The 70,720-nt window shown below is 53.0% G+C and overlaps 1 protein-coding gene across 3 annotated transcripts; it reads right to left on the reverse strand.

Moving 5' to 3' along the window:
* Positions 1–1,440: 1,440 nt before the first annotated feature.
* MN1 (MN1 proto-oncogene, transcriptional regulator) lies at positions 1,441–49,490 on the reverse strand. Of its 3 annotated transcripts, none has more exons than XR_011249795.1 (4): positions 45,662–49,490; positions 3,956–4,394; positions 2,795–2,889; positions 1,441–2,021 (listed from the first exon to the last, which is right to left on the reverse strand). XR_011249795.1 is itself a non-coding variant. In XM_069556866.1 (2 exons), exons 1-2 carry the CDS (start codon positions 49,407–49,409, stop codon positions 4,213–4,215), a joined length of 3,930 nt encoding a protein of 1,309 aa, XP_069412967.1. In that variant the 5' UTR covers positions 49,410–49,490; the 3' UTR covers positions 1,441–4,212. The 3 variants fall into 3 exon arrangements, 1 of the variants encoding a protein (XP_069412967.1); XR_011249794.1 differs by having other exon boundaries at positions 2,779–2,889; XM_069556866.1 differs by having other exon boundaries at positions 1,441–4,394.
* Positions 49,491–70,720: the final 21,230 nt, after the last annotated feature.

A 70,720-nucleotide genomic window follows, 5' to 3' on the forward strand; every position in this document is an offset into this window, starting at 1 on the left:
AAGTCTAAGGCTGTAGGTGCCAGAGTGAACCTGCTGTCCAAAGGGAAGCCCATGGGACAGCCAGGGCTTTACAGGGCCTGTGAGCTAGTGCTCATGGTAACCTTCAAGCTAGATGTGATTTACTCCATTTTATTTATTATTTAAATTTTTACTTATTTATTTTGGCCATGCCTTGCAGCTTGCAAGATCTTTGTTCCCAGACCAGAGATTGAACCCGGACAATGGCAGTGAAAGTGCAGAATCCTAAACACTAGGCCACCAAGGAATTCCCTCATTTGCTCCAGTTTAGACATAAGAAAGGGCTTCCCTGGTGGCTCAAACGGTAAAGAATCTTCCTGTAATGTGGGAGACCCAGGTTCGATTCTTGGGTTGGGAAGATCCCCTGGAGAAGGGAATAGCAACCCACTTCAGCATCTTGCCAGGAAAATCCCACGGACAGAGAAGCCTGGCAAGCTGCAGTCCACGGGCTGGCCAAGAGCTGGCCACAACTGAGCAGCTAACACCCACACATACACACAGATAAGAAAATGGAGGTGGGGTAAACCACTTGTCCATGGCCCAGGGCTGCCAAGGAAGCAGCCCCCGATGCAGAACCGCCCACCTCCAAAACACCATCAGCTGCACGGTGAGCTGATTGACATGACGCTAACAGTTTCTGTATATGGAGCCCTCCCATGTGCTGCGTCCACACAGACCGTCTCCTAGAACGACTCCACGAGCGCTCACATCATGGATGAGGAAACAGAGGCGCCGAGCACCTGTGAAACCTGGAAGCTTCCTGGGATCTGAACACTGGGACCCAGAAGAATAACCATCACCCAGCACAGCCCCTTGCCCCTGCCTCCCTCCTGCACCAGTGGTTCTCAGCTCCAGGGGGTCATGTCCTGCACAGGACATTGAGCAACGCTTGGAGACATTTGGAGCTGTTGCAAGGGAAGTGGGGGGAGAAGAGATGCTACCGGCAGTTAGTGGGTAGAGACCAGGGACGATGCTAAATACCCTGCAGTGCCCAGGACAGCTGCCCCTCCCCCGCCACAGAGAGTCTGAGATGACCCAACTTAGAACAGCATCAATGCACACATGGGCATACGTGCGCGCGCGCGCACACACACACACACACACGCTACAGCATCCAGACCCACATTCCCATCCCCCATCCTGAGTCATTCCCTGGTGACTCAGAGGGTAAAGAATCTGCCTGCAATGCAGGAAACCTGGGTTTGATCCCTGGGTCAGGAAGTTCCCCTGAAGAAGAGAACAGCAACCCATTCCAGTATTCTTGCCTGGAGAATTCCATGCCTGGAAAGAGGAGCCTGGCAGGCTACAGTCCATGGGGTCACACACAAAAAAAGAGTGGGACACGACTGAGTGACTATCACAAGGTAAAAGGGGAGGGGATGGGGAAAAATAATGCAAGCCCTGCCCACAAATATACCACAGTCACCATTAACGTCATATTTATTGTTATTTAGCTGCTCAGGAAAACATATACAGGTATATACAATATGCATGAATACAGAAGACTGCACTTTACATATTTTTTTAAAAAAAGAAAGAAAAAAATAACACTCAATTTCATGAGCTATTGTCACAGTCTTCCAACCAAGCATTTCAGAAATGAATTTCTTTTAAGAGTCAAAAAAGATTACAGGATTGCCTAACACACAGCAGAGTTAAGTTTCCATATTTTACATGTGCAATAACGTTTTCATATTCTTTCCCGAAGAGTTTTGCTATGCAGTACCGATTACCAGTGTTTGTGGAGTCTTGTGGGTTGGGTGTGTTTTTAATTAGCTTTTATTCTTTCCATTAAACCAAATCTAGTGAAATAACATCCTTTTGCTTAAGGCTATTTTTAAAGCTGTTCCATTCTGGGGTCGTGGGGAGCGAGAAAGTTGAAAACTTCAGGGGTTTCCAAGGTTGCCAGGACCATGAGCTGATGGCCTCAACGCAGGGAAAGTCAAAGACAGAAGTCAAGACACTTGGCTCCCCGGCCTTAAGCAATTAAGGAGAAATCATTCCTGTTTAAGAAATAAAAGGATGAAGCTCTCAAACAGCTGTACATTGCAGAATCAGAGGGGGCGTGGGGTTTCACTCAGACTATGGCTGGCCCTCCTGCAGCCCACTGCAGGAGGGGAGATTCCCTGCCCCTTTCTCTCCTTTACTGGGTGAGCTCCCACCTTCTTCTCTTTGATCAGTCCACACCACCCTGCCTTCTGCAGGGGCCGGGGTCAACCCGGGTCAAACTGCCCATGCAGGAACTTCGGATGGTCCAGACTCAGACCCCGAGCCAAAAGGGCCAGCAGGAGGAAAGACGAGGAGGGGGAAGTGGAAAGAGCCAGATTTTTCCGGATGCTCTTCTCCCTTTGCTAAAAAGTTCTTTGAAATGAACAATGTGGGTGTTGTACGGTGAGCTCAAAGCCTTCAGGTCACTTGCTTTAAAAAAAAAAAAAAAAAGCCGGGTCTGCAAACTCTGGGGACATGGGCGGGGGTGGGGGGAAGGATGGAGGGGGAGTGAAGCTCAAAATGGAGCATTTAGTAAGATGCTCAGAAATTGAAACTGAGCAGAAGAGTTACAGATTTGGGTGACGTGGTGTCAGTCACTCCTTGTCTGGCCCACCCTGGAATCTGGGCCACCCCCACCACTCCCGTGAATCACACAAGCCCTTTGCAGTCATCAGCAGCACCCAAAGAAAGCCTCCCCTGCCAGCGCCGGGCCTCTGCTGACCGCTGCTCTGGAAGCACCAGGTAAGAGGCCTCCGCTTGGTCCCTGCTCACCCAGCCGCTCCTTCACCTCTGCTCAAAGAAGTCATTCCTTCAGGAGATGCTCAGGACATGGCTCTGGTTTTGCAGCAGGCTGAGATTACACCAAAAGCAGGAGGGGGGATTCTGGGGTTTAAAAAAAAGAAAAAGGCCCAAGAATCAAAGTCACTAGTTGCAGCCCCTTTCTCTCCTCTCTGGCCCGTGGGAGTCCGCAAACTCCTCCACAGAAGACACACAGGCTGGGAGGTGGAAAGGGGGCTTGGCCGAGAGAGCCTGGGGGCTCCTTTACTCAACAAGCTCCTCCAAAAAGTGCTGGTCCTTCCCAGGGATGTGGGGGCAGCCCAGAACGGAGATAAGTGGGGGATGACCCAGAAACCACTCCTTCTTGCCCTGATGCCTGGTTGGCAACAGATATCGGGAAAGGTCAAGGCTGAGACCTGACCCTTAAGCTCCAACACCCCAGACCCAGCCAACCTGGCCCAGAGCAGAGCGGTAGCCTGCCACCATCCCCGTACGGAACAGGGATGCTCCGCACAGCGTGAAAATTCAGGGCCTGGGCGTTGGTGCAGAGGCCCAGAAAAGGAGAGGAAACACCACAGTCGAATATTCCAACTGCTTCCCACAGAAGCGGGCCGGACACGTCATCACCTCCATTGCAGTGAAAGGCAGCTCCCAGCAAAAGAGAGAACGGAGCTGAAGGCTGAGCGTGTGTTTGTAGGAACGAAAATATATATGTCTATTTTCTTAGGGAACAGACAAAACAAAATCTCAGGCGGAATACCTAAGGGGGGCATTAATTGTTTGGCTCCTGCCTGACTGATGACAGTTGGGTGTCAATATATAATATTGTGATGACAATTTGACTCTCACCCGGCAATATTCCAGAACTACTATTCTCCAGGATTTCCATTTTAATAAGCAGTGAACAAAGCAAAAGGAAAAAGGAAGAAAAAAAAAAAAAGGAGGTGGGCAGGAACAAGACTAAAAGAGAATTAAAAAGGAAAGCAACTCTTGTCTTATTATGAAATACAATACTTGGACATACAGCAGCACGAAAATAAAACAAGGAAAGAGGTCATCTAAAAAAACGTATGCCAAGATTACAGAAAAAAAAAATGGGAATTATCTAGCAGGAAGAAAATGCTTCAGCAAAAGTTTGCTAACTGCAGAAGGGTTAACACTGGTAACATACCGTGGCAGACGAGTTTCTTTTTTAAAAAAAAATTTTTTGAGGTTTTTTTTCTTTCCCCCTTTAAATTAACCCCTTCCGGTCCATATGCCACTAAGCAGGTACCAACCTAGAAAAAAAAAAAATCACCCACTCAGCAATAGTGGCCCTTTCGAATTCACGTGGTGGGGGCAGGTAGGGGTGGGGTCAGGTGAAGTGGGGAGAGGAGAGAGAAAGGGGGAAGGGAGGGCCTGGTGGGGGAGGGGGTATTTCTTGTCACTTCAAGTCAGGGCGGCCACGAATGTCCCGAATCTGTTGGAAATGTCGGAGTGCAGGGACCGCCAGGTGGGCACAGAGGCTCGGGCCTTGGCATCACCCACATCGTCTGTGCAGTGGACAGACAGGCACTGCAAGTGGCTGCCGGGCTGGGGTGCTGAGGCCTTGTTCGCAGGGAGGTCGTGGGCTGCAGAGAAAGAAGGAAGAGAGAGCGTTAGCTGCTTGCTTGACTCTACAAGAGGCCCTGATGGGGACAGAGTGGCAGAGGCAGGAGAAGAGAGGGCAAGTCCAGGCCCTTTTTTTTTCTCATGCCTAAAGACAGCCCAAGGAGATCTAAAGTCGCTTGGTTTGAATCCTCACACTGTTGCCTTTGACTTGTGCTGTCACGCTTTAGCCAAGGGAAGACCCCTCCCTCTTGGGTCTGTTTTCCCCCACCACCTTGGAAAATAGAAGAGTTAGGTAGGATAAACTCAGTGTTTGCCCATCTCTGATGGACTACAGTTCCCAAAAGATTAACTGCTCCTGTAGTAAGTTAGGATGGCTTCCTAGAGAAGGCATATCTCAACTGGGTGTTGAGGGATATGTAGGAGTTCATCAGATGCAGTGAATTAAATGACAGTGGGGAGGATCATCCAGGTCTAGAATATAACCCATTCTCTTGTCATCTGCTAGACAGACATTTGCTAAGGGGCTGCTATGTGCTGGTAACCCTCTTATGAAGTGCCAAACTGCTCAGAGCAGTAGAGGCTTAAGAGTGCGGGCTCCCCAGCCACATGAGTGCCTTTGCCCATCCCCAGCTGCTGCAGGAAAGGACTTTCGGTGATAGAGGTAAGGGAGTCTACTCCTCTCCTACACCCTCAATGAAAATCCCCTCAAGTTCCTTCTCATTCAGTCATACAGAACCAGAAATAGCACAGACCATAGCCATTCTTTGATTAGACATCCTTGAGGGGAAAGAAATTTGACAACCATTCACACCTGGTTTAAATTATATTAGAAAACAACAGGAATTGGGAGTCCTAGGGCAGGGGAGGAAGAGAGCAGTCAGTTCAGAGGACTTCTAATTTACTGTTGCCCAGTGACCCATAGTTCTGTTCTGAGGCCTATTAAATCATGACTATTCTCATTGTTCCATTTTCAGAGCCTGACTCTCAGAGAGGCAAGGTGACCTGCCCAAGGTCACACAGCCAGCCAGGAGCAGAGTGGGGTTTGAAGACAGACTGATAGTGAACTTCTGACTCAGCAAAAGTGAGAAGAGCCGGAATTGGGGGTGGGGGCCCAGCTCCGTCCGAGGGAGCACACCCAGATACTGAACTCCATGACCGGCCCGCCCTCCTCAGCAACACTGTGCAGGCCCAGCCTGGGCCCTGCGCCAGGCAGGAGTCACCCCACCCATCCCGCCCTCTGGGATCTGGGGGGGTGGAGTTGGGGAGGCTTCCCCCGAGAGCTGAGCCACGGCCTGCAAAGAACAATCCTCCCAGAGGGACGGGCCCAGGCAGCCAAGGCCAGGTGTGACTAACTGGGTTTGGGGTCCCCACCCCGAAGCCCCAAAGACATCCCGCCTGGGGACCTGCGCTCTTGGGAGGAGCTGGGGCTGAGAGGGAAGAGTCTCTCCCTCTTCTTTCCTTCATTCAGTTACGAAGCCTTCACTGCCACCCTACTATGTGCCAGGCATGGTGGTGAGCCTGCAGATTCCAGCAGAAGATAAGGCACTTTCTTGCTCCTCCTCCTCCTCCTGCATCTGACAGTGAGGCTGGGAAACGGCGCCAGAGCCCAGGCACTTTGGAGTCAGAGGCTGCTGCCCGAATCCCAGCCCCACCGCTGTGTGCACAGGGCCTGACACTCTTCCCTCTCTGACCCTCAGTTCTGTGCACCGCTAAAATGGGGTGATGCCGTCTCCCTCGGGGCCTTGTCACAGGTGTCCTGGCACACAGACACATCCCCAGGCAGGGCGGCAGAGACTGTCATTCATGTCTGGGGTTGGGGAGGCAACCCTTGCAAGCATCTAGAAGCCTTCAAGCCTGGTCCCCTCCTTCAGACTGGCCAGCTGGGCGTGTCCCTGACCACGAAATGGAAGTCTTTGACCATTTTGCGGGCAAGGAAGCTGAGCCTAAGGTTTCAGCGTCAGTTAGAGCTGTGATGCTGTGACCCCAGGAAGCTAGAGACACCAGATTCAGGGTCCTCTCACCCTCAGCAGGCCCTGGATTCCAGCCACGCTGATGCACAGCCCTCACATCTCCGCTCTTGAGCCCACGCTTGCCTTGCTTCCAGTGACACCCTGCCGCTTAACACCGTTGGGGGTATTTTGTTCTGAGCATTGCAAGATCTGGACTTGGGAGAAGTAGCATCTATCAGAGGGTGGGGAGAGAGAAATTCTAAAAGGGGTTCCTTATTTCACTTTACACATTATTTCAAGGAGCCGACACAGCAAAGCTTGTGCCCATTTTACAGGTAGGAAACGGAGACCCCTGCCAAAACCTGCAACAGCTAAAGACAGACAAGACCCAGACGTGAGCTCCGAACACCCGGCTTCCTGGCTCTGCGGCTGACGCGCCAGAAAGGCAGACACAGGAGGGCCGGGACTCTCACAGGAGCTGGGTTGGCTCAGCGGTGGTTCCAGATTGCCCCAAATGGCCATGTTTCCTAAAGATGCTCTCTTCCCAAGATAACAGACAACTCAAACGCACGCCATGCGCCAAAACCAGAGACAGCTGCTCTTTTCACTTGAGGTGGATTTAATGAGGGCGTGGCAGGCACACAGCTGAACAAGTCCGTGTATTATCTAATTCCATCCCCCAGCAAACCCAGCAGTGGGGGGACCCTTCTCTTCCACTTGAGAGGGGGCACCTGTGGCTCAGAGAGGGTGAGGGGCTTGCCTGGCATCACAGAGCATGGGCGTGGAAGGAGGTCTCCAGACCCCTCTGCCTGGGACAAGTGAGCAAGTCTGGTATCCACGGGGAACGTTTCTGGCAGAGAATATGACTCTTCAGTTCTCGACAACCCAAGCATGACCAAACTCATCCTCCCGCTGGGTCCATTCCAGCTGGGGGGACCCAACACGCCCTCGGACCGCGGCTTCCCTGGGCTGCCGATAAATCAGTCCAGCAGGAGCCGCCTCAAGTCAGGGCCTGCCCCGGCCCGGGGCGGGGAGGGGCCCTCCATCCACCCTCCTCGGGGGCAGCAGACGGGCCAGCCCCCACGCCAGGACCCAGAGATAAAAGCCGCCCCCCTCGCCCAGCTCCCAGGGTTGGGAGAGACCCTGGGGTTACTCAGCGCCCGGCACTGGCAGACACTGCAGAATCCACTGGGTGTTGTCCGGTTGGCTGTCGGCCTCCCCCATCAGACTGTGGCTGCGTGGGGGAGGGGCGGGTCTGGCCTGTTCAGCTCAGCTGGGCTCCGGGCATGCTGACTGTGAAGGGACTTTCAGCCCTATTTGACAGATGGGGAGACTGAGGCCCCAAGGGACAAGGAGCTGCCCAGGGCTCACCCGAGGCCAGGTCACCAGCTCTGGGACCCGCCCTCTCCTTTCACCCTGGGATTCCTCGAAGGGTTGGGTTGAGATGGAACCCCAGATCCTCCAACCTGGGCCACTGGCCCCCTCCTGCAGGGCCTCAGTTTCCTCATCTATATCTTAGGGGAGTGGCAGTGATTCCCATGGGCCTGGCTCTAGGCTGCTGGAGGAGGCCATGCAAGAGAAAGAGCTGGGCTTCCCTGGTGGCTCAGTGGTAAAGAATCCACCTGCCGATGCAGGAGACACGGGTTCGATCCCTGGTCCAGGAAGGTCCCAAGTACTGCGGAGCAACTAAGTCCACGCACCACTACTGAGCCTGTGCTCCTGAGCTCAGGAGCCTGTGTTCCTGAGCCCAGGTGCAGCAACTGCTGAAGTCTGAGAGCCCTAATCCGAGCTCCACAGGAGAAGCCACCGCAATGAGAGGCCTGCACACCACAACTAGCAAACCCCCCGCCCGCTGCAGCTAGAGACAAGCCCACACAGCCACGAAGACCCAGCACAGACAAGACTAGCTACATAAATAAAATCATGTGTGTGGGGGGAACTTACTAAAAATTCTCATATAAAAGAGAAGGAGCTGATGATGCCCTGCTGTGAGGGTCAGCTCCTGAGGCAAGGGTAGCATCGACTCAAAATTATAACCACGAGATGCCTCACCCCGGGCAGCCACAGGGCTGAGATGAGGGCTTCCGGCTCACAGGATAGGGTGGCGTGCCTGCCCAGCAAGGAAGGACCGAGCGGCAGTTTTTAAGGTCATCCCTCTAATTGGCCAGGCTTCCCAGGTGGTGCAGTGGTTAAGAATCTGCCTAGACATAGACAACGCAGGAGACACAAGAGACATGGGTTAGATCCCCAGGTAGGAAAGATCCCCTGGAGGAGGAAATGGCAACCCACTCCAGTATTCTTGCCTGGAGAAGCCCATGGGCAGAGGAGCCCGGTGAGATACAGTCCATGGAGTCGCAAAGTCAGACATGACTAAGTGAGCCTGCAGGCACTTTAACGTTCGGAAGGTACCACCTGAGTCCGCACACACAGGGCAGGGCCTAAAGCTGGGACGCCCAGCTTCTCCTCTCCCTAAAGGCTCTCCCCACCCCTTCCCCCTGTGCACAAGCCCTGGCTGAACTATCCAGCCCCTTCCCAGCCACCCCTCCCTAAACGCCACAGACCTGGTATCACCCTACCCAGATACCAGCTGCTTCGGGCTCGCCCTGACGCCAACACAAGGCCACGTCGGATTTTGTCTTCGGCGCTTCCCCATCCCATAAATTCCACAAAGGGAAGAAGGAGAGAACCTTGAGCCAGTGCCCAGAAAGTGACCGCATGAATAATGGATGGAATTCCACTCCTCCGGTGGGTTCTGCAACCGTCGTGTCCTGCCGACTGCGGAACGTGGGACTTTCGGGCACATCACCCCTCCAGCTCTCAGAACCTCGGTCCCAGGAAATGGGGGAAATAATAGGACTGGCCGTCATGGAGGCAGGGACGAGGATTAAGTGAAATGATCCATGTAAAGTGCTTAACACACAGCGCTCCCGCCATCGCCAGGAGGACTGCCCCGTATGGTTGTGGACCGGCCCTGCAGGGACCAGCAGGGCTGGGACGGCTGGTCAGAGCGCTAACAGGGACGGCTGGGTGACCCTTGGGCTGGCCAGCCACGGCTGGGGTGAAAGGGAGAAGGGAAAAGATGCTCCTGTCTTCGAAGTCTGGTTGTTAATTTCACTTCCGGAGGCACCGCCCATGTAAGGGGGATGGGTGTTTCTTTTTTTAATGTCAGCAAAGCAGGCCTTATCATTGCTTTGCTCTGCACTCACTATCCTCGGGAATGGGTTCCAGTCTAGGTTAGCCATGTGCTCAGGCATCCAGAACTCTGGAGGGTGGTAGCTGCCACCCACCTCCCACCACCCCCCCTCAAATCCCCCATGGCAGCTTAACAGCCTTGGCAGTACCCACAGCCACCACTTTGTTCTTGAACCCTCAAAGAGGGGACTTTTGACTGGTGACCTCCTGTTCTTTAGCACCCCCTCCCCAGAAGGAAGGCCAGATTATGGGGGTCAAGGGTGGGCTCTAGATAGCACCTGGGTCAGAGGCCCCACTGGATGCTAATTCAGGGTGTGGCCTAAGCAAGGTGTTAACCTGGGCTGTAAAACGGGAAAGTATTCACGGGCTTGGAGGAGGAGAAAGTGCAGTCCCATGGATGAAGACTTCAGCACGCGATGCGCTCTCAGAAAAGGTTAGCTGCTCTTAGGATTTTTATAATACTCACAACACTTCAACAGCCCAGGGCTTTGGAGGCAGGCAGAGCTAGTAAGGCCAGGCGCTGGCCCTGTGCCGTGGGGCAGTTTCTTTGTCTCCTTGGGGGCCAGGGGCCTGCCCTGCCCCCTGCCCGCCAGAGGCTGGGGGTTGGGGTGCCCCTCCAGGGTACAATCCCAGGCAGAGAGGCGAATTAGAATTCCATGCGTATTTTTAACTCGAAGCTTATGTAAGGAGCAGTGTGGGCCCCAGAACACACCAGCGAATGACTCTCGCCCGGCTCACCAGCTCACCCTCGCCGGATTCCGACAAAGGGAAATGTATTTTGGTTTTTCCTTTATTTGGACCTGGAAGGGACGGGGGGTGGGGGGGAGGGGGGGTGGGGGGTGAGACGCCGGTGTCTGTGACAGCTGCCACTCAGCTAGGGACTGGGCTGCTGGGCCTTGAAGCAGAGCCAGCAGGCCTGGAAGGCACAGGGCTGAGCCGCTGAGCCACCTGTTCTCAGCACCTCTGTCCTGAAGCCTGGGAGTCCCTTAGGGCCCCTAGACACATCCATGTCCCCCCACAGATGCTCCTAGCTCCTAGTTGGAAAGGCCAGGCCATTGCACCCAGGCTAATGCTGGGCGTCAGTCTTCTCCAAGCTTAAAGTCCAGCACCAGGGAAGGAAGAGCCTGCCTCCAAACTTCCCCACCCACTGCTCTCCCGCCCTGCTGCTCCCACCCTCGTCCAGGCCCCCCACACCTGCCTGCAGGGACCACCTCGCCACCGTCTGCTTCCACACTGGCACACAACGCTCCTCTTCCCCGAGAGTCAGGTGAGAAACTCTAGAACACCAACCAGAACAGCCCCTCCCCGCCTGCTGAAACCTTCCATGGCTCCCCAGTGCCCCCAAGATAAAATCTCCAGCATCCCCTGACCTCGCTTGCTGCCTTCTTAGGCCTCCAGCCTCATCTCTCAGCTATAAAGCCTCTCACAGAAGCCTGATCCTTCCCACCTCCACCCCTCTGCTCCTGATATTTCTTTTGCCTTGAACACCCCCTCTCCCCCACCGCACTCCTCACCTCTGCTGACTCCTACCATCGACCTGGCTTGTCAGCCTCATGGTGATGTGGCCCCAACTCCCCCCAGTTGCAGACAGCACCCCTGCCACCAGCCACAATAACAGGAATGATGCCACCGGCGACTGCCCCACTGGCTACAGTGAAGTGGCCACACACCTCCCCCGGCAGAAAGGGAATCCTGAGTTCCCAGCTCCTTATCAATAGGTCACCAAAGATGGAAAACACCATGTGGAGACTTGGGAATCAGACGACCTGACGTCTGCATCTCAGCCCCTGGCACATTCCCCAGCCTCCACTTTCCCATTTGTAGAAGGGGTAACATTCCCACCAGTAAAGTTCAGAGAAGCCTGGCCTGGACAGAGACCCCCCCAGAGCCAACACACCCAAGGGGCTCCCCAAGGTCTCTCTGGGGGCTGGCATGCAGTAAGCACCTGATAAAGATTCGTGAAATATTTAAATGAATTACTCACATTCAATGAAGGCAGAAGGGTGAGGTAGGTGCCCTCTGAAAGCAAGGGACACCCTGCGTGCTGTGCGGCCCTGGGCAAGTCACTCCCCCTCTCGGAGCCTGCCTGGTACACTCAGAAATGGATAGTGGTGAGTGACAGCAGATTAAAAAGCAGAGACGTTACTTTGCCAACAAAGGTCCGTCTGGTCAAAGCTGTGGTTTTTCCAGTAGTCATGCACGGATATGAGAGTTGGACTATAAAGAAAGCTGAGCGCCGAAGAATTGATGCTTTTTAACTGTGGTGTTGAAGAAGGTTCTTGAGAGTCCCGTGGACTACAAGGAGATCCAACCAATCAATCATAAAGGAAATCAGTCCCGAACATTCATTGGAAGGACTGATGCTAAAGCTGAAACTCCAATACTTTGGCCACCTGATGTGAAGAACGGACTCATTGCAAAAAACCCTGATGCTGGGCAAGATTGGAGGCGGGAGGAGAAGGGGATGACAGAGGATGAGATGGTTGGATGGCATCACCGACTCAATGGACATGAGTTTGAGCAAACTCTGGGAGTTGGTGATGGACAGGGAAGCCTGGCATGCTGCAGTCCATGGGGTCGCAAAGAGTGAGCGACTAAACTGAACTGAGTAGATGTACAAGCCCCCAGATCTTTCTATCCCTTTGGGATGGTCAGATTTTACATTCAGTGAAGGCAAGAGGGTGAGGTAGGTGGCCTCCGAAAGCAAGGCCATACACGGACATACACTAACCTCGGGCTCTGTTCGGGACCGGGCCTCGGGCCCATCTCACTGGCCCAACCCAACACCCAGGGAGAGGAGGCATCTTACGGGGGAGGAAGCTGAGGTTCAGAGAGGGAACGTCACTGGCTCACAATCACACAGCTGGCCTGCAGCAGAGCCAAGGCCACTCTTGGGCCTGCCTGATGCCAGAGTCACAGGAGGAAGCAAGACGTCGAGGCCAAAGGGCGGGGACACCCTCTCCATCTGCATCACTCTTGTTCCCACCCCGCTCCTTCTCAGTCTCTCTCTCTCTCTCTCTCTCTCTCTCTCTCTCTCTCTCGGCCACACCCTCCTTGCTCGTCCTCATCTCCTCTGCCCCCTCCCCCCCACTCTCTCTCTCTGGATCAATGCTCCCCCTTTCAAGGAGAGGACCCCGAAAGCACACAGACAGACTGAGAACAACCCCCAGTGATACAGCAGCCCTGGACAAGACCCGAGACCCCATTCAGTGACTTCTCTGTGGACGCTGACCAAGCGTTTCCACATCAGCCCCTTTGGACTGGGGGGGCAGGCAGGACACGGCCCCGCACGGGGGGCTCCTGAAGAGGAAGGAAGGGCCTCCTACCAACAACCAGGAGGCCCCACGAGTGTGAGGAAGGGGCCTCGCTCCAGCCGCTGGGGTGGCTCTGTCTGGGGAGAGGCTCAGCCAGGCCCCTGGAAGCCTTCGGAAATTAATTGGAGTTGACTTGGCTGAGGGCAGCTGTCATTTAGATTGAGAACTGGCCGAGGGCTCCACTGAGGCGAAGCAGAGAGGGCATCTCTGGGACCAGGCTGCTGAGAGCTGGCGGGGGGCAGGGGCTGGGACTAGGGTGGAAGGCTGAATTCCGGGGACCCTCCCCAGTCCCAAAGGAGGGGGCACCAGGGCGGTGTGTGAGCCCGAGCCCTCTCCCCAGCCTGAGCATCTCCTCCGGGTTCTTCCTCCCGGCGCCTGTGGCCACGTGGCCAGTGACCTGTGACGGATGTAGCCCTGTGCACCCCTGGGCCTCTCCCAGCCTGCCAGCTGCCGAGATGTGACAGGCTGGGGGGGGCACTGAGCCCACCCCTCAGCCTGCACCTTCCTTCTGACAGCGACCAAGGCTGCTTGTGCATAGTCCATGCAGAGCGCTTGTCTTCGGGGATGTTCACATCTCCCTGCCTCAGTTTCCTCATCCGTGGAATGGGGCGGGAGACAGTATTCTTCTCACAGGGCTGTTGGGAGAGTCCAGTGATAATAACAAGCAAAGTGCTTCAAACATTGCCACGCACCAAGGGTGCCCAAGGAATAGTAGCTGCTGTTAGTATTTCTACTATGATTATTCCCTTGTGGCTCAGCTGGTAAAGAATCCACCTGCAATGAAGGAGACCTGGGTTCAATCTCTGGATTGGGAAGATCCCCTGGAGAAGGGAAAGGCTACCCACTCCAGTATTCTGGCCTGGAGAATTCCATGGACTGTAACGTCCATGGGGTCGCAAAGAGTCGGACACGCCTGAGCTACTTTCACTTTACTTCTTCATAATGATTATTACAATGGAGATTCACTCCAGCCCAGTCTCCAACACAGCCCCTCCCACTCTGTTTTCTCACCTTCTCACCCACAATTCACCAGCCTCCCCATGACACTGAGCCCAGTGCTGTGTGCCCCTGGGCAGGACACTGTCTGTCTCTGAGCCCCAGCGTTCCACCCGTACACTGGGGGCAGCGTAACACCAGGGGCAACAGCTCGCTGGGCTCCCCCACTCTGCCCGGTGTGCGGTAAGCCATTCAACCATTATCTTTAGCAAACAAGACAAACCGACACCCATGTTTCTAAAGAATTAGAACCACGATGCTGTCAGCCCATGGGAAGAGAAACCAGATTCAGTGACAGGTCTCAGTTTTTAAAAATAAGCTTTTGAAATGTGGATGCTTTGGGTAGAGGATCTTGGGGGCCTCTGCCGTGGTCACCCATCCACCGGAGAAGCTCTGAGATCTTCCCGCGTTGGGTCAGCGGGGCAGCAAGCGGCCGCGTGGCCAGGAAACTTCCCACGGTGCTGCTGTGTCTCGCAAGAGGGCTCTGCTTGGGAGTCAATCAAGGGACAGTCATGCCCTTTGGAGACAGAAACGTAGGTTCAAACACCAAACCTGTCAGTGCCGGGCTGTATGGCCCACGATCAGCTGCCTTGACTCCCCAAGTCTCCTAAAAAGTCTTCCTCATCTAAAAACAGTCTGGTCATTGCTGCCTTGCAGAGAGGGGATGAAATGCCTGGTACCCAGGGTATGTTCCATATCTGGTTACCACGATCATTTCCCCAAACCGGGCCGGGGGCAGCCAATAAGAGGGAGTCCTTGAGACGGTGATAACGACATGATGACAAGCTAAAACATCACAAGCAAATGCATGCTCCCAGCTGTGTGCTGAGTGCTGGGCTCAGAGAGCCCCCGGAGATGTGCTGGAAAACACGTAACTGCAGAACAGAGACGATCCCTGGGGGACAGGTAGGGACACGCTAGGGGGCCTTGAGGATGAGCATAAAGCTCTGCCTGAAGGGAAGCAAGAGGGGAGCTCCAACCCACTGTGATGGCTTCAAAAGAGTAAGGGGTCAGCCCGGGAACCCCGGTTTAGGGCCTGGGAGACACAGAGGAAGAGGAGGCTGCAAAGCTCAACTGGACTCAGTTGTGGAGGACTGGAGACTCCGAGAGAGGAGCCTGGCTTTGTTCCTGCAAAGGAGACCCGAGGAAAGTTTCCACGCAGGGGAGGAACTTCGGGAATCTGTCAGAATAAGAGGCTTGCACCTTCTCCACCCCAGCCCTGACACAGGACACCCGACTAAGAAACTCTTCCCCTCGTTGGAGACGAGGTCCCTTGCTCCCCAACTCTAAGCAAGCATGGGGATCGGATGGCAGCCCCATGAGAATGATACTCCGAGAGAGTGCTGGTCCAATTGGACCTGCCATTCCTCCTCGGCTCTTCTGAGTCAGACACCTGTAACCCAAGTCCCCAAGGAGCCCAGCTCAGGTCCTAATCCCAACCCTGCCATGCCTCAGCTGGTGGACCCCCACGGGACTCCACCTCTCTGTGCTTCCACATCCCCTTGGCACGATGGATGTGATCGCTGTGCCAGTGCTTTTACATCACTGAATCCTCTCTGAGGACACAGGCGGGGAAACTGCACAAAGGGGCAGACTGCACCCCAGGCTCTCCACTGACGAACAGAAGGGTTGAGGGCAAGTTACCTGATCCCTCCGCTTCCCAGTTTCCCCATCTGTGAAATGAGAACCTATACCAACTGGGCGGTGCTGCCGGGTGACTGACCTCTGATAGAAGCAACTCACAGACAAGAGCTAGTTGGCACCTATCATGTGTTTGTTCTTTTAAACTGACTCCTTCCTCAGCGGAACCCTGGAGGGCAGCTTCTATTCTCTTAGCCCAGTGCACAGATGAAGAACCCACCAAGTGTTAGCATATTACAACCCCTGGGGTGAGTCTGGCCCACTGTCTGTTTTTATAAATAAAGTTTTATTGGCACATAATAATGCACACATGTCTACATCTTGTCCATAGATGCTTTCATGCTATAGTGTCAGAGCTGAGTCATTGTGACAGAGGTTGTACAACCCACAACCTAAAATATTTACCATCAGGCCCTTTACAGAGAAAGTTTGCCAATCCTTGGATCTAAGGCTTAGAGGGGTGATGTCACTTGTCCAGGTTCACACAAGCGGGAAGGAACAGCCAGCTACCCAGTAGGCGCTCAATACATGCTCCCAAGAAAGGTATTTGTGTACCAACAACACTGCTGATCTGTGAAAACGCATATGGTGACCCGTAGGGAGTCAGAAATGCCCTCCCCATTCATGTGGTCCTGGTTTACCTTCTCTGGCCATGGAAGAAACTGATTTAAAAATTAAAGAAACAGTAAAAATGCTGCTTGTAGGGGAGAGGGGCTGTTGTTAAAAAAAAAAAATCTTGTGGGAAGTTGCTGTATAGCACGGGGAGCTGAAACAGCGCTCTGTGACAACCTAGAAAGGCGGGATGCGGTGGGGGGTGGGAGGGAGGTTCAAGAGGGAGGGCACATGTGTATATTCATGGCTGATTCACACATGGTTCATACATGGTCCATTCATGGTTGTTGGATGGCAGAAACCAACATAACACTGTAAAGCAATTATCCTCTAATTTAAAAAAAAAAAAAAACCTAGAACAGAAAAAAGAGATTTCTTTCTTTTTTTGATAAAGACATTCTCAAGAGCATCCACAAATGCAATGAGGGAAGAGAGAGGCAGGCTTTCCGAGGTAAGGTGGGTCGTCCACATCAGACCGGAGGTGATGGGCAGCCACCCAGCACTCACGGCCCACCGAGGACCAATCTCAGCTCAGCCTTGACTCAGGGAAGGACTGAGGGATAGGCTGGGTGGGCGGGGCCTGAGGTCTCTGGTCGGCAGAGCTTCTACCCTGGGGCTGGGCCAGGACCTTCTCTCTGGCGATCCCTTTTGTCTCTGAGACAGCCCCGTGAGGACCAAGGTCACACCGCTGGACAGTGGAGAGCTGGAACCTGAACCCACGTCCGTATCCCTTCAGCCACCCCGGGGCATCTGCTTGGCCCAGGGAGGGAGGCAGGGGGAGAGGTAGAAGCTGGTCAGGGCCTGGGTGAAGCTGGCTGGTCATTCTTCATTCCCATCCAAACAACAGGGACCAAAGCTCCTGGGGTGCCTGGTCTGGCAGGCCCACCTCCCAGGGAGGGGTTCCAGCAGGTCCAGTCTTGGCTTCCTGGGAAGAGGCGTTTCTACTAAAAACAAACCCCGACCTGCTTTTCCCTGCTTGCTGGGCTCTCCTCCAGCTGTGTGACTTCAGGGGCATCACTGGCCCTCTCTAGGCTGCCATCCCCACGGTACGTGTCAGGAGTCCCCACTGCCAGACCTGCCACCCTGTGACTTGTGACCCAGTGACCCTGTGTGTTCCCCACTTCACACTGCGCTACAGGCTGATGGGAAATGTTAGCCAGTCTCTGCCTCGAGTGATGGAGGGGACTGGCTTGGCCCTGAGCGTTCTCACAGGGCCTGCAACGCCCACAGCGTGCCTCTGGGGTTGACCTGGCAGGTGGGGGCCACCGCATTCCTTCCAGGCAGGGAGCGTGGGACGCGGCAGGCACAAGGGTGGGGGCTAGGTGACTAAGCCGACCCCAGTCTCGCCTTCTGTCACATTTTCCCTGGTCTGGACGCATTTCGCAACACTCACACTCCACCTCTTGGAAGCCTTTTCTGGATCTGGTTTATGTCTCAGGTATGGAGAAGCAGGATTAAGACTCACTGCCTCAATTCCCGTGGCAGAGGTCACAGACCCTCGTCCCCGTGACCTTCTGGGGAAAGCAGAACGGGATTCTAGGAAGACCGGACTGATTGGCGCCGTGCACTGGAGAAGCTGAGGCCAGAGAGGGCAGGTCCAGGGCAGCAGCGTGGCCCAGGGTCCGGGCCTGCCTGCCTAAGCCAGCACGTGGTCTTCCTTTTATGCAGAAGGTTCCAGTCACATCTGCAGCACACGGTCACCAAGTGTGCCAATGCTATCGTGCCAGCTCTCCCCTCCTCCTGGACCCCTCCTTCCTTCACCTAAGTAATAATTCCATATTCTCCTTACTCACGAAGGTCTCTCCCAGCCCCTCAGGGGGCTCCAATACCCACCAGACTGTAGCATCTGGAGCTAACCATGACTTCTCAGAATTGTCCTGTTCTGGGCTACTGCCTCCAGAAGGGGAGTTCCATGAAATCAGAAGTCCTGACTCTCCTATTTACCCCTGTGGCCCTGGCACGGGGTACATGGTTGACTCTCAAACCATATGTGCTGACTGCAACAAACTCTAAAAGACAAATCATTAAAATAAGGAAGACTCGAATCACATCACCTGGGCCTCCAGACAGACCTGAATAAGGGCTTTTCAAGGTTTCCTTGATAACAGAGAAGTGAAGCTTTGTTAGGAGGTCTGCCCACTGCCCCTCCCCAAAAATCTACTGAGAAGGACCACTCCCTCCAGACTATCCAGAAATGGAGGGGTGGCATCCATTTAACTCTCCAGACTCCCAACCCAGTCAACAGACTTCCTTCAAAGAGGAAGTCAGAAATCTCACCATTTATTTTAGGCCCCACTGGTGTCTGAGAAAGGCACAAGATGCAGGTGGCTTTAACGGAGAGAAAAACTCAGGGTCAGTGGACAAACGCCAGCAATCTCCTGCCGGAGGAAGATGACCCAGGGAGGGCCCCTCTCCTGACCCACGCCCCTACCAGACACCTTCCTGCCTATGGATCCTGAGCCTGGACCCACTGGAATAACCTCTGAGATGCACTTTAAATTCACACCAGGCATGGGAATCAATTAGGTTACCTGCCAACACTTTAACACCATTTCTTTTTTTTTTTCCTTTTCCAGGGAAAGGAACCACATCCCAGACACCATTCTATGCATTTCTTGCACGTCTCTGTATTGGGTCCTCTTGTTAACCTTTGGAGGGCAGGGCTGTTATTCCTTTACTTTCCTTTTTTTTCAGTGTTTGCCCTTGGGTTTGGCTCACTGTGTGCAGATGTTATTCTTTTAATGGACGTTAGGAACAGGTTCAGGGAGGTAGGGAGACTTGCCCAACATCACACAGCTAGGGACCAAGTAGGATGAAGACAAGTCGTTTTCCAAAGGACTACTTTTGCCCCAGGCCAGAGAGGGAGAGGAAGGAAGGAAGAGAGAAGAAGGGAAGGAAAGAATAAAAAATGATTCTCAGTCTCCTAAAGGCTGCCACCTGGCCTTTGGTCTTGGCCCATCCATTCTGTTCATTAGAAGGACTAATGCTGAAGTGGAAGCTCCAATACTCTGGGCACCTGATGCGAAGAGTTGACTCATTGGAAAAGACCCTGATGCTGGGAAAAACTGAGGGCAGGAGGAGAAGGGGGCGACAGAGGACGAGATGATTGGATGCCATCAAAGACTCAATGGACATGAGTTTGAGCAAACTCCAGGAGACAGTGAAGGACAGGAAAGCCTGGAGTGCTGCAGTCGGTGGGGTCGCAAAGAGTCAGACACAACTGAGCAACTGAACAACAACAACCCATTCTGTGTCTGGGAACACCTGCCTGTTTCCTGGGGTGCCACGGGATGAGAAGGAGGTGGCCTTCCTGTCATGGCCTGAGGGGGGCATCTGATCCAGGCCAGGCCTTGCCCACTGCAAAGTCTGAGCCCTGGGGAACCAGGAGCCCTGGAGAAGGCAAAGTGGAGCGGAAGGGAAGAGCATTTATCATCCTGCACAGAGCTCACCCACCTGAGCAAAGCTCGTGCAGAGGTGGTTTCCAGCTGCCTGGGGGCAGGTACTGTTGCTAAGCAACAGGCTTTTACCCGAGGACCTAGCCGAAGTTCACGGTATGCTTGGGGTATAACAAGTTGATGACCTTGGGGGCCTCTCTAGGAGTCTAGAAGCAGGCTGGCCTATATAGTAGCCACGATACGTGTGATGTTTTAAATTTAAATAGGACATAAACATCAATTCCTCATTCACAACTAACCACAGCCATCTGTACAGTACAGACACAGGAATCCCCAGGAGTCCCCCTCACTGCAGAAGGTTCTACTGGACACAGCGGGTCCGGAAGCATAATCTACCAAGTCTCTCCTGATCTGTACCAGTGGCCGCTAGCCACTGTACCATCTGTACCAGTGACTACTAGCTTTCTTACAAAAGGAAATTCCTATTGCCTCTCACATAGGAAGCTCCCATAGATGGAGGCAAATTCTGAGCCAGAAGGAGCCACAGGGGTCATCTTTTCCAGGATTATCAACCACCTGGGACTCACACCGAAACATATTTCCTCTTGAGCTCACAGCAGACATCGCTCGTCAGCCTTGGCACTCCGTCCTGTGGAAGCCGGACCCAGCCTCAGAGTCTTTCTCAACACAGTGCTCTAGGCAGCCAGAACCAATCCATCCAGAGCAGCGCTTGACACTGAATCAGTAAGTCTGACCCAGCCCAATCACAGACACGAAGGCACTGAGGCTCTGTGAAATAAAGTGACTTCCCTGAGGTCAGGCGATGGGTCAAGGTCACGTTAGGATTAGAACTCACATCTCCGGCTTCCTGTTCTCCCCACCACATCCCCACCCCCACCCCGTGAAAGCTCTGGATAGTCCAAGTTCAAAATCTTTAAAAGAAGAAGCCAGGAAATGCAGTGACCAAAGACTAAGGAGAGTGAGGTAATATTAGCAATAATAACAATAACAACGCCAGGTTATTGATCACCTGCTCCATGGCTGACCCCAAGCCTCACTTTTCACCAGGACCTTCCGTTATTCTCATGACAACCTGTAAGGAACACCATCACTCTTCCTGTTGTCCAGAACAATGAGCAGAAGGAGACTGGAAGACCTACGGGGACCCGCCCGAGGACTCATCATCACTAAGCGACAATCACACTCTGACGTTGGTAACTGGCATTCAGAGCGCCTAGTGCCTATCGTGTGCAGTCCCACAGTCCTCACTCCAACCCCAGACAAGCCCTGATCTCCTTTCACAAGACTCTCCCCCTAGTCCTCTCTGGCCAGCACAGCAGATGGATCCCACAATCCCCTGCCTTAATTCATGGAACGATCAAAATTGCCCCCATTTTACAGATGAGAAAAACTGAGGTTCAGAAAAAGGAGGTGTTCTGGGCCAAAGTCCCACAGTTGGGAAGTGGCATTGCTGGGACCTGAAGCCTGGGGAGAGAATACTAAACCTCCTCAGGTTCTGTTTCTGGAGGTCCACTGTTGGGATCTTCTGGGCAGATTACAGGACAGGATGGATGCAGGGCCACCTGCTGGAAAAATCAAGCCTGGTACTGCTTGCTGAAGCTGCTCAAACATAAAGTATGCAGAAGGGGCTGTGCGTGTCCAACTGCTCGGACCTCTGCAGGGCTCACTATCTCGGGAGAAATCACCACTTCGGGTTTAAGTCCTAGTGATGGGGACACTCAGGGGCAGTTCACATCTAGCCACCGACAAGCCAGTACCCAGACTAGCAAGCACCAATCCAGCCTGCTCTCACTCCCGTGCTTCACCACCTCCCGGTACAGAAATTGCCCAAGACTAATTTAAGTAATATTTAATTTTATCAGGGATAATTACCTGAAATTAACTCAGCTTCTACCTGGAAGCATTTTGTTACCATTGGCTTTCCCAGGGAGCTGGGGTGAACACCGAGCCCCACCTGCCACGAGCAACCAGGGGAGGAGAGAAGGCAGAGGGCACTGGGAATAGGCAGTGGGCACCACCAAGTCATCAAGCAGAGATAACAGCTAGCGCTAAAGTGAGCACCTGCTGTATGCTTGACTGAAACGCTCCTTGGATGATATCACTGAGTTCCCCACAATCCTGGAGGTGGGCATGTTAGACCACACCCTCCCCAGGGCCCCCATTTACAGAAGAGGCACGGGATCCCAAATGGAATAGGAGCAGACACCTATGAGCTGTCAGAGAGGGAGCTGGACTCTGGCTGAAGCCCTGCCCAGCCACCTCCTAGCCGTGTGATCTTGGACAAGCCAGCTTGGGCCTCAGTTTCCTCATCTGTCAAATGGGAATAAGGAGAGTAAACTGCCCCAGTGGTTTTGAAGAGTCCATAAGACAGTGCAGACAAGACACTTGGCACAAGTGGGCGTTTGGTGGGCGCTCCAAGGATGCTGCCGGCACGTTCACCGTCACCTTCATCTGCAGCACAGCTTCCAGGCTGGGCCTCCTGCCTCCACTGGCCCCCGTTTGAGGCTGGGTTGGGGGAGGATCAGGAGAAGAATTTGAAGAAGGAAGGCCTGGCTTTTTCGGCCTCCCCAAGGAGGCCTCACACACAGAACCTCTGAGCCAAGAAGTACAAATGGGCCCCCGAACAGACTGAGAAACCCAGGCCGCCCCTCCCCAGGCTCCAGCCCCCCAACCCAGCCCTCCAGGAGCCCCATTTAGGGGCACAGGCTCCCCCGGGGCACCAGGAAGAAAAAGGGGCCCCTCTCACACAGCTGCTACCCTCGCCAGCCTCCCCGAGGCCTGAGGGGGGTCCGGAGTGGCTCTGAAAGGCCGCCGGGCGCCGGGGGTTCATTCAGCTGTTTTCGGGTGGCTCCAATGAGTTCATTTTACCACGGCAGAATATTAAACAGCTCCTGGGGAAACAGATGCTGGGCTTTGGTTTCAGAGGGAGGGAGGAAGGGAGGCCACGGGCCGGCAAGGGGAGAATTCAAGTTCCGCTTCAGGTGGTTCCAAGGACGTTTTCAGGCTCAGCTCAGCCTGAGTCGTTGTCACAGTGACTGGGGCTTGGGGACCAAGTGCATGGCATCATGTGGGGCGGGGCGGGGGAGCAAACTAGCACCTTGAATGCCTCACTCAGGTTTCACAGCCACCCAAGGAAGCGGGAGCTCTACTATGCCCATTTCACAGACGAGAAAACTGAGGCACAGGGCAGCAGCATGATGCACTCAAGACCACGCAACACAAGAGGGCACCAAGACTGGAACTCAGGCCCCCAGACATCACTTTGGTCCTTTTAGCTATGTCAATATCACCCACTGCCCCCATGGTACCCGCCCGAGGGCAGATACTGAGCAAACGGACCCCTGGACAGACGTGGAGATGCTGGGTGCCATGCATCCCTTGTGCTCCGATTTCCTTCCACTTCCCATCATTTTAATAATAATTTCCCACATCTGAGCAGCTCTCTCAGAGGCTGTCAAACACATCTAGGAGGATCACTTCCTCCAAGCTTCATAGCAGCTTCCCCATTCCAGATGGGGAAACTGAGGACCAGCCAGAAGGGCGAAACACAAAGCTCCTGCCGAATTAAAGGCAACATGATGGAGCCCAGCCTCCTCTGCTCCCCCTGCAGTCTCAAGGTCCAGATTCATCCCACTGCCCATTGAGGAGGCTGGCATTCTCTACCCACCGCCGGAGCACAGAGAGGGGAGCAGGCTTGCCCAGAGCCACATAGCCTGGTTCAGAGGTCCACCCCCTGAGCCAGGCTGGGGCGGAGCTCCTCGGTCCCAGCTCTCGCTGGTCCCCAGCTCTCTGCAGAGGTGCTGGTCACAATACGAAGCTTCTTCCCTTTGAGACTTCATCGATGCCTACATTTTTTCCCCCTCTGTGATTAGGAATAAATAATAACGACAGTTCCCTGGAGAAGGGATTGGCAACCCACTCCAGTATTCTTGCCTGGAAAGTCCCCAGGACAGAGGAGCCTGGCGGGCTACAGTCCATGGGGTTGTAAAGAGTCGGACATGACTGAGCAACTAACACACAATGTGTATTGAAGCTTACCAGGTACGAATCACTGATCATAAAGCTTAATGTATATGAACCGGTGTAGCCCCCAGCTACACTGGACCCCCACAAGGTGGACACTGCCATCATCCTCACTTGAAAGATGAGGAACTGAGGCTTGGGGATCAACACTGTATGGTCTCCCAGTTGCCCTTGGGCAACTCCACGGGTGATGGAGGCCAGGTGGTCCCAAGGCATGAGCTCGGTACTGTTTTTCCTTTTTCCATGAATTGGCAGTGTCCCCGTGCTTAGGGCAGCCTGGCCCAGCGGGCAGAAAGATGAGTTAGGAGGTGGGAGCAGATCTGGCTACACCACCCGCCGGCCACATCCACAAGCAGGTCCTTCACCACTCTGCACCTCACCCTTCCTCATCTGTAAAATGGGTCAACAGAAGGAGCTGCTTCATAGTAGGGTGAGGGTGACTCAGAAATTGGCACAAGCTCAGCTCTCAAACTGATCCCCTGCCCTTTCCATGGCTGTAGAGTGGTTAAGGAGTCCAGACACCATCCTAGAGCCAGGACTTTTCTCTTACTGGACCCTAGAGATGGAGGGGGGGATTGGCAGGGCTGGCAGTCTCCAGTAAATCGGAATCAAAGGTTCAGAACAAGAAGCACTGAGCCTCCATCGTATCCCTACCTGCTATCACCAGGCCTCCTGGGCCTCGGGCTTCCCATCTGTGAAGTAGGAAGCCTTCTGGGACGCTGACCAGGTTGCTGTTCAGTCCCTCAGTCGTGTCCGCCTCTTTGCAACCCTACCGACTGCAGCACACCAGGCTTCCCTATCCTTCACCATCAACTGGAGCTTGCTCAAACTCACGTCCTTTGAGTTGACGATGCCACCCAACCATCTCATCCCGTCTCTTGCCCCCTTTTCCTCCTGCCTTCAAACTTTCCCAGCATCAGACTTTTCCATCAGAGTCACACTGATGGAGTCAGAGCGATGAACGTGACTAGACCTGCCCCACCAACCCCGTTTCCAAACAGGCACCATCTTGAGTCCAGTTTCCAGCACAACACAGGGGTTCATTACATGCTCCGGGGACCCCAGACCCAACTTGCATTCTTCCAAGGGCTGCTGATGGGACTCATCCTGCTCCCCTAGCCCACATCCTGTTCCCCGGCCCCCCACCAACACCATGGTGGGCAGGCGGCGGGGGGTAGTTTTCAGCATGCTAGGTGCCTGCATGCTCAGCCATATCCACCTTTTTGCGACCCCGCGGATGCTACCCCACTGGACAGGGTCCTCTGTCCATGGGATTTCCCAGCAAGAATAGTAGAGTGGGTTGCCATTTCCTCCTCCAGGGGAATCTTCCCAACCCAGGGATCAAACCCATGTCTCCTGCATTGCAGGCAGATTCTTTACTGCTGAGCCACTGAGGAAACCCCTGTTTTCAGCTCGAAACCCTAAAAAAGAAGTCCTGGTGACAAAACTCCTCTGACTCCAGTGAAAAGAGTAAGAAGAGGTGCCTGGAACCCGCAGGCAGGGGCTGGGCTCCAAAGGGTTAAGCTGAGCTCTGATTTCTCCGGATGGCAGAGACAGCCACAGGCTGCCCCCTGCTCCCCGCTGCCTGAAGCCTGACCCCTGACATTTCCACTCCCAGGCGCACTTGCATTTAAAAAAGGGAAGGAAAAAAATTTAACCATCCACACAGACAAACAGTTTGGGTAGAAATGTGGGGGGCGGGGGTGGGTGGGTATTGGGGTGTGGGCAAGGAAGGAGGCAGACTGCTGCAGACTTCCTTTAACAGAGTTCAGTTCACCAAAAAAAAAAAAAAAAAAAAAATTTTTTTTTAAAGAAAGACCTAGAAGGGAGGCAGAAGGGGGGAAACAGAAGAATGAAAAGGTGGCAGACAAGTTCTCCGGAATCACTGGGCACCACTACATTTTCTGATTAATTAACCCTGAAAGGGCCTCTCTCTCCCAGCCCTTCCTGGGGGAGGCTCTGGCTGGCGGAGCCCCTCTCTGGGGGGGATTCACTTAGAGGTCCCCGGGGCAGGGGGGTGGGTGCTCAATTCCCTCTTTCGGCCGCATTGCAGCTAAAGCCAAGGATGATAAGGAATTTATCAAATGAGATTTACACAGGGAAACCCTAATTAAGAGGTTGGTCTCCAGTTTAATTGCCTTCAAACCTAGGCAGGCGGGCCCAGGCAGATGGATTTTCAGTCTGACCTCATTAAAAAATAATAATAACCAAATAGAATACAGAGGAAAATCCGAAGTCTACAGTGTGGCTAGCAAGTAGAGGGGGGCAAGGGGTATGAAGGGCCGGGGTCGGCCTGACCCAGAATCCACTAGCTGGCGCCCCACCTCCTTCCAGCTCCTGGGCAGGCCTCAGACCCCGAGCCTGTGGTCCTTCTCTCTCCTCTCTGGAAGTCTGATGGTTTGGGCCCCCTCTCCCCAGCTCCTTGAAGGCTCTTCTCCCCTAACCCTTGCTCCCCTGGAAGCTGGCACACCGAATATAAATTGGAAGCATGCATTTCCGCCCCCACCAAACCCAGGCGCACGCCACACACCAGACAAAACGACTACAGGCCTGGTCATCTGGGGTTAAGAATGGTTTTTGTTTTTGGCAGGGAAGGCGGAGGAGCCCAAAGGAACTGGCCTGGACGACTGTTCCAGGCATGAAAGACAGAAGGAAGGATGGGGGCGGAGGGGAGAGGGAGACGGGCAGACACCTGGGGAACCACAGCCAGAGGCGGTTTCCTGTTCCCCAGGGGATGACATGCAAAGTTTTTAAAACACAAGGGGGGATGTGGACGTACCCCAACTCTGGGCAGATAGAACCTTGCTCTCTACATGTACCCTTTTCACCGCCCCACCCCCAGCTTTGTTTGATTAAACCATAAATTAATACATGAAGTGGAAAATCAGAAAAGATTTCTTTCCAAAAGCAAAATCTAGGGAAAAAAATCTCCAGCAAACGGGCTTGCTTGCTGTCACACGGATCAGGGAAGAAACACAAGCAAGACGCAGACTCCTAGAAGGTGTCCCTCTTTTTGCTCCAAGTAGTTGCCCCAGGCCAATGACAATGTAACAAGTCACAGCTAAGGGTGCTTCCTTCCAGCCAGGCACAGTTATTTAGTTTTGTTTTTTAACATTCCACTCAAGTATTTATTTAAAAAAAAATTTTTTTTGGCTACTCCACAGAGCTTTTGAAACCTTAGCTCCCCCACCAGGGATCGAACCTGCACTTCCAACAATGAAAGCAAACAGTCTAACTCTTGGACCACCAGGAAGTCCCCAGGCACAGTTTTGAAGGGCAACTCGCAGTTCGTTTCATAACCGCCCATGGAGAACACATTGCCTCCATCCATACACAGTGCGATTTATGTGCTTTACACATTATTAGCATCGCTGCTATGATTTTTTTTTTTCCAGAAAGTTCCCTAACGTTAGCAAGCAACTGATTTTCAAAACCCCACATAAACAGAGACGCTCAGATGTGGGTATGCGGGGCGGGGGTATTGAAAACTCTAAGGGGCTTCGGAAAAGGCACAGTTTTTGCCTCTGAGCTGTTTCTCATTGACTTGCCTTCCGAAACATCTAGCCGTCTGTCTGGGGAGTTTCTGCCAGCTGCCACCACGGCTACCATCCACAGCACCCAAGATCACCTCCAAAACTCTGCAGGTGGATTTTTCAGGGCCCACAGGGAAGAAGTGATGCTGTCTAGGGGCATCCCGCTGCCCACTTTTCTGTGGCTTGCCACTTCTTCCCCTTGTAGGTCCCCGACTCGTCCCGCTCAGAAGGTGGAAAGCACCGTATTTACGTCAGGGTTTTGTGACCACCGTGACGGGCCAGACACGGGGCTGAGAGCTTCCCTTATCCCCCCTGATCCTCACCAAGGCCCTTGTTTAACCCAAAACCAGATGAAGAGACTGAGGCCCAGGGCGTGAAGGGACGGACGGGGTGGGGGGGGGGGGAGGCGGGGGTCAGGCCACTACCGCCGCTGCCTCCTGTGCTGTCCTCGTTCCCAAGGCCTGGGGTGCAAACACCAACGGTCCGCGGTCAGGGCACTAACAGAGGAAGCTCCAGCCTCCTCTCCAGGGTCAGGAGAACCCTGATGTCTGTCCCAAGCCTTGGGTGAGACAGAGGCTGTGTCCTGGGCCCCTGGGCCTCGGGCAAGCACAGCCCATGGAAGAGAAGGGCTGGTGAGGACCAGTGTCTGGGCGGGAGTGGCAGGCGACTGAAGTTAGGACAAGGAATTTCGATGCCCAAGGCTCCCTCCCTTTCCCACTCAGCCCTGCAGAGATGAGGGCTGGGACTCCTGAGCCTGGAGCAGCCCCACCCACCTCCTCTGCAGGACACCACCATCACTCCTGCTAGGCGTCAGGAGTTTTGGGGTGGTACTGACCCCCAGCCCTAGGACCAGACAAGGATGCACCCCAACAGCTGACAAAGCCCCCTGCTTTCATTCATCCAATCTCTGGGCACCCACTGGCCATAGGCCAATGCCAAGTGCTGGGGAAAAACTGCCTCTTCATCTTCATTCTCCATTTACACAGCAGAGGCCCTGCTATTCTGGCCAGTGGGCACGCCCCAGATCCCCTCTCCTCACACTGGCCAGTGTCCTGTGAATTATTAATGTAAGTGTACCTTTTTTCTATATATTTACTGGGTAATTCCCTCTCTTAACAAGCACGATGCCTGTTTTACTCACAGCACCGATTCTGGCACGGTGTGGGACACAGGCCATACGCTCCCCACTCACAGGGCTCCTAGGAGATACCAGAATTGACCCACCTGACAGACAGGCAGACTGAGGCTCAGCAAGGGTGCCAAGCCTCACCCAAGTCACACGGAGCCACCTCCTGGCCCCCAAGCCTGGGGCTCTGCCTGCTGCCCCTTCATCCACAGGGGACAGATGGCGAAGGTCTGCACAGTCAATGGCACGACTGACAGTTGTCAGGAGGGGTGGTGCAAGGCTGGGAGCTGATTTTTGTTTGGGGTTCTCTTTTTCTGCTAATCTCTATTTTTACTTTTTTTTTTTAATTGAAGTATAGTTGGTTTATGGTATCGTTAGTTTCTGAAGCACAGCAAAGTGATTATTTCAAGCACCTGTCAGTGAGAAATCAGCTTCCTGGTTCATCCTTACGGGTTCTGAGCACAGACTCCCAAGTCAGATAGGCCCCGGTGTGAATCCACTCTCTGCCCCCCACTTCCCAGCTGGGTGACCTCAGGCAGGTCTCTTTCCCTCTCTGAGCCTCAGTTTTCTCAATGGTAAAACGGGGTTTGGTGTGATTGGCGCTCAGTGACCACGGCCTGTTACGACTCCTTTGCGACTCAGAGAGTCAGGGAGGAAAGCAAAAGAAAGGCTTCCGGAAGGTGGAAGCCAGGCCCGGGTCACCCGGAGGCTCAGTCCGGCTGGTCCTACGCCTTCCTGTCCCGTGACCTCTGAAGGGCCTGGAGAACAATGCCTGGGAGAAGAAGGAAACAGTCTCCCTGGGCTAGGATGTGAGCCATGCCCCGCCCAGATCGGGGAGAGGATAGTCACTCCCCTGACGGCCCCCCACCTGCGGCAGGCTGAGCGCTCCCTGGGGCCTGAGGGCCGTCTCCTGGGGGAGGGTGGGGACACCCCTGTCCTAACCTATGGCCCAGGTGCTACCACGCTACTGGAAAAGAGTTTCTGCCTCCTTGGAAGGGACCAGACGGGAAGAAAGAGAAGGGCAACAGACATTTCTCAGCTCCTCTAGACTCAGATGCGAGCAGCATTAATCACTCATCTACTGTGTGCCCTGAGCTTCCATCCTCTCGTGCCCAAGGCCCTTCCCTGGCCCCTCACTCCATCATTCTCAGAATCAAACCCATCCTCCTGACTTGAGTGTGATGACAGACCTCAGCGGTCAGGCCCCTCTTGCCTGGACAGGCCACACACACAGACACACACACACAGACACACACACAGACACACACACACAGACACACAGACACACACACACAGACACACACACAGAGACACACACACAGACACACACACACACACACACACACACACACACACGCCCTCCCTGTTCCTGGAACTTGCCTGCTCAGGCCTGCCTCGGGGCTCCTGCTCTCCCGCTGCCTGGAACACCCTTCCTGCAGAGCTGGCCCGGGCTGGCTCCGGGGTGTAGGAACCTATTGTTAAATACTCAGGAATTCTGCAAGCTGGCTGACAGCTGACATTACAGCTTGACGTGGGTCATGGTAGGAGTATTTACACCACGGGAATCAGCAAATGCTCTAAGCAGAACTTTTCCCTTCCTGGAGAGCAGGCTGTTAAACAGTTCCAGCACACCACGGGCTGAGTCCTTCTCATCACTCAGGGCCCGCCTTAACCATCACCAGCTCACAGAGGCCTCCCTAGTAGCCCCGTCTAGAACCTCTCATGCCCATTGCCTTCTGATGCTCTGCTCCTGGCCCTGCTCACTCTGTGACCTTCTTCTTATTTGTTGTTTGTCTGTTGGCCTGTCCTCTCCCTTAGGATGTAAACTCCTCTAGGGCAGGAGCTTCTGTCTATCCGCTTCCCCACTGAATCTAGGCGCCTAGCACAGCGTTGCCATGTGCTAAGCATTTGACACACGTTTTGTGAGTCAGTGCTGTGAGTTCAGACCTTACTACCATGTATCCAGTTTTGAAGCCCACCTCAATCCTTCAGTGTAGTTCAGGGGGTCTCAACCTCGGCATTTTGGGCATCTAGGGCTGGTTAATTCTCTGTCAGGGAGGAAATGGGGTGAGGAAGACGGTCCCTGAGTGTTGTAGGTTGTTGAGCAGCATCCTAAAGGAAATCAACCCTGAATATTCATCAGAAGGACTGACGCTGAAGCTGCAGCTCCAATACTTTAGCCATCTGAGGCAAAGAGCCAACTCATGGGAAAAGACCCTGATGCTGGGAAAGATTGAGAGCAGGAGGAGAAAGGGGCAGCAGAGGATGAGATGGCTGGATGGCAACACTGACTCGTGGACATGAGTTTGAGTAAACTCTGGGAGATGGTGGAGGACAGGGAAGCCTGGGGTGCTGCAGTCCATGGGGTCGCAAAGAGTCAGGCATGACTGAGCGACTGAACAGCAACTAGACTCTAGCCTTCAGATGCCAGGAGTGGCCTCCTTTCCTGGAGTTGTGACAAGTGGAGACTGGAAGGCATCCGGGAGGGAGGGGAGGGGTTCCATCACGCCAGGGTACGGACCACGGCCAGGGCCCCTCAGGGGACTGTGTCACTTGCCTCAGTTTGCCGCTGAGAACGCTGAGGCTGGGAGAGGGGCTGGGACATGGCACAGGGCCGCCGGGCGGAACAGAGGATGAGTCCCCTCCAGTAGATCCTAAAGTCCTTGCTTTCACAACCTTCCCCCCACTGCTGCTCATTGCCGCCACGGCCCAGGGCTCAGCGACCCTCTGAGAGAGGTCCAGGGATCCCACCTGTGTTACGCGTCCTGGAACCTATGATTCACTGGTCCAGGGTCACGCAGCGCACAAGAGGCAGCGCTGGGGTTCGAACCCGGGCCTGTGTGACAGCTAAGCCCTCCCACCCTCACCAGGGGGAAGGGGTTGCCCACTCACTCCCAGGCACGCTCGCTCTCTATTCAGCCCGAGCCTATCAGGTTCCCAGGGCCCCTCCTGAGGTGCCAGACGGCGGGGGGTGGGTGGGGAGGGGTCTAACTTCTTCACTGCCAGCACCCAGAATGTTTATGGCTGGCAGGCTCCTGGCAAGGTGTTCAGGGGCCAGGGGCCTGCTCATTTCACAAATTCCTTCCGCGAGGAGGCTGACCATTCTTCACACTCATCAGAAAGCTGTTCCTTCGGAGCCCAGGAGGGCTGTCAGGTGAAAATAAAATAGCGGAGCGTTGGCATCCCGACGCCAAGGACCTGGGCCTGAAACTGCAGCTGCCGGCACCAGGCTGGGGCCAGCCCACCGAGGGGTGCACGCAGTCTGACTGCCCCCCGGCAAGGACAGGGTCTGACAGCGAGGCCTGAGATGGCTGCTGCAGGAGCAGCGGGTTCCAGCCTTGCCCAGCCCTTGGCCACGTAACAGGTACTAAGATGTGCCTGGGTGCCAGGCCCCATGCTCAGGGCCCGACGTACAGCCTGGCAAGGCTGCCCTCCAGCCGGCATGACTCCATAGCCCACGACAAGTCACGTGGGCTCTCCGTGACTCATTTCCTCACCCCCTAAGACAGGACAAACACTAGCAGCTATACCATCCTGCACTGCGAGGGTCATACGACAGGACAATGGAAACCCCAGGCATGGAGGAGGGGGGCTGCATAAAAGCTGGGCCTGGTATAGTGTTTCCTCAGTGTTGGGCAGGCTTCTAAGCATCTACTCATGTGTGTGTTAACTCAGCGAATCCTCCCTGCCCCACAACGTACACACTGTTATCCTCTTTTCCTGATAAGGAGATGAAAGCATGGAGAGGTTAAGAGACCTGCCCAAGGGCACACAGCCAGGAAGTGGAGTTGCTTGGGTCTAAACCCAAGTGGTCTGGCTGTAGAGCCTGTGCTCTTGGCCACATTATTATAGAATCATAGTCTCATTTAGCTAAAATTGTCCTATTTAATCTTCACAATAGTTCCATGAGATAAGCACTATTTTTTTTTCCCCTTTTTTCAACTTTATGAGGAAATCAAGCTGGGAGCCCTGAAGAGGTGATGGTCACAAAGCTCAGAAGAGTCAAAGAGCCAGGCCTGAAATCTGGACCACCGATCTGGTAGGATCCAGAGCCACTGTGCTTTCTCCAAGGTCAAGAATTGTCTCCCATTACAACCTATACCTCCTACAGCTCCGAAAGAGGAAGGGGAACAGTGCTGCTAACAATATGGGTCACGGTGCTTCCTACAAAAGGTTTGGACATTGCAAACTTGGAGCCTGGTTTGCAGATCCTCAGCATCCAAGTACGGGGTCAAAAGGTAGTAAGGCAAGATGGAAGCCGAAGTGTAGCTTGTTGTGCAACTATGCTCTGTGACTTTGGCTGAGTTGCTTGCCCTCTCTGGGCCTTAGACCTCTCAGCTGGAAAATGCTGTGGAGAAGAGGCACAAAAAGAGAGAAGCTTTTCTCTCACTCTTTAATTTTACCTATGCTTTCACCTTTGTGGTGTGTCAATGGCGAAAATTACAAGCATGTTTTCCAGGATACCCATCTACCACGGCACTACAGCTTCAATCTCCGTCACGTCTGGACATCTGAGTTGCCAGCACAAGTCTACCCAATATCTCCACATACGCACACACTGGCAGGAAAAATTGGGTCAGCAGACAGTGGCCCATAGCAGCCAGCAAAATAAACTCTCAAAGACTTTCCACAACGATGCCGCCGCAAAGTTCTGCTGGAATGCACAAAGTAGGCCTTCTAAGAAGTTCTGAATTTCCACTCCTCCCAAAATGGCCACAGAGGCCCTGGCAGAAAGGCAGAAAGCTGACCCACAGAACCGCCCCTCACTAGGCACCCCGGAGCTAAAAGCATCCTTTTTCACAGCTGTCACTAAAAGGGGAGCAGGCAGTGGGCACCTAGGACTCCTAGGAAGTAATGAAAAAGTCAGGGATCAAGGGACACACCAAGAGGATGATGGGAAATTCCCTGGGGCAAGACAGGTTAAGCCTCCTACCCAGGGAAGGTAAGGGGGGCAGGGGCACCAAGCACAAAGAGTTCAAATCTCAAGACCAGTTTCTCTGTGGAAACCGTCCAAAACCTCCAAGCCCACCCCAGGAAGAAGAAAGAAAAAAAAATGTGGGTACACCCATCCCCTCTCCCTGTTCGCAGCCTTAACGTGGGCAGAGAAGAGAATTACCATTCCACCCTCTGCAGTACCTAACTTCAAAAATCTTGGGCACAGAGCAGAAAAAGAAGGGGCCAACCAAAAACTGGGACACCAGTTTTTGCAGGCTTAAAAACAGATCAATTTTACTCTAAAGTTTAAAATGAAACATGCTCCTGTTTGGGAAAAGAATTTCATTAGGAGGAAAATATAATATAAAAATACCCATTTAGAAAGAATGTGCTATTAATTCTTAGCACTCTATGCAGAAGGGAAAATTGCATTTTTATCTAAATGGTTTTTCTGCATAAGCCATTTACAATATTCTTTGCCTCTCTATAATAGGCCCTGCTACCATTAGTAGTCGGACGACCAGGCTGAGGGCTGAAATCGCCCTCAAACACATTTAATACATAACCCCTGAAAATCTATTCCAACAGGGACCTCAGCAAACAGGCCCAGCATTCCTTCTTTAAGGAAGAAATAAATATTGCTGAGGGGGGTTGGGAGTGGTGTGCTGATGGGGGAGGAAGGAACAAGATGGTTTAAGTTAAAAGCAAGCGCTCCGGGTCCCTTTAGCAGCGTTAAAATCGCAACTGATTCTGGCTGCATGATTGCAACCACTTGACTGCCTGTGTGTGTGTGCAGTTGTGTGTGCTGGTATCCACCCCCCACACACATACAAACACACATACACTCATGGGTTTCCATCAAACAAGCAAACAAGCAAGGGATGAAATTCAGGATATGAAAACAAACTATTTTTAAACACTAAAACAAACACACCAAGATAGCAATACTGTTATTTTCCCATTAAACTAAGTTTCTCTCAATTTGAAAAGTGAGAAAAATCTAAACAATACTTCCAAACAAACTGCATCGAGCTTGGGTGTTGTGGCCTCCACCGGCTTTAACAACGGAAAAATCGCCTCTGTAGAGAAGCAAAAACAGGCGGGGATGGGGCCAGGCGGTTTCACCCATGGCCTGCCACGTCCCACTCAGCAGGTCCCCCCTGGATGCCCAGTCGTCTCCAACTTCAGAAAGCAATACTTTTTGTTTTTTCCAAAAAAAGTTGTTTTTTTTTAAAAGTCTTCCAGCTCTTTCTCTCTTGGATTCCCAAAATAACTACTTACTTAATACCAAATGTCGGGGAGCTGAATTAATTCATTAAGGAAACGCAAGGGATGTGATGGACACCAAGCGTGGGGGCCCCCGTGATTTTGCTGCCATGAGCCAGAATGCTTTGAGCTGCTCTCTTCCGGCAAAACTCGGTCCATAAATTCCTCCTCTCAAACCAGGAGCCCAGAAATGTCATAATTATAGCTGATACAGGTAACAGGTGTGCCCCTCTGTCCCTCCCACCCCCCCACCACCCGCCTTCCAGACAAGCTGCTGGAAGATTTAGTGGTCTAGCCAGGGGTGTCGTAATTACCGGAAACGACTCTGGTTTTAAGGGTTAGATAAAGACCCTCTCCAAATTTAAGGCCAGACACCGATGTCCATTAGACTTTAACGGGCCCACATAAAAAAAAGAAATTGTATCCTCATCTCTCCGAATGCCTGCTTCCCTAGCGCCTCGAGTTCATTTCAGGCTGGCTCAGCGCCCAAAATACTCCTGTCCGGCCCTTGCTCTACAAATGCAAGGACTTGGTAGAAACTGATGTGCCAGGCATTAAGCAACTGGGGAGGGGGGCTCAGGAAACCCCTTTGCTCTATAATTGTTACCGCCAAAACCTCTCTTTTAAAAAATAATAATAAAAGTGGAATTTTAGCCTCTCATCTAGAAGCAGAGAGACAGGGAGGCTACAGGGCGGCCGAGGAGAAAGAGGTGTGGGTGGCTGGTACCCAGAGATGCCTGGCTGAAGAGCCTAGCACCATCAAGAATGACACATGCTCCCCTCTGAGACTCAGTGTTCAGAAAGGTCAAAGCTGTGGGCCGTTTTGCTCTGTTTTTCTTTTTCCCAGCTTTCGAGACTTACGCATGCTTTTTCTTCCTTCTTTGGAAGTCAAGCCAGGCGTTCCTCTAAAAGTTACACACACACACAGACTCCAGCACTACTGTCTGTCCAGGGGCAGCGTGGAAGGAGCCCCCAAAGAGGTTTACGATCCCTCACTCTCCTCCATGTCTGCACTCAGCTCCCAGTCAATTAAGAATTAATGCTCAGAAACTTTCCGGGGACTAAGACACCAGTAGGAAGCGGATGTTCTCTGGCCGTCTCCGAGGCGCTGGGAGGCTGAGTTTGCTGGCTTGGGCTTTTTCTCCCTCCTTCCAGACAAGTGATGCTTGGAGGGGCCTCACCCTCCCTTTCTGCCCTGGGAAGGTGGTGGGAACCTCGACTGGGGGCCTTTATTCCGTGACGGGCAAGCGGGCCCATTAGTGCATATACACACACTCTCACACACACACACACATACACACACACATGCTTCTAATCCCAGCAAAATGCTTCACACACACTGAGCACAAAATAAATGCTTATTAACTAAACTGACCCAAAATAGTGAAATGTACAAGTAAATTAATCATGCCTCTGCCGGAGGCCTAACAGGATTACAAATTCGGCAAAAATTGACCACACGGAGATCAATGAGCTTCTACTTAAAACTCAAAGGGGCCAAAACTTTGTAGGAGCTGCTTCTTGGAGAAAAAAAATAAATGTATTTTTTCATCTCTTATTAAGACTCCTAAGGCCTGTATGTGTGCATGTGGGTGTATGTGAATGTGCTTGTGTGTGTACTCGAGTCGGGGGTAGGGGGGGAACACGGCGGTATGGGCGTGCATGCCTGCACAACAAGCAGAAACCAGCAAAAGGCAACCAGAGCTTTATGCCCAGACAATTTAGAAATAGTCACGGCATAAAGATCGTGAAATTGCTCCGGTTTAAAAAAAAAAAAACAAAAAAAAACAAATTTTGGTCCACAGCCTCCCTTTCTTTTCCCTCAAATATCAAACAACCACTAAAAGTTACATCACAGGGGATGAAAGTGATCACTTTGTTTTTAGCCAATTAGGTCTCACTTGCTACAGAAGTTTTAAGGGCTGCTGATGGCTGGACCGTGGGTCCCCCCCCCACCAAACAGGGGGAAGACAAACCTCTACTGTGTCCAGCTCCTTTCCACACTAAGCTTATCTCAAGTCAGGGAAATCTTTCTCTTGCTGAATTTGTCACTTACTTGCATTTCCCTTTTCGCCTACCATTCAGAAAAAAAAGGGGGGAAAAACATACACACACACACACACACACACATATATATATATACATATTGTGTGTGGGGCACTGTGTGCTTTTTAAGATGGTGAAACCTGCCTGCGAGGTCTGTCACAGACAAGAATATCCCTAAAGAGGTTCAGTGCTGGAAGAGATGCATCAGTGGTCACTTTATGGGGTCTCCAGGGAAAAGGTCACTCCTTTTTCCCACCCCCATCATCCCCCCAGGAAAGACCTGGGGGCATCTGTGAAACTTGATGCTTTGAAACAGGCCCCCTGGGACCGGCTCCTCTGTAGGACAAGCTGGCCACAGCCACAATACAAGGGCTCAGCCTGTCCAGGGCCCGTCCCGGTCATCATCTCCACTCTTCCCCTGCCCTACGCGTCTAGCCTGGCCTCTGACTGCACAGAAAGGGGGTCTGATTGCCAACAGACCCACAATGTGGTCATCAGCCCCAAGCTGAGTCCCCTACATCTATTTCCCCCGTATAGCTGCGGTCATGTGGAAGCCCCAGGCCCAGCAGTGGGGAGCTGAACCAAGAACTTTCTGTCCTCTGTGAGGTCTGACACCAGCCTGCAAGCCATGCCCTCAACCCCCAGCCTCGACCAGGAGATGGTATTATAAATGCCTTCGACACTTATACATTATTTTCCATTCCTAAACCCTGTGTTGGTAAATAACATTTCAACTCTGAGGGGCACACTTCTCCCTTCTCCATCCATCCCTCAATCACTGTCCCCCACAAAGAAAATAAGCTACACCCCAGTCTGCACCCAGTGTTCCTAACTGCGGCTGGCATTTTCTTCCTCTGCCTTCCAGCTCGTAGGAAAGAACAGAGTGTCCACATCAGGACTCAGGCCCTTGAATTTCAAGGACTTCCCTAACAGCCCATGAGATCTGGGTAGAACCTGCTCTCTTCCCTGTGAATTCTCAACCAAGCCAGGCTTTCTCTGGAAGGCTGAGCTCTGGGGATTTCAAAGCAGCCTATGTTTTCTGCCGACTTCGCTGGCCCCTCTCTGATCGTAAGATGGTCCCTCAGAAGTATTTTATTCCTGGTGGTCGTTGCCAATCACTCGACAATGCTTGTGTTCCCAGATCCAAAAGCGCCTGAAAACACTGCTTCACGGTAACTTTAAAGGGTCCTATCTTTTTCACATCACACCCTGCCCTAGACTGGATGAACAGGGGGCCGGGTGTGTGTGTGTGTGTGTGTGTGTATCTGTGTGTGTGTGTGTACAAGTGCATGCACATGTGTGTGCATCCCCTCTCATTGCAGGAGCTCCCAAATACAACCAGGAACATTGTCACTGGGGCCCCCACCTCTGGGGCAGACAGATTTCTTTCCCCAGTCACGCACCACACGAAGTCACCTAGGCCAAAAAGGCCCAAGCTTGCCCAGCTCCAGTCAAAGCGTTGACCTGAGCTCTAAGAGCAAAGGGAACCTCCATGCCCAAACTCTCTTTAAATTATTATCAACAATGAGAAGGGAAAACTCATTTTAAATCCTCAGATCGCATCTCCGGGCCACTTAGGTCTCACAAGAGAGACAGGGCTTCTGGAGGAGGGAGGGGGAGGCCCGGAATGGTCTCAGGACCCAAGTTAGCCCACATCTCCTGCAAAGGCATGACAATGTTGCCCATTTCTGAGTCGCCGTGGACAGGGTTTTTGAGACATGCAGGATAAAAACAAGAGATGGTTCCCTCCAACTTTCCAAAGGCCATCCGAGTCAGTGGGCCCCAAAGATGCCTTCACAGAATGGTCTCTTTGGGTCCCTAATCCATCTTCCAACATACCTGACTCACCTAAACTGAACACTAGCACAGGTAAGTCAGACTGAGGCCCAGAAAACCAGAGATTCTCCCCCTAAGAATGGGAATCCCAGGGCCAATTGCCAAAGGGTCCAAGGTCTTCCAGAGACATCAAAGATGGGAAGAAGACAGAGCCTTGGGGTCACAGGGTCCATCCTACCAGCTACAGGGGAGGCGGGGTGGGCTGAGTCTGCTGGACCCCTGAGCTTTAATGATCAGAACATAAAACCCTGCTTTCCCTCTAGCGTGTAAGCTTGCGTGGGGATGTTTATTGGAGGTTTCCCCTCTTTGGGGAAAAGTCTATCCCATGTATGATGTTCCTTCTGGGATACTCAGAGAGCCAATTTGTTATCGTGAACGTGCTAAGGCCTCCAAACTGTTAAATTCAACTGCCGTTATGTTTAAAGGGCATTTGGGTCCTTACAGTGATATACATAAATCGTGAAAAGTTCCACGCACGACCGCCGTAAAGTACTCCCTCTGATCCCGTTTTGCAGGAAGTGGAGGTGATGAAACCCTGCCGACTTTCTCAGCCAAGAAGAAAAAACGAGAATGTGGGATGTTGGGACTATGATGGACCCCCCTCTCCGGGAGGAGGTACCCAGGATGGCAGTCCAAAGGGGACTTGTGGGACCAAAACCGAAAGCCATCGGGGCCCAGCAAAGAGCCCCTTGGATTTCTCGAGTCTGGGCAGCCTCTCCATAGCACCCCCCCCCCCGCCAACCCCTGTCCTTCCTGGACAAACACCATGTTGGGAGCAGACCCTCCTCTTGCTTCCCAAACCTCAGAGGCCGCTGATTAAAATGCAAGCCAGCAAACAAAGCAAGCCTCGGCGTCCTGCAATAATTACACCCCGTGAGAATGATGGCTTGCAAACGTCCCTTCTCTATGCAAGTATAAGAAACTGAATTCTGCTTTTCGATCCCGGTCACAAAGTGAAGTTAGGATTTCGGGGCCCCAGATGTGCACACCCCCGGGGTAGCTTCTGACCCACACCCTAAAGTCACCAATGGGCCCACGAGGCTATGTGAGGATGCCTGCTGTCGTGTCACTGGAAGATGGCAGAAAATGATCAAGGCTGCCGCAGCCCTGAACAACCCCATCCTGCAAAAAGTGATGGGCCAGGGTTCCGGAACCATCTCTCCCTTCCGGTCCGGTTTGTGAGTTGGGGGGACCGTTGGCTGAGCTGCTGTACACCAGGACACTGAAGGCAAAGCTGTGACTAATTCAAAAGCCCAGCGTCCTGTCCGCCAAGGCGTTGGTACCAAAAGATTACAATAAAGGAGAGGAATTTCCATAAATGAGAAGCAGCGTCCGCTTCCCACCACTGGGAGGGGGCGTGGGAGAGGGGGTGGTGGTGGTGGTGGGCCCTGATTCAAAAGATTCCTCTCCCCGGCTGGAGAGAGTTCAGTTAGCTGAACTCAGCCAGAGACACCTCCACGCGCAGAGCCCAGCGAGGGACGACGTGCGTCTGCTACCGAAATACTCCAGATCAAAGTCACCCACAGCCTGGGAGGCCCGGGAGGCCGAGATTTCGTAATTAGGATCTTCAAAATCCTCCTCTATTTTTAGGACGTGCGCTCATTCAGTCCTTTAGAGAATCAGAACCTGTCAGCTAAGGCCAAAGAGACTGAAGGTTTGGTTTCTCTCCCTGCTTCCCCCATTCCCACCCCACCCCCCCCACCCCCACCAAACCCTACTCTGCTTTCGGAAAGCAGATTAAGGGGAAACTAAAGGAGTAACTGGATGATTTGATGGAAATATACTTGGCCATGCATATGTATATGCGCGTATGCTGGGGAGGGGCTCCTTCCCACGAGAAGGCCATGGGCCCTGCTCCCCTCCCACGAGCTGCAGACGGACCCCGACCAGACATCGCACGTCGGTCACACTCTTTCAAGCCAGCCCCCAGACCACTTTGCCGGGCTCCAAGGTGTACCAGAAGGCGAGGAAACTTGAAAAATGTCCCCCAAATGTCTCTTTTCTCAATCATGCACTCGTGTACATATCAACATCTCTGCCACTAGCAATCAAAACCCACACTAGAATCTGTCCACCCAAGACGCGCCTAAAAATAGACATCGTCCGAAAACAAACACATTGCTTGGGCAAGTCAAAATCCAGACTTGAGTCAAAACGATGAAGCTGGGGTTCTTCCAGCCCCTCCAGACTGAAGACGTGGGTGGAACAAGCAGGGGGGCATTGAGGGAAGGATGTAAAGTGACCCCACTAGTTACAGGGGACCCCTCCATATATTCGGGGGCCCCCATAGATTCAGGCCCCCTCTGATCTAAGAGGTTGGGCGCTTTCATGTCGCAGTGTGCTTGGGCGGCCTTCTGGCCCTCACACATTGCCTGGACATTTGATCCTATTACATAAAGCTGTAGTTTTTTAATCTCTAAAATTAACCCAGCATAGGTAAATACAGTATTTCTTACTTGGAGTATTTATCTCTTAACAGCTTTCGGTAAAGCAGATCACTCCCTGGGCAAAGAACAAGACTCGACATTGCTGTCACTCAAGTGGAGAGGAAAGTGATTTTTGCTAAATTTTCCAGCATATGGTGGGTTCAGGAGATTCTGTGAAATCCCAAAGATAGGCTCATGTTTGCCCTTCCAGAGTGGGAAGAATGCCCCTCCTCTAATTTCACCTGGTCCTCCCAGACTGTTTATTAAAGATGTATATTTTATATCAGCCAGAGAATCTCAAGTAACTTCTTGGCAAGGGCAGCTGTATTTTCAGGACCCATTAAGATTCTTTGTGGAAATTTAAATACCTCTGTCAGGCAAACAAAATCATATCAGGAATCATAGAATTTCATTGCTAGAAAGAGAAATTAGATTAACTAACCCTCACTCCTTTCCTAGAAATCTCAATAAAATAGAAGTACATTTCAATAGTCTCTTCCGGTCTGAGGGGCCTCACCAGAAATCTAAATGAATTTAGGTTTAAACTAAGAAAGCTAAAGAAAGCTATCCTGAGAAAAGGCCTTCCATCTACAAATACTGTAAACATCAATACAGATGATAACATATAAGTGTATATTCCATATTAGAAAGCAGAACCTATTTAAAATCAAAACAGAAAAAAAACCCAGTGGCAGAAACCACAAGTTCAATGCCGATAAGCTTCAGCCCCTTGGAAATCCTTGTCCTTTATTAATATTTAGTAGAAATGTATAATTGCAGATGTGCGCTAGGTTGGGGTTTTATGTCGGGAGGCGGGCAGAGAAGACAGGTTTATTACAACCATGAAATATTAAACAAGCACCAAAGAAGAGTAGCTGTGTGTCCCGGACTAGCCAGGGAGCAGGCAGGCCCAGACCGTCAGCTGCACAAAGGGGGCTCCTATCTGTTTACATTACCCCTGATTAACACCTGGGAAGTTTTGGGTTACATCTTCCGGAGGCTGCAAAAGTCACTTGAAGGCATGCAACCCGTGCTGGGTGATTTCTTGGGGAAATAGGACTGCAAGGCTTCGCCATCCCAAAACCAGTTGGAAGGAGCCTTAAAAATTCTCTCCACAGTGTGAGGAGTGGGGAAAACGACTTAGGAAAAAAAACAACAACAACACTAGGAGCCTTCCCCCTTGCCTGCCCCCAGGACTGAGGAAATTCAGCATTCAAATCCTGCCTGCCTAGTACTACTCAGCACCGCTTTACTGGGCTCTGACTGGAACATTGAGAGAAGCATGAAATTCCAAAAATTTCTCCCGCATCACTGTAAAAATATCATACTTCCAAAAAGGGCAGGATTGCATGCAGAGCGTAGATGGAGACCCCTCCCGTTTCCATGTGTGTGAAAGAGTGTTTCTAGACATCTCTGGATTTCATGATAGAGAACAGCCAACAGAATGGGAGTTTGGCAAGGATAAACTTATTAGGGAATAGACTTAATTCAAGTTTTGAAACCTATAAGGGACCTGTGGGCAGGGGCGGAGGGACGTACTTTTTTAAAGCTTAATACCCTTTATCTACAATCTATTAAGATTTCCCCTTCTCTCTGGGTTTTGACATTCCTCCATAGCCAGACACCTATTACAAAGATGGGTGGATGATTTTGCAAACTAATTTCAAATTCAGGTAATCCTCACTGATTTAATAGATGTCTGAATAGGCCCACACTCAGGCTGGTTTTTCTTTTTCCCCCTCTTTGCACAATCGCACCCTTCCGCCAGCCCAACTCTGTGCAAACAGAATCTCATGAGGAAACCTAGAGTTTCATGATATAAAAGTTGTTTGGCGGGTTGATTAAGAAGTCAGAGGAAGCATAATTTGCAGAGGCTCACTTTCCTGTTTTTTTTTTTTTTTTTAAAGAGCATCATCACATGTGATTCTGGCCTAGACTTTGTGAGAAGTGTAACTTGCCAGTCAAGTTCCCTCCCCTCCGAAGGACATCTAAACCCCACAAGACAATATGGGCACATCCTCTCCAATCTGAGCAGGATCATTTTTGTTAAAGACCGACTAGTATTTTGTCATCGGAGCGAAGAAATTTCAGAAACGGTGTTAATATTTAATCACATTAGTACTGGCATGTTTTATGGCGTGACAAAATAAAATATCATTACAAAAAATGGGCTTTGCCTGAGGTGGGGGGGGGATGGGGGCGGGTGGTGAAAGAGTGCTTGCTGCGGTTGAAACTTAGAGAAGGCACATTCACAGCTGCTTCGTGGCTGATGGGACGCTGGGCTTGTGTTTACAGAAAAGCAGGATGCTTTCCTTTCAATTCTTTTTTTTTTTTTCCTCTCTCTCTACTCTGTTTTGAAGGGGTACACTTCATTCTGATTTTCAACCAGGGCACCGGGGGGCCCGTTGAAGGCTCTGTGTACCTATTTATACTACGTGCAGATGGAGCTTCGGGGTGTTATCATAATGAAAAGTTTAATCATCCTTATTTACTACCAGTAAGGGAGCAGGAATCAGATGCAGATAGCTTACAAAGCCTTAACTAGCAGTCCCAAGGCTGCAGAAGCTGTGAGTGACCTCAATTCGGGGCTTTATCTAGGAAACTGTCCTTCCTACATCACAGAGTGGAAAACAAAGGAGGTCAAGTGGGTGTCCCTGCCGAGGCTTCTAAGGCAGCCAGCCCCGAAGCCGGTCCCTGGAGGAAGTTTCCCATCTCCTGCGTGCAGGGGAGGGTTGTGTTTAGTGTACAGGGGGAAATCAACCCCAAAACTGACTAGCATCTGTTTCCAAAAAAATATTTTCCTTCGCCTGACGGTGATAATGAAACAAACAAAACAAAACATTTCTTTAATGACATTTCTTCATTCTCAGTCTGCATTTTTTTTTTCTGCAAAGGAAGATTAGTGGGCTGAGAAGGGAACAGGGCAACACCTTGAAAAAAAAAAAATCTCATTACAGCCATCCAATTCCTTTGCACCTAAGGCCCTTCAAAAGACTTGCAGGCCAAGTGCTATTGGTTTTTCTTTATTAATTCTCTGAATCGGGTTGTTTTTTTTTTTTTTCTTTTTGACTCTTCTCACACCATTTTGGCCAATGTGGTCTTAATTATGGGTGCGGGGAAGGGAAGGGAGAAGGGGAAGGGGGAGGGGCAGCCAGGCCTAGCCAGGTAGAAGTGACAGGGGCTGGCATTTGTGCTAACCAGCTATCGATCGCAGGACCAAGATGTTGTGTACAAGAAAATAAAAGAGAAAGGAGGCAAAGCGACCAGGCTGCTAAGTCCAACTCCATTTTTTAAAAAGGTGGGGCGGGGGGGGGGGGGCCAGGGAGAAGCAGCGGAGGGTCCCAAACTAACCAATTTATGGCCTTGCCTGGGAGAAGCCTGGAGAATGCTGATGCTGGCCGCAGCGTCTGCTGTGCATGCTAAACACCCAGCTTCAAATGAGAGAGCGGCGTCCCGGGCTGGGCAGTAGGCGAACAAAGAGAAAAGCAGCAAGGCCGCATTCATGAATTAGAAAACCCAAGCGGGAAAGCTACCCCGGACGGGCGGTGAAAGCCCGGAGTTCTGAGCCACCCAACTCCTGCCGCACGTCCCCTCCCCCTCTCCCTCCGCCCTCATCCCCTGGTCCTAAAACCAACAGGCACCTTAAACCCTGGGTCAAAAGACGGCAGGATGCAGGATGTGGGCTGAAACTGAAGGTAGAAACTGAAGGCAGAGGAGAACCACTCTAAGAGAACGCAAGGATCAGTGGACGAATTTTTTTTTTTTTTTAAGACACAGTTAAATCGCCAGCTACAGACTCCAAGGTAATAGCCTGGTGAGACCAAGGGGATTCAGGGAGGTTTAAAAGCAAAAGGTAGGAATGGGGTGGGGGTAGAAAATGATGCTACCTAAAAAGGCCCCATAAAAAAATAAAACAGATTTCTACTGTAGCCCAGGTCACCTTTAGGTTTAAAAAAAAAACCAAACTATTATTACTTTAACGGCAATGGTGGTCCATTTTACTAACCCCCACCCCACCCACCTTAAAGGCCTCCTGGCCCGACAGGGAGGGAGTGCTTAGAATGCAAAGGAGACCTGGAAGCTGACATCTGTCATCAAAGCCAGGCGAGATATTGACAAACTCGGGTCCTTTGTGTCTTAAGAATATATATCCATATCCCCATGCACAAATGATGCCCTGGTCGACTGGTCTGGTCTCTGCCAAGTAGACCCCACCCTGACTCCCGCCCGCCACTCCCCCCGCCCCAACCAAATGTCAAGGAGGTGCACTCTGAAAAGGCTGCCTGCCTCCTACAACCCTGACAGGTCTCCAGTTTTTCAATGAAACGCTAATCGTTAAGAAGAGACAAAACAGCTATTCATTAGGAACGAATGTCAAATTAGGCGTTGCCTCTGAATGATGCTGCGGACACCAGAACTGGTAACTTTTTCCCCCAAAGATGCTGGCACACGCGAGGGAGCTCAAGTTGCAGGCTGGCTGACTAGGAAAAGATGGGGAGGCGTTCACACAGCTTCCCAGGTGTCCTGCCAGGAAGTGGAGGCTGGAGGGGGGCGGGAGGATGGTAGGAAACTCACTGAAAAGTGGAACAGGCCTGAATGCTGAGGGGTGAGGAGGGGTCTGAGTGTGAAAGGGAAGAGGCCTAGTCTTCAGGGCACCCAGAAACTCAGCTAAAACTTGACAGGGGGTCCTCTACAATAATCCCCAAATGGGTGCCACTTTGTTACTACTACAGCTGTGAAACTAGAGTCTACCTGGCAGCACCTAGGGGGAGGAAAGGGGGTCTGTCCACGGAGCCCCTTGGGTAACCAAAGGAAGGGTACCAGCTCTGAGCTGGGCGTCAGGAAGGCCCTGTGCCCTGCCGACCCTGAGGGACCCTCCCCTTTCCTGGAGCCTTCAAGGCAGACGCCAAGGCCAGCGATGGGGGTGGGGCGCGTATCTGCCAGGTGAGAAAGGAACCGGGAACGAGCGCATATACCTTCTTTGCTGTTGGGATTCTGGGGTTTGGCCTTCTCCCAGGGCGCCAGCGTCTTGTCCTCCTCTGTGCCGTCCACCAAAGCCTTGTCAGCAGGCATGTACCAGGTGGCGCCGTGCTCTGCCATCAGCGAGTCCAGATCAATGGTGCTCATGGCGCTCTTGACCGCCTCGGAGCAGCAGCTGCCCAGCTCGCTGTCGCCATTCTGCGCGCCCGAGGCCCCGACGGCACACTCACCCTTCTTGCCACCCTTGAGCCCCAGGGGCTGGTCCTCAGAGATGCTGAACTGCTGCCTCTGCAGCTGGATCTGTGCCTGGAGGATCTCCAGGGGGTGGATCTCGTCAGGTGGAGGGGCACCGCCGCTGCTCGTCGGGGTCCGAACCTGCTCCAGGCCCGGCGTGCCGGGATGGCCCGTGCCCCCTCCGCCGTAGCTGTCAGGGGTCGAGGTAGACGTAGACAAGATGCCCAGGCCAAGCGGGGGTGCCTTCGGTCCGTGTTCCCCGGCGCCCACCCCACGGGGAGGGAGTTTGGGCGAGCCTGTCACCAGAGGGCTCCTACTCGCTTTGGCCAGGGCTGGGGGGTTGTCGGAGCTGGAAGACACCTCGTCCTCGTTGGCATAACTCGTGCTCACCTCGTCGGAGGCGAACTCGCCCACGTGCGGGGAACTACCGTCCGACTTGGCCCCACCGTCCAGGGACGCCATGAGGTCTGGCTGGTCCCCCAGGAGCAGCTCGGCCCCCTTCCCCCACGACGGCGACGTGAGCGCTTTCTCGTGAGGCGTAGGCGCCCCGCGCGCCTCTCCCGAGTTTCCCCCGACGGCTGCGCTCGGCGCCTGCTGTTGCCCTGGGCTCACGCCAGGCGCGCCCCCGCTGTCCGGCGCCGCCGCCGCCGAGTACTTGTCGAAGAAGGTCCCGGGGCTCACGTGCCCACTGTCCCTTTTTCTGCGCCCCCGTCCCCGGCCGCCGCCCCCGGGGACCGGCTTGCCGTCGTTCCCCGACGTCGATTCCAGGGTGTAGTTGGGGGAGAGGCTAGTGCCGTCCCCCTGGGCGGGCGGATTGGGCGGCCCAGAGGCTTTAGAGCCGCTGCTACTGGTCCCCGACTGGCCTCCGGGCCCTGGAGCCCCAGGAGCAGTCCCTCCTGGGAAGTAATCCGAGCCCGGGTTGCCGGCCACCGCCGCGCCGTCGGTCTCGTTCTGGCTCAGTTTCCTCTTGCCCTCGGGCGGGTTCTTCTTGTTGAAGGTCACGTTGAGGTTGGGGGCCCCGAGGCTGGCGATCATGTTCTGGCAGGCGGTGGAGAGCGCAGCCAGGCAACTCTGGCCGAACAGGTTGTCCTTGGAGCTGGGCTTGTTGAAGGAGCCCAGCGAGAGCGCGCCCAGCTTACTGGCCGAGGTGCGCTGGCTGGGCTGGAAGTCAGGCTGCGGCGGGTATGCGCCCCCGCCGCCGCCGCCGCCGCCGCCACCGCCCGTGCTGCCACCGCCCCCGCCCGTGCTCGGGGGCGAGTTCACGCCTGGGCCGCTGTGCGGCGTGGCCTGCCGGTTCGCTGCGCCGAACGGGAAGCCAGGCTGGCCCCCGAGCGCGGGCGTCGTGAAATCAGGTGGCTGGGGCCGGCGCTCGGAGGGAGCGCTGGGCAGCCCCACCCCAGCCCCGGGCGACTGCAGCTGGCCCAGGCTGGCCAGGCTGCCCCCGAACTGCAGACCAGGGGAGGGCAGCCCGGGCACGTGGCCCTCTCCGGGCATCCTCAGCGGCTCCTGCAGAGAGCCCCGGAACAGCACCCCCGAGCCACCTGGCGGAGGGGGCGGCGCCAGTCCTGGGTCGTGCGGGCCGCAGTCGGAGGGCAAGCCTGAACCTCCCATCCTGCGGGGCAGCAGGTCGCCGGGCGGCGGATGCGGACCTGGGAACCACGCGCTCTCCTGTGCCAAGTGCTGCGCCTGCGGCTCGAACGTGCCCAGGCGCCCGGCGCCCGCGCCGCCGCTGTCGCGCTCAAAGTTCGGCTGGGCCAAGCCGCCCACTGGGCCGCTGTGTACCAGGCCGCCCTGGCCCACGTCCCCGGGGTGGCCTAGCTGGGCCAGGTTGGGCTGGCGCAGCCGCTGCTGCTGATTCCGCGACGCCATCTGCTTGATCATGAGGGCCGCGTTTTGGCGTTGCTGCTGCTGCTGTTGCTGCTGCTGCTGCTGCTGCTGTAGGGACGGGTGGTCCGGGGCCGGATGCTGCAGAGGTGGCCCCGAGGGGAAGCTGTCGGGCACAGGCGGCGTGAACTCGCCGGGCAGGCCGGAATAGGCAGAGGGCGAGAGGTGGTTGTCCAGAGCGCCATTGTGCATGCTGCCGTTCCACGAAGCGCAGCGATCCACTCCCGCGCTGCCCGGGAAGTCAAAGCGCGGCCTCTTGGCCACGTTCATGTAGGGGGGTGCGTCGAAATGCTGCAGCCGCTGGTTGGGCGCCTGCTGCATGTTGAATACAGGCTCGGAATAAGGGTGCATGCTGCGGTTCTCCAGCCGGTGGATGGGGTACTCGAACTGCGCGTGTTGGTTGGGCAGCATGGGCCCCCCGTCCTGCAGGCCGCCGCTGGGCGTGCCCGCCTCGCCCTGCTGGGGACGCGGGAGCGCGGGCGGACACGAATTTTGTCGGACTAGAAGCCCAGGCGGTGGCGGCGGCGGCTGCTGCGGGGGCGGCTGCTGCGGGGGCGGCGGGGCCTGCTGCGGGGGCGGCTGCTGCGGGGGCGGCGGGGCCTGCTGGGGAGGCTGCATCAACGGGTGCCTGGAGCCGACTCCAGGCTCCAGCCCCACGGGCATCTTGCGGGTCCCGCCGAACCTCTCGAAGAACACGCCGTGCTGCTGCTGCTGCTGTTGCTGCTGCTGCTGCTGCTGCTGTTGTTGCTGTTGCTGGGCGTGCATTTTCGACAAGCCCACCATGCCTGCAGCTCTGGGCATGGCCGAGGCACCCGGGAAAGAGCCCCCGGGAACCTGACGACCCGCTGCATAATGAGGCAGCTGCCCCTCGGAATCAGAGGCGGAAAACATGTCGAAATGTCCCGAGGGCGGCTCGCCCGGGTAATTGTATTCCAGCGAGTCGACGGCTCCTTGGTTCGCCACCCTCCGGGGCTCCAGACTATGGGAATCGGAGCCACCGGAGGCGGGCAGGCCGTGGAAGGAGGCGGCTCGGTTAGGACTCTGGTCCAGCGGCAAGCATGGGGCAGGCACGGCATGGCCCGAGGCGCCCGAACTGTGGAAGTCCGGCAGGTTCCCGGGTCGCTGCGGGCCGAAGCTCTCCGGCCCCTGGCTCTCAGCCATATGATCGTAACCCTCGGTGAAGGGCGGCTGGCTGCCCAAGCCGCCGGCCGCGCCGCCGTAGCCGAGCAGGCGACCCCCGTGCAGGCACGAGGCCCCTGGATCCGGTCCGCCAAAGTTGCCCCCAAAGTGGGGGTGATGCTGGTGGGGGTGGTGGCCTCCCGGGTGGCCGTGGTGCGGCTGTTGGCCTCCAAAGAATCCGTGCACCGGCTGCGCCTGCAGCCCCCCCGCGTGCAACTCCGAGTGGCTGCGCGCGTGAAAGCCGTAAGGCTCCATGTTCATGCCCAAGATCGGGGGTTCGCCCAGCCCGCTCATGGCAGGGTCCACGGGGCCAGGGGGTCCCCCCGCGTGGAAAGCCGGGGCCTTAAAGTGGGCGTTCATGCTTAGTCCGGCCTCGTTAAAGTTCCTCTCGCCCTGGCCAGCGTTCCTGCTGTTGATCTGGGGCTCGAATTGGTCCAGCCCAAACATACTTGGCGGGGGGCGGGGGGATCAATAGGGCATGACAGCCTGCTCTCCGCGGCGCGCCTCCGGCCAGCTACTCGTTCCGGCCCTGGCTTGGGCGCTCAGCACCGCCGGGGCGCAGCGCGGACCGCCACCTCGCCTGGCTTGTGAAGGCTTGGGGCTATCAGCTCCTCTCCCGAAGCTCTCGTTCTGCCCGACGCGGGCCTCTCACATCTTGCGGCGCCTCGGGGCCTCCAGGAGCCGTGTTGGGGGGCCCATGCCCCGGGCGGTTGGTACAGCCGCGGGTGGGTTTGCGGGGAGGGGACGGAGCTGCGGGTGACTGAAGACAAAAAGTTAAGTGGGGGGAAGGAGGCGGGAAGGAGGGAGGGAAAGCAGAGCAATCACCTTCTTAAGTCCGATCGGGTTGGATGGGGAGCCCCTGGACGCTGCCTGAAGCCTCCCGGAGTCCGTGGCGGAGCTGCTAAAGGGCCAGGCAGGGAGACCCTTCAAAACCGTGGCTGGCGCCGGGGCACAGACCGAGCGGTCCCTCCCCCCTCCCCCCGGAGTCCCCGCGCTCCGCAGCCGGAGCCTCAGCCAAGCACGATCGGCTCGCACAGTCCCCGTCGACCCCAGCAAGCGGCTACTGCTTCTTCAGCGGGTCGGAGGACTGGAAGCTCCGCTCGGCATCACTGGTGCCCGCCCCCGAGCCGGGAGCTCAGCGGGGCTGAGGAGGAGCGGCGGGCGCCCGAGGTTGAAACCGAGGGTTGGTGGAAGGCGCGGCTCCCCTGTTCCGCGGCGGGTGCGCTGCACCCCGGCGCGCCGCTTCGCGGCCACGTCCGCTGCCTGCCGCTTCTGTCCTCTGCTGTTCCGTCTCTGAGTTCGCGGGGATCTTCGAGCCCAGTTCCAGGCGCGGGCGGGCAGCAGACGAGGAGTTAGGACGCTCCAAGGCTAGGTTCCCTGCCTCCGCGCCGAGGTGCTTCGCAAGTCGCCCTCGGACCCGGGGAGGGGGGCGTATGCGGGTTGGGGGGCCACGCTGGGCTAGCAGGCTAAGGCGTTCCGGGTGCGCTTTCGGAGCCCGGAATGGGAGGGGGCGGGGGCAGCTCTGGGGGGTCCGCGCACCCCTCTCCTGGCTGGCGGGGGGGCCCTGCGTGGGGCGTTCCGAGGGTCTCGGCTCCCCTCTCTGTGTCTGCCTCTCGCCTAGAGCCGGGAGAAGCAGCAACAAGTTTTGCATTTCAGCAATCAATTTCAGCCATTACATTTGCACCAATCAGCGCAGCCCGAGCTCCGGGCCCGGGGCGGGGCTCGCTCTTAAGGTGGTCCTGGGTGCTGACTGCTGAGGCCCCCGCCACGAACCCTCCCTTCGCCTGCTCCGGGGTCCCCCGCACCCGTTAACCTCGGGGTCTGGTGCCAGGCGCGCCCTGGCCTCCCCGCGCACCCGGCTAGAGAGGGCGCAGGCGGAGAATGGCGGGAGCTTGGCTTTGTTCACCCCGCTTCCCATTCACCACAGTTCCCAACTCCCCACCCCCAGCTGAAGCGAGACCTGCGGGGTGGCTAGGGGGCGGGGAGGCCGGCGGTTAGCGGTGCGGGGCGCTCAGACAATGGGGTCGCCAGGCAAAGATCCTGGACTCACCGCGGAAAGTCGCTTGGTATCGACTGCACTTCAGCACTGGAGCGAACCTTCGGCTCTCCACCGCTGTCTGCTTACTTGTGGCACCCAAGTTAACCGACCCTTGGATTTTCCTGGAGGTGAAAACAGACAGGGAACCCCGAAGTTAGGGATCTCCTCGAGAGATAGGGGTGCTTGACTCGCTCCTCCCTCATAGGGCGCGCACAATTGTTCCCTATCCTCGCTGTCCAGGGTTCCCGGTTCTCAGTGACCGGCTTCCATAACCACTCTGCCACTTTATGGGGGCGCGTTTCGGATGAGCTCAGCGCCAGAGCGGCGAGGCAGCGAGGAGCCCCGAGAAGACCAACGCGCCGAGGGCCACCCTGGCCGGCCAGCGCATCCTAGTTCAGGCACTCTGGTCAAGGCCCAGGCCCTCTTCCGGCGCGAGGTTGGCCTCCTTAAGAGATCAATTAAACTGAAGAGGCCAAGGAACGGAATTGGGTTGTGATACTAAAATCAATGGGAGTAATTTAATATCTGCCCTGCTCTTTATGAAATATTTATCCCAATAATCTTAGTTAAAATGTTTAGATCTTCCTGATCCCCACTGAGGCTGCAATCTATCTTGCAATTAGAAGTTGGGAGTTAGAGGCGATGGAGGGTAGAGGAAGTGTTTATTCTGTGTGCCTGCGTGTGTTTATTCTGTGTGCCTGCGTGTGTTTGTGTGTGTGTGTGTGTGTGTGTGTGTGTGTGTTTTCCTCCCTAAAGCGTTTGTAGGGGAGGAAAGGGGAGAAGGCCTTCAATTTTCCTTGCCATAAAATAGCACGAGGTGATTTTGCTAGCAGGCCAGCATTCTTAGGAGAAGGGAGTGGGGGGGGAAGGAACTTCTTTGAAGTGCCCCTGAAATCGCTATTAAATCTAAATAAAATTAAGCATGGTGTATAAAAATGCCTTTTCCCCCCACAAAAGAAAGTGTTTATCGCCCAAGTCTGTCTAGCGTTTGCTAAATTGCGCATGAAATCTGAAATGAAATAAACGTTATAATAAAACCAACCCCTGAGCCCTTTTTATTTAAAAACCTCAGATTAAGCACTCCACTGTCGCAGGCGGGGAGTTAAAAAGTTACCAGGAGGAGCTGAGCAGATTCATTGCTCCCCGGAGTTACTGGTGGGAAGTCTGGGTGTTCTAGAACTAAAAATGCCAAGAAAATGGGCTCAATTTAGGGCGAGGGGAGTCAGGAAGCAGGGTCTTCGCAGACTCTGGAAGAAAATAACACCTTCCCCCCACCACCCAATAAGAATAAAAAATAAAAGCAAATGATAAAAACGTGCAACTTTAAAAGTCAGAGAGCAGAAGCCAGCTCAGATCCCAGGCCCTTCGTGGGACCTCCCTGTAGTGGATGTCTGCAGTTTTTTTTTTTCTTTTTGAAATTAAAAATGAAAATTACCCCCACCAAAAAATGGGGTCCATAAATAAGCATCCAGGAAGAAGTATTTGTACAGGGCGGTGGAGTTTTAAAAGGATTTTTCTGCAGGATCAGGTTGTTGGTCTGTGATTAAATATTGATTTTGTGTAATTAGTTTTCATGTGAACTATCCTCTTGCTGATAGCTTAGAGGTTTCAGAACTAGAAAAGAAATGGAATTGGACATGGAAATTATTACTTAGCAAAGTGACAGGAAAGTGAGGGCCGGAGGAAAGACTGAGGCTTGGCTGATTTCGGCACAAAGAAATAAAGGGCCTGGGTAGGCCTCCAGGGACCACCCCCAGAATCCCCACCCTGGGGCCCCAGGCCAGATCAGGGGAAGGGCCCCCTGAGCAAGGAAGGGGAGCTGAAGAAGGAATGGCTGCCAGAAAGAGGACCCTGCCTGGGCGAAGACCTGTGCAAAGCCCATGACACCTGGCCACATACCCTGGGCTCTGGGTGCCTCCGGAAGCCCCCTTGTGAGGATCCTTACATCTCAGGGTGTCTGGAGGGAATAATGAGAGTCCGGGCAGGGCAGGCAGTGGGAAGAATGGCCCGCAGCCCTGCACTCTGGGGAGACCCTGCTTGGACTGTGCCCTCTGCTGAGGCATGACTTCACGCAGGGCTGGGCGGGGGTCCCCTGAACACCTGGGCAGGTTTCCTGTGGAATAATTCTGTGCGTCCAGGGAGGAGGGGGCGGTGGTGTGGGAGTATTTTTCTGGGGTTGTTTCCAAGAGTTAAGTCTACAAGGTGTGTGAGTGTCTGAAAGCAGGGTATGTTTGGGCCGGGCTGCGTTTCTGTGCAGGATGTGTGTCTGGGTCACCTTTTCTTAACACTGAAGAATGTTGTGTGGGTGCGCAGGCATGCGGGTGTGCAGGCATGCGGGTGTGCAGGCATGCGCCTGCGTTCGGGTCTCCGCCCAGGTGCGGGTGCCCGGCATCCGAGCGTGTCTGTGTCCACATCTGCGTGTGCCCGCGTTGCTGTGGCTCTGTGAGGGGCCCTGTCTGTCCCCCAGCCCCTTGCTTCTCTCTGTGGATGCCTCTGTGTTTGTATACCTGTGTGTGTGTCCATGGCTGTGGGCCTTGCATCTTGTGTGCCTGTATCTCTGCTCACGTGGGTCTTGTTTTCCCCACTAGTGTGAGAGCCTGTGCCCCTTTCTGTGCCCATCTGTGCCCGTGGATGTGCTGGTGCGTACGCCTCCGCGGTGTGGGCGCCCCTGCGCGGGTCTGTCTGTGTGTGCGCTTAGCCTGCACCGGCCCGGCGGCTTCTTTGGAACAGACACACTGCCCCCTAGCGCTCAGATGAATTCCAAGTCCCCGCCCGCTGGCGGCACACAGCCCCAAGCAACAGGAGCGGCAGGATCCAACCTCCTCGGGCTCTTTCCCTCCTCTTCCCCTTCTTTCAGTCTTTCCCTGGAGAGGGGCACTGGGTCAGAGGGGGCCTCCAGGGCAAGGAAAGGAGGAGAGACAGCTGGACGGCGGGCCCCAGATCTGAAGACGGATGCTGACAAGTGGGGAGCTGCTCGGAATGGCCCCCAGGAACTCCAGTCCCAAACTAGTGAGCACCCCCACTCCATGAAAACACAAAGCAATCGACCCTCAACACCCTTTCTCCAGTAGACACACAACCGTCACCCTCGCCAAAACCAGGCAGGCCCCCCCAAAACTAATACAGACACACACACTCACAGTCACAGACATGCACACCTCCACGGGGGACGCATCTGCACACTGGCTGCAGGCTACTGACGGCTCCTGTGTGTGGGGCCTGCGGCTTTTTCATCCAGAGTCCCATTTTATCCTTTGTAGCAACTCCTCGAAGTTAGGATTCTGAACCCGTTTTACAGATGAGGTCATGGAGCCTCAGACTAATCAAATGGCTGTCAGCAGAGTGGTAGAGCTGGGATTCCAAATCCATCTGCCCTACCCTGAGGCCTGGCTCTTAACCACTACCTGCTCTACGTGTCTGTACTCGTTCAGGTAAAGTGATCAGCACAGCACAGAAAACGCAGGAAGTGCCAAGAAACATTGACTACTTTTATCACTATTGCCATTGTGATCATCATTAATATTATTGTGATTATGATTAGAACCATTCTCAAATTAGTGTGTGTGCACACACATACACATTGTTTTATCCTCAGCCCTCTCCTCACTAACCTCCATGCCCTTTAGAGCTGGAAACTCACAAGGATCAGAGTGGACCTGGTCTCTCTTGCAGACAAAGTCCCCCAGGACACCTGGAGGGCAGGTCTTTCTCCTGAGGGCGGTCACCTCTTTCTCCTGAGTTAGTGGCAGAATGTATGTGGGCCTTGGCATTGCACACCCTAATTCAGATCTTGGTTTCACCACTGCTGATCTGTGTGACCTTGGACAAAATACTTTCCTCCTCTGAGCCTCAGTTTCCCCTGTTGGGAGGGGGACTCATCGCCAGTACATATGGAGCATAAGGATTGGAGACAATGTTTCAAAAGTGGCACAGAGGGTGGCAGATGGCGGGCATTCATTAGAAGGTAGCCTCTTATTACCATTAGTAACATTATCATTTCTTCTGTATTTGGGTCCAGGGACGTAGAAAGCAGTACAAGGATGCCAGAGAAACTGGGTTTATTTGACAAATCAGTTCTGCCTCAACAGCCTGTCTGTGAGAAAAAGGATGACTCTCTTAGGTACTCACATCAAACTCTCGCACCCCCAACTGTGCTGGTGTAAAGGGGGTGCAGGCCCAGCTTCTGTTCAAGGAGCACCCAGGGCTGAAGTCTTTGGGGAAGGTCTGGCTATGGCTGGAACCCAGGATTCAGTAGCTGGCTAGAGGTTGGAAAGGATGAGACCTCCATGTAACCATGGGCTGCCAGTTGCTAGGCAACAGCATCCCCCCTCCCTCTATTTTTGACACCTGCTATCTTTGGGGGTCTCTTCTCCATTGAATAAATACATATTGAGTGCCTCCTGAATATCAGGGTTCAGTCTAGGAACTCAGAAGAAAACAGTGGAAGATCTAGCCCCAACCTTCAAGCTAGATCAAAGGGAACCTAGTATTCTATGCAAAAGGGACTATTTCACACACTATAAGGAATAAAATAACTGTCCTAAGAGAGAGGGATAATCCAGAAGTGTTCCCAGAGATGGGTTTTGAAGGTAGAATAGGAGTTTAACAATCCAACCAGGGTGCAAAGACTTCCCAAGCAGAGGAATTAGATTAGAAGGCATGTGGAAAGTTTCAGGCAGCACTTTGTTGAGAGCAGAAGAGGGAGGGGCAGGATCTGAAGCTCAAGAGGTCAGCAGGACCCAAGATCAGGAGGGCCACATAAGCAGATGGGGAATTTTGGCCATTGTTCTGGGGAACCAGCCATGAAAGGGTTTTAAGCAAAGCCAAGGACATAGAGGTGAGTTTTAAAAGGACCTTGGAGACCTCAGGGTCTCCCTCTTCTTTGCCCTTCAAGGTGACTCCAGAAGCCATCTTCACTGGTTTCCCTGGAAACAAGGTCTGGGAGATGGAAAGTTCCAAGTTTGTCCCCAAGGAACAGCACAGATCAAGGCAACACAGGCTGACTCTCCCACCCCAGGGTTGGTTGAGTGAACAAGGGTCTCCTTGGGCCCCAGCATCGAGGAGAGATAGATGCTGCTTCCCAGTGAGTAAGACTTCCCACCCTCAGCCGGGGGAGGGGAGGCCAGGGAGCATTTACAAAAGAGGCATCCTAGGTTCAAAGCGCAGCTTACCACACCTTAACCACATGACTGTGAGCAAGACCTGGACTGGAGCTCCTCTTTCTGGATTTACCAGTGTCCTGGGGTGTCTGGGGGCTAAAAGTGTGGGAAAATACCTTGCCTACACTCTATAACCTTTTTTATATAGACTAGATATTACCACAGTCTATCATAGATTCTATTATTGTACTGTATAGGCTTCCCTGGAGGCTCAGACAGTAAAGAACCTGCATCAGGAAGATCCCCTGGAGAAAGGAATGGCAACCCACTCCAGTATTCTTGCTTGGAGAATTCCGTGGACAAAGGAGCCTGGTGGGCTATAGTCCATGGGGCTGCAAAAGAGTCAGACTTGACCGAGCGACTAACACACACTCACACTCACACCCTGTTAGGTAGGTTCTGTTGTTTAGTCGCTAAGTTGTGTCTGACTCTTTTGCAGCCCATGGACTATAGTCCCACCAGGTTCCTCTGCCCATGGGATTTCCAGGCAATAATCCTATAGTGGGTTAACATTTCCTCCTCCAGGGGATCTTCCTGACCCAGGGATCGAACCACATTTCCTGCTTGGCAGGCAGGTTCTTTACCATCTGAGCCTCCAGGGAAGCAGGTTCTGTTAGTTTTCCCATTCTATAAAGGAGGAAGCTAAAGTACAGAGAGATGAAGGGACTTGACCGGGGGTCATCTGGCAAACTAGAGGCAGAGTGGGGCTCACATCAGACCTGCAGTGACCCCCACTATTGGCCTGCAAACCAGTCCACAGTCTGTACAAATGTGGGCCAGGTCTGAATCTCAGAGGCAGGGGCTGGGGAGGGGCACGGGCAGGGCCTGAGAAACTCCCCTGGCCACACCCAGCCTGTGGGGTCTCCTCCCTCTCTGCTCCTTCCTGCACCCTCCTGCTTCCAGGAGGCCCCCACCCCACCTCGGAACCTGACACAGGGTCTCAGTACGGCGAAGCCATTGCCCTTTCCCATGAACAATAGCTGGATCGAAAGTGGCTGTTTCCCCGCTCACCTGGCCGGGAAGGGCCGCGGGCACAGGAAAAGAGCTCTGGCCTCCATGAGGCATTTCGGCTTCCCAGCATCGAACCCTCCCTGGCAACCCAGTCTTCCCTCTGACACACTCTTTTTTCAGGATCTAGCTCAGAACCAGTTCAGACATCCAAATAGCAGGACAACATCCTGGCTGATCAGAGATTGGGACCACTGCCTGGAAGTGTGAACAGCAACTTTGATAAGAGCTTCCCCTTTTTCTGAGCAAGGAAGTTCTCTGAGATCTTGTTTCATCTCGAAGACACTCCCAGGAAGATGGTGTCACTTTCACCCTTGGGAACTTGCTGGCGGCCACGAGGCTTGTCCGTGGCAGGGCCCAGGCCCAAGCCCGGGTCCACAGGGTCCTGAGGCTATTCAGCAAACTTCTCCATCTATGACGATTTCTCTTCCGCAGACAGCATCCAGCTATGAGCTTCTATTTTCCATTCTCTAAGCGGAGTGCACTGAACCCAGGCCCCGGTCCCAAAATAACTCAAACCAGCCCCACGAGCTGGAACTGAGGCCCCGGCGACTCCAGAGCCCAGTCCAGCCTCCCCTTGAAAAAGTTCCCATTCAGCAAGAAAAAAAAAAAAAACAGGCATCATACATCACGCATCACGCACCACACAATTAGTCAGAAAATGGGAAAGTTCGGGAGCGTTCATAATTATTCAACAAACCTATTTAGCATGATCCCCCCCACCCCCACTTCTTCAGTTTTCTCTCCCTGCAGCAATCAGCTATGCGGGCTCATTACCACAGAGAATCTATCTGGCAAAGCAGCTTCATAAACGGAACCAAACAAGCATGCATGATGGGAAAACTCTGGACCAGCCAGTCATTAGCCAAAGCTTTTCAAGTCACATCTCTGTGGCTCCCCTCACCCCCACTCCTCCCCTGCTGGGGAAGACTGCCGTTCAGTGGTGTCTCCATGGGGCGGGGATGGGGGCTAGTAGCATCACCCCCAAGGCAAGGGGAAGGTCACCCAGACTTGGTCCCACAGTGCCTGGGGTCACAGACTTGTCTCCCAGGAGGGAACCTCTCCGGGTATCAATCAGCAGCAGCTGCAGGGGCAAGGGTGATCAGGTAGGTCCCTGTTTGCTCAACTCTAACCCATCCCTCTTTGCTTTCCATCACAGAGGAGTGGGCTGGTGTGACTCAGAGCACCACATAGATCTGAGGTCTGTGACCAGGTCATCCCCTTCCCTGTGCCTCACTTTCCTCATTGGGCACCTGTGAGGATGGATTAAGTGTTACAGGCTCACACTTCCCCTAGGAGGTAAGTGGGGCGGGGGGGGGGGGCGTTATAAGGACACAGAGGCATCCTCTATAGGACTTTCTGGAAATGTGAACTCCTGTGTAGGAAATGCAACCCTCCCCCAGCAACTCACAGTAAGAGGGAAGCAGTCTCCAGCCTTGAGGCATCACAGTGTGCTGTGCTCCATCTGGGTCTTTGTCATGGGCTATTTCTCCTATAACAATTGCCACAGCAACCCTGCAACAGGGGTCCTAGGTGTGTGCCCATTTTGCAGAAGGGAATGTAGAGGACTGCATATCAGTTCGGGAAAGAGCATGGGGAGAGTTCCTCTGAAACCAGAGCCCATGCAGTTCGCCCAAAGCATCCTGGCAGGAGTCATACAGAACTTCCCCAGGGAAGGCTCAGACTCCCCCGACTCCAACCGCCCCCCACCACGCCTTGCACTCAGGCTGTGAAGTGGGCTCGGGGCTGTTGGGCTTTGAATGCCCTCCCACTCTGACAAAGAGATAGAGCCCAGGGAGAGTAATGTGCTTATTTGAGTCAGATCCTTGGAAACGTTCACAAATTATCACTGTTTGGCCCATGACAGTACGAACAGATCTTCCTCTGAACGTTGTTTCTGTTGTTTGTAATGTGTAGGACAGCGTGGCCTAGGGGTGAATGCGGACAGCGGCCTCAGGCTTGGCCGCTTAGAGCGGCTTTCCCGCTCATAGCCTCAGTCTCCCCATCTGTTCAATGGGGAGAATGATATTTCCGAGGGTTGTCTGTGAGGGGGCACCCGGCACAGAGCACTTAGCACATAGTTAACACTCAATAAACAGCAGTGCTACTGCTGCGGGAGCAGGCCCCTGCAGGGCGGGCCCAGCTCCCACAGGGCTGCCCAAAAAGGATTGATGAGGTGGCTATGTCACACGTTTGCTCCCTCTCCGACCCCAGCTGTGAGGTCCCGAGGCTCCCAGCTTGCATCCAGAGTCCTCACGATGCCAACACTCTGCCAGCTCCCAGGAGGGGCGACACCCCCTCTACCTCACCCACCTCGGGTTCTCCCGGCCAGGCCCACCCTCCCGGGAGCCGCTGCCTTGCCGCTGAAGGCCCAGCAGCCTCTGACATTGGCCACCGGGCCACCTGGTGAGCTCCGGGTGGGCTCCAGGCGCCAGCTCCAACCCCCTCCCCCACCACCCCCCACTTCTGGCTCGGGTGAGCTCATCTGGGTTTGGTAACATCCAAAGCAGCCAGGAATGTTTGCTCAAATGTTCCAGGCCCAGCGAGCAGAAGAGCGCAACGCCGCCCTCCGCCCCCCTCGAACATGCAGAAAGCAGTGTGCTATAACTCAGACAGGCGGGCTTCACCAGGCCCCAGGAGATGGATGCGGCATTTGGGAATCTATATCACCCAAAAGGAAAATGCCTCTTAAATCACAGGGAGCCGGCAGAGGACAGGGGCTCCGGGGGCGGGGGTGGGGGTGGTGGCCGAGACCCAGGGATGCTCCAGAGGCGGGGCTGAGAGGGAGGGGCGGAACACTGGGCGCTGGACCTCCTCCTCTCATTGGTCATAGCTTCTCCCCCTCGAGGAGTCTCCAGGGGAGGCAGGGAAGCCTGAAGGTGTTTGGCCGATGTGGACACTCATGGGAGAATGTGTGGACCTGCACACATACACACACGCACACACACACACGCATACACACACATCCTGTCCCTCCCCAGGTCCTGTTGAAATCTCTCCTGGCTCCATCCCTTCCCTGGTCCTGCCCCGCCCCTCCCCAGCCCTGACAACAGCCAGGATCTAAATCTCATCAAATTCAGTCACACTCAACCCTCCTCCTGTCCTGACACCTACATCCTTAAAATGTGCCCATGGATCTCACCGTTTGAAAATACAGATCAAGTTTCTCCCCGTGCCCTCTGTGCCCGGGCCCTGGAGACCTCGCTGTGCCCACTCCAGTCTTCCCAGTGGAGCCCACACTGGCCCCAAGTCTGTCCTTGCTTTCCCCCTTCTGGGACTTGGCAGATGCTGTGCCCAAGGCTGAAGGGCTCCTTCCTGCCTGCACCCCCTTTGCCCAGTTGAGAAGGCACGGCCATCCCGCTGCTCGGCTGCCACATTCTTAGAGAAGTCTTCCCCAGCCCCTCCCAGGATGCTCTCCCAGCCCAAGGACCAGATAGTGTGATGTCCAGTAAGTAGCATTACCTCTTTAATGAATTTCTGTCCACCCCACTCGAAAGTGAGCATCTGCCTGCTTCTGGGTCCTTGCTGTTTGCAGGTACCATGTAGGAACTCAGGACTTCCCAGGTGGAGTTAGTGGTAAAAAACCTACCTGCCAATGCAGGAAAGGCAAGAGATATGGGTTCGATCCCTGGGTTGGAAAGATACCCAGGAGTAGGCTATGGCAACTCGCTCCAGTATTCTTGGCTGGAAAATTTCAAGGACAGAGGAACCTGGCAGGCTCCAGTCCGTGGGATCGCAAAGAGTCAGACGTGACTGGGGGATTGAGCACACACAGGACCCCGATGGACATTTGCTGAATGAAGGTACTGTACCAGTTACGAGAAAGTGGCAAGGTTAGGGGTCCACAGCAGCATTTCTAAGACTTATTAGAATCAAACCCAACAGTTTTGCTGGCCAATAAGGATCCCTGATGTTTAGATTTCCCTGTTCAGTCCCACCCGCTCTGGGGCCTTTTTGTCTGGTCTCACTGTTACTTGCCCATCTGGGCCCAATAAACGCCTATTCACTCGGCAGGACCCAACTTAGTGTTTTTCAAACTGCAGACTGTGATCAATCCATAGATTATAAGTCATTTAGGAAGTATGGTATATACATGCAATGGAATATTAGCCATAAAAAAGTGAAATTCTGGTACCCAGCATCCTGGGAGGGACTGGGTATATTCACCGTGAATATACCTTGAAAACTATATGCTAAGTGAAATAAACCAGACACAAAAGGACAAATAGTGTGATTCCACTTACATGAGGTAATTAGACAAGGGAAACCGGTAGACAGAAAGTAGAACAGAGATTACCAGGGGTGGGAGGGCAGGGGCAATGGAGAGTTAGTTTGTAATGGGGACAGAGTTTCTGTTTGGGATGATGAAAAATTCTAGAAATGTACAGTTGGTGATAGTTTCACAACATTGTAAGCATACTTAATGACATTGAACTGTACCCTTGTTGCTGCTGCTGCTGCTAAGTCGCTTCAGTCGTGTCCGACTCTGTGCAACCCTGTAGACAGCAGCCCACCAGACTCCTCCATCCATGGGATTCTCCAGGCAAGAGTACTGGAGTGGGGTGCCATTGCCTTCTCTGGAACTGTACCCTTATAAATGGTTAAAATGGTAAATTTCATGTTATATATGTTTTACCACAATTAAAAAAAAAAAAAACCTCTTAAGCTAACCAAGTAAGTACACAAGTAAGAATAATCTGGTGGAACTTTTTTCCATGTATGTGTGTTAGTGTGTTTGTGTAAAATATATTTCCAACACTGGGTCAAGGTCAACTGATTCTGAAAAACACTGCGCCCTGGGGTCACGGGTCATCAGAAGCCTGCCCTGACCTCGCAGAGTGGCATCCTGCCCGCTGTGTTCCCTGGCCCCTGTGTGCCAGCTCTCAGCACTCAACAAGCTTCCCCCTGTGGTCTAACCTCACACCCACCTGTTGATCACCAGCACCGGACCCCAAGCTCACTGGGCCCAAGGGCTGTGTCCCACTCCTCTCTGTGCACTTGAGATGTCAGTTCCGTGCCTGGCGCATAGTAGGTGCTCAGCATTTTTTAGAAGTGAGCAAGGTGTCTGTGAGTCCAGCAGTCCCAGCTTTGGATTCACCTTGATGTCCACTCCTATTGATAGCTCTGCCACTGATACGCTGTGTGAGCTCAGGCAAGTCACTTCACCTCTCTCGCCCTCCATTTCCCGTTAATAATAATAATATGACCTATTGCCAGGCTGAGTGTTTTATAAATGTTGATTCGTTCATTCAACAAATGCTTGAGCACTGACTATGGGCAGCTTTGCAGATTAAAAAGTCAGCAGGACATGCAGGTCCTGAATCTTTATCTTTATGGATCTTTATCTCAGCAAATCCTCCCAGCACCCATTGTACAAACAAGAAGACAGGCCAGGACATTTCATTTGACTCTGAGTCTGACCTCTTTGCTGCCTCTCATTGCCCTATGAGGGTCACGTGGTCACAGCCCCAGGACTTGAGAAGAATTGATTTCTTCTTCATCCCACAGAGACTTCATGAGCCCTACTTTGCACCAGATCAGTCCTGCACTGGCTGGGCAGATAAACACAAGAATGGTCACTAATGCCCGTATGGGGGAAGGTCTGGGCCTGTGGGAGCATGTAGGAGATGCTAGAGGGAAAAATGAGTCAGGGTAGGCCCCCTGGAGGAGGTGACACTCAAGCAGAGTGCCATAGGTGAAGTAGGGAAGGGCATTGGAGCCCTGAAGACTCTGGAGGGGAACTAGATGAACCCATAGCAAAAGACTCTGACTAAACCTGGGCACAGAATAAGCAGATAAGAGTTAACCGGGTTAGAGAGAGACAGAGAGAGAGAAAGGGAAACTGCTCCAGGCAGAGAAAATGCCACGTGCAAAGATCCTGTGGCAGGAAGCAACCGGCAAAGTTCAAGAAATGAGGACGATCAGAGTGGCCAGAGACGATGGCAGGTTCCAAGCCTGCAGGACTCATTGATCAAAGGCACCCATGGAGGTTTAAGGGGCAGTGATATTCATTCAATCATTTAACAAATCAGTCTGCAGTTAGCATCTACTGTGGGCCCTCCTTTGCCCAGCTCAGTTCTAGGCTCTGGAGACGCAACCCTGAGTAAAACTGAGAAGGTCCCAGCACGCACAGAGCTCTTGAGGTCAGATTTGTGACGTCACATAAGCCTTCTTTGTCTCCCCTCTTCCTTCCCTCCCTTTCCGCTAATTTCTCCCTCCTCCCTCCCTCTCTCCCTTCTTTCCTTCCTCCCCTTTTCTTAACTTCAGCCATCCCTTCCTGTCAACCTCAATGTTCTTACTTATGTCAAGTCACCATTTTGGAGAAAGAGCACCTTTCAGCAGCTAAAACAAGATGGGTAGTGACCCGTGTGTTAGTGCCCTAGACCTGCCGTAAACAGAGCACCGTAAACTAGGTAGCTTCAAAGAGCAGGAAGTTATTGTCTGGATGATCTAGAAGGAAGAATCTCGAAACAAGAGGCTGGCGGGGCTGGGCTCTCTCCAAAGGCTGTAGGAGGGACTCTTCCTTGCATCTTCTAGCTTCTGGTGGCTCCCGGAAACCCTTGGCACTCCTGGGCCTGTAGACGCATCTCTTCAGTCTCTGCCTCCATCTTCACGTGAGCTTCTCCCTGTATCTCTGTCTTCCAGCGTCCCTCTCCTTATAAGGATACCAGTCATACTGGCCGTGGGGGCCAGCCTAATCTAGTATGACCACATTTTAACTTGATGACATCTGCCAAGACCCTATTTCCAAATAAGGTCACATCCACAGGCTCTGGGTGGACATGAACTTGGGGGTACACTATTCAAATCAGTACACTCTGCTTCTTTTAAATCAGCTAGAATGTCTTCCAGCGACACCAGCCTTTTTTCCAAGATACACGGGATAAAACCCATGGATAAAAATTTTATGCAATTTTGTCCAGATTCAGCATGTGTTATTCAATTAGGTGTTAAAATATCTTTTGTCGAGTAATATCACAAAGCATTTCATTTCAGTTACAGCCAATCTGCATTTCATCTCACACAACATTTAATAGGTTCAATTCCAATTAACCAAAAAAAAATTTTAATAGCTAATTGCAGACTGGTTAAATATGAGTATCCTTTACACTTACTGTTCACTCAAGGTAGAAGAAAGGTTTGATCTTGATTCATCTCATTATGGGATACACTTCCCAAAATATACAGTTAATAATTATTTCATAATATAGCTATTTTATACTTAAAACTTATATATTATAGGAAATGTTGTATAATATTTCCTATAATATATTTGATCCTTTTCTGTTATTTTGATCAATTGAATGCCAATAATTGGGCTTCCTAGGTGGCTCAGTGGTTAAGAATCCACCTGCAAGGCAGGAGACACAGATCCGATCCCTGGGTCAGGAAGACCCCCTGGAGAAGGAAATGGCAACCCACTCCAGCATTCTTGCCTGGGAAATCCCATGGATAGAGGAGTCTGGAGGGCTACAGTCCATGGGGTCACAAAGAGTTGGATATGATTTAGTGACTGAACAGCGACAACAACCATGCCGGTAATTACTGAAATAACTATACAGTCACAACTCAAGACAGAAGAAACACTGTAACCCTTAGAGCTTTACAGTCACAGAAAAGATGACAAATGTTAAAAGTTTTTTAAAAATCTGTGTGCAATACTTTAGCCTTGAGAGGATGAGGGCTGGGTTTGAGCGGTGACGGTACTATTTATTTCTATAGCACACGCAACGGGCTTAAAGAGCTGAATGAGACCCGCCTGCCTTTCTGGATCTTTCTCATGTTCTGGCCAGGACATGGCCCAGTGAGGAAGATGCAGGACTTCTGGGGAATCATCAGCATCTCAGAAACCACTCCCCACCTGGGCTAAGATCAGATCTCTTGAACCCTGATGGTGAAATTCTTTAGGCCCAGAAAATCAGACACTCCCCCATCCCGCAACCCCCAGAAGGAGAAATGTCAGCACAACTCCTCCAACCAAAGACAACCTCCCAAGAAGTACTTGCGACCCTGCAGACTCTAACTTGGACCCAGAGGCGACCAGAAGCGCGAGGGTTAGTTCTGCGCTAAGGTAGAGAAGCCAGAGTGGGAACAGTCAGAAGGGGCTGCTCTCCCCTGCACATCTCACGGTAGACATATGTTCCCTGCACCCTGAATGTCCAGAGAAACGTGAATTCCCCAGGCGCAGATGTTGGGGTGTCTCCTGGCAGTTTGAAACATGTGTGAAGGCAGTCAATGAGCCCGATTCACCTGCCCCGTGGAAATATTATGTTTCAGTAACAGACGTTTCAACTTGGGTCAATAGGCTCTCCCCACAAGGGTCCTCATTGCTAAGACAGTTTCCTAACAGAACCCCTGGGTCACTCATCTGACCTTGGACCTTTGAGGGAACCTCCATAGAGGGCTTGACACAAGCCCAGGGTGGGGGCGGGGAGGGATGCAATGCAAACCCGTTTCCAAGGCCACTGCAGGAGGCATGGAAAGCAGGGCTGGGCTGCCAGAAAACCATAGGCCAGCCACTGCACAGCCAGCAAGCACAGTATCTTCCCAGGGCCTCTACTTTCTGATCCGTTAAATGGAGCTGCAGAAATCCTATCCTTCCAGAGTCACTGTGAGGGTCATTTTTATTTTAAATGGAGGTGAAATTCCTATAAAAGGAAATTAACCATTTTAAGGAAAACAATTAGTATGTTCACAGTTGTACAGCCACCACTTCTGTCTAGTTCCAAATGTTTCCATCACCTCGAAAGGAAATCCTGTATCCATATTAGTCCTCATTCCTTCTCCCCGCAACCTCTGGCAACCACTGGTCTACATTCTGTCTTTCTGAATTTGCTTATTGCAGACATTTCTTACAAATGGAATCATTCAATGTCTGACCTTTGTGCCAGGCTTTTTCCACTTCATATGATGTTGTTGAGGTCCATCCATGTTGTAGCCTAGGTCAGGACTTGATTCCTATTTGTGGCTGAATAATATTCCCCTGCCCAGACAGACCACTTTTGTGTATCCATTTCTCCACTGATGGACACCTGAGTTGTTTCTACCTTTTGGTTATTGTGAAGGATGCTGCTAGGAACATGCATGTGCCAGGCATGGTGACAGGATCTAGAAAAACAACAGGGAATAAGCTGGAAACACGTCTGCCCCTTTGAGCTCTTTGCAACACAGCATGGGATGAGATATGCGAATGATAAAGGGGGTTCCCTACAGGACAGTTCCTCTTTCGGTTCTCCAGCTCCTGATCCATAGTAGGAGCTCAATAAATATTAGCTGAATGAATGAATGGATGGATGGATGGATGGATGGATGGACTTTTGTCTTTGTCTTGTTCATTACTGGATCCCTAGGGTCTGGAACTGAGGCTACATGTAACGTACTCAACATCCAGTTGCAAATGACTGGGCCTGAAACCTGGGGCCTGGTCCCACAGAGGCACTCAGGGTTAAGGCCGTGCCATGTCACGTGGCTGGTTGCCCTTCTTACCCGACAAAAGGCCAGTTTAATCCATTCGCCGTCACCGCTGCTGAGGCTGGGGGTACAATGCAGCAGGTTTGCCGCCAGCGTCTGCTGATCAGGTTCCGAGTAATATCCCCGCCAGGCTGCCCAGCCCAGCAGACAAAGGCCTCTTTGTTGCGAATATATTTTTTAAATCCCTCAAGATATTAGCAGTGCAGGGCAACTCACACTGCAAAACAGTTCAGAAACTGTTTAAGGAATATGTTTCAAATTTGGGGGGTGATTGTTTAAATGGAAGCTACCCTGCTGCTTTCTTATCAGGAACAAGATTAGCTCAGGGCAGACTTGGCCCTTGGACCTGAGCTGGGACGTCTCAATGGTGAAATAATCCTAACAGGCGTCGTAATGACAAAGCCAGTTGTGATTTACAGAGTCCTAGACAGGTGCCGGCCCACCTATGTATGTTAATTCCGATCCTAAGCACTTGGATTTGGACCGGTGATACCATTTTATGGATGGGAAAACTGAGGCTTAGGGAAGTCTTGGCCCAGAAGGACAGCTGACGGCCACGTGACCCCATGCACACCAACCTGGTTGAAGTTCACCAATTGGAGCGCCTTCCTCAAGCCTCCCCTGCAAACCTCCTCAAGTAACTCCAGCGGTTCCAGACCACACCTACCCTTGTGTCTTTAATAAAGGGCAGTGACAGTTCTTCAGGGCTATGTAGTGGCCTAAAGCATGCAGACGCTTCGTACCCCTCAGCCTCAAGAGAGCAGATGGGCGAAGTACTTGACCTTGGATCAGAAACACCAGCTCTACAGAGATTTTCACAAGCTGTGTGGCCAAAAGCAAGTTAAAAGTGAGTTCAGCATGGGGAAGAATTAGTTGGGGTGTCTGGGTTCAATGTGTATGCTCTGTTATGTTTAAAATGGATAAGCAACAAGGTCCCAGTGGTAAATAGCACAGGAAACTCCACTCAGTGTTATGTAGCAACCTGGATGGAAGGGAAGTTTGGGGGACAATGAATACATGGATATGCATGGCTGAGTCCCTTTGCTGTCCACCTGGAACTATCACAACATTGTTAATCAGCTATACTCTAATATAAAACAAAAAGTTTTACAAAGTGAGTTCAGTCCCTCCACAGTTGAACTTAGAAACACCTTGCATGGGTGCATGCATGCTCAATTGCTTCAGTCGTGTCTGACTCATTGTGACCCTATGGACTGTTGCCAGCCAGCCCCCTCTGTCCATGGGATTCTCCAGGCAGGAATACTGGAGTGGGTTGCCGTTCCCTCCTCCAGGGGACTTCCCGACCCAGGATTCAAACCTGAGTCTCCTGCATTGCTGGCAGATTCTTCACCACTAAGCCACCAGGGAAGCCCTAGAAACAGCTTATGGCCCAGCAATTCCACTCTTAGGTAGACACCCAAGAGAACTGCAAACAAGTGTTCCAAGGAAACTTGGACGTGAATGCTCATAGCAAGGTTATTCATAATAGCCGAAAGGTAGAAACAACCCAATGCCCATCAACAGAAGAATGGATAAGCGAAAAGTGGTTCATTCATATAATGGAATATTATATAAACTAGAAAATAAAGAATGAGCAAAATACTAATACAAGTTACGATATGGATGAACACTGAAAACATGCTAAGCGAAAAAGCCACACACAAAAGGTTGTTTGATTCCATCAATATGAAATGTTCAGAACAGGCAAACCCATAGGAACAGAAATCAGATTAATGACGGGCTGGTGCTCAGAGGAGGTGCAAGGGAAGGAGAGGGACAGCTCATGTGGATGGGGTTCCCTTTTGGGGTGATGAAGACACTTTGGAAATAAACAGAGGTGGTGTTTGTACACTGCTGCTAATGTACTATTAAATGCGGCGAATCATTCCCTTTAAAATGGCTAAGATGGTGAATTTTATGTTATGTGAATTTCGCCACAGTTTTTGGTAATTTTACTTATTTATTTTTATTTTTGGCTGTGCTGGGTCTTCGCTGCTGTGCGGGCTTTTCTCTAGTTGCAGCGAGCAGGGGCTCCTCTCTAGTTGTGGTGCTCAGGCTTCTCATTGAGGTGGCTCCTCTTTTTGTGGAGCGCAGACTCCAGGGTGCGGGCTGCAGAAGTTGCGGTTCCGGGCTCTAGAGCACACGCTCAGTAGTTGCAGTGCGGGGCTCAGTTGCTTCACAGCACGTGGGATCTTCCTGGATCAGGGATTGAACTCGTGTCTCTTGCATTGGCAGGCGGACTCTTCACCGCTGAGCCACCAGAGAAGCCTCAGTTTTGCTGCTATTTTTAAAAAATGTATTTGCCATCTCTGTGCCTGCTTCTCTTACCGTCACATATTATTGTGAGCTCTTGAGAAGATGACACATTTAAAGAACCTGACACCAAGCAAGTGGCAACAGCTTGTTTATTTTACTTTAATGGTCAAAACCACTCTTTGGTTCCCTTTCTAGAGCAGGGAGCCAAGATTCAGGGGTGAGGTGGCCCAGCCAGTTGCACAATTGGGCAGGGGCTGCGGCAGACCCCAAACACTGCTCTGCCTGGGCCTCTGCAGTGTCCACTATGCCCTGGTTACATCTCCAGGAAAGAGGATAGTCTGATTACAAGTTGCCTTCAACTCCCCATTCTGTGCTGGACACGTTGGCAGTGATTAATCTTTTTAGTGCAAAGTCAAACCAGGGCTCAGACCCTGTGCCCAGCCTGGCCCTCGAGTCTGACTTTCCTCATCAGATCGGGCCCTTTGCATTGCAAACATCTGAGAAGAGTCTCCACGTGTATGTACTGAGAGCTTTTACTCTGTGCCTGGATCAGCTGGAGTCCAGCAGAAGCTGAGAATTGGGGCGAGGTGGGGGGAAGGTGATGGACGTTTAATAGAAAACCATTCATGGGAGAAAGGGCCAGGGGACAGGCCTGCAGAGGAAGTGTGTGCACCAAGCACTTCACAAACACAGGCGTATGCACACGGATGTGTGTATACACGTACATACATGCACACGTGCACACACACATACACACACCCTCGCCAGGAGGACTCAGGGGACAACACATAAAGGCCCCTCTCATTCTCTTAAAACTGGCCAGGGGACTTCCCTGGAGGTCCAGTGGTTAACACTCCACACTTCAACTTCAGGGTGCGTGGGTTCAATCCCTGGTCAGGGAACCAAGATCCCACATCCTGTGCAGAGATGCCAAAATGAACAAAAACAAGCAAACAAAATTGGCTGGGATCCTCTCTCTCAGGTTATGAAGCTTCATGGCAGCATTATTCCCCTGGAGAAGGAAATGGCAACCCACTCCAGTATTCTTGCCTGGAGAATCCCATGGACAGAGGAACCTGGTGGGCTACAGTCCATGGGGTCATGAGTCGGACATGACTTAGCGACTAAACCAGCAGCAGCAGCAGCAGCGTTATTCACAATAGCCAAAAAGTGGAAACAACCCAACGTCCATCAACAGATGAATGGATAAACAAAATGTGGTCTAGCCATCCAAGAACATTATTCAGCCATGAAAGGAATGGAGTACCAACACAGGCTACACCAAGGATGGGCTTGAACTCATCACGCTATCGAAAGAAGGCAGTCCCAAAGACTGATCCCATTTCGAATGATTCCATTTATATGAAATTTCCAGAAGAGGCAACTCTATAGAAACAGAAAGTAGATTAGTGGTTGCCAGGAGCTGAAAGAAGGGGAATTGGGAGTGACTGTTAGTGGGTATAGAGTTTCCTTTTGATGTAAAAATGTTCTGGAACTAGTTGGAGGTGACGGTGGCACAGACTTATAAATGTACTTGTAAATGCCAATGAATCATTCACTTTAAAATGGTTTAAATGACTATTTTATGTGGTATTTTAATACACACACACACACACACACACACACCCCTCTATGACATTGCTCTTTCAGGCAAGAGGTGACATGAGGGAACAGGAAAAGAGCATCAGAAGATGTAGGTTCCAACTGAGCTCTGCCCAACCTGCTGGGCACCCTTGGGCAGGTCAGTGCACCTCTCTGGGCATCTTTGTCCTCCCCTATGTATCAGGCAGATTGCCCTGGGCTCTACAGACCTCACCAGGCTCAAG

This window comes from Ovis canadensis, chromosome 17 (assembly GCF_042477335.2).
Source record: "Ovis canadensis isolate MfBH-ARS-UI-01 breed Bighorn chromosome 17, ARS-UI_OviCan_v2, whole genome shotgun sequence".
Lineage (NCBI taxonomy): Eukaryota > Metazoa > Chordata > Mammalia > Artiodactyla > Bovidae > Ovis > Ovis canadensis.

Excerpts from the sequence above, each read along its gene's own strand:
- MN1 (XM_069556866.1), bottom strand. The coding sequence starts at position 49,409 with ATGTTTGGGCTGGACCAATTCGAGCCCCAGATCAACAGCAGGAACGCT. Across the intron at positions 4,395-45,661 it reads GAATCCCAACAGCAAAGAAG|CCCACGACCTCCCTGCGAAC; the intron begins GTATATGCGCTC and ends CTTTCTCTGCAG.